The 72,089-nt window shown below is 41.2% G+C and overlaps 4 protein-coding genes, 1 long non-coding RNA gene and 1 pseudogene across 5 annotated transcripts; 3 read left to right on the plus strand and 3 right to left on the minus strand.

Moving 5' to 3' along the window:
- Window positions 1-24,690: 24,690 nt before the first annotated feature.
- On the plus strand, window positions 24,691-32,743 carry LOC130697311 (uncharacterized). The gene is made up of 3 exons (XR_009002800.1): window positions 24,691-25,441; window positions 30,493-30,719; window positions 30,778-32,743. It is a non-coding gene; the product is annotated as an uncharacterized LOC130697311 (long non-coding RNA).
- A 1,917-nt stretch (window positions 32,744-34,660) lies between these two features.
- On the plus strand, window positions 34,661-37,015 carry LOC130697299 (ribosome biogenesis protein NOP53-like). Its single transcript, XM_059496731.1, is given in 5 exon segments — window positions 34,661-35,802; window positions 35,898-36,443; window positions 36,512-36,522; window positions 36,525-36,704; window positions 36,780-37,015. Coding segments are annotated over 4 exon segments (549 nt in total). The 5' UTR covers window positions 34,661-35,802; window positions 35,898-36,261; the 3' UTR covers window positions 36,956-37,015.
- A 2,561-nt stretch (window positions 37,016-39,576) lies between these two features.
- LOC132088278 (uncharacterized) lies at window positions 39,577-40,271 on the minus strand. Its single transcript, XM_059496819.1, has 2 exons — window positions 39,926-40,271; window positions 39,577-39,863 (listed from the first exon to the last, which is right to left on the minus strand). Exons 1-2 carry the CDS (start codon window positions 40,160-40,162, stop codon window positions 39,762-39,764), a joined length of 339 nt encoding a protein of 112 aa, XP_059352802.1. The 5' UTR covers window positions 40,163-40,271; the 3' UTR covers window positions 39,577-39,761.
- A 967-nt stretch (window positions 40,272-41,238) lies between these two features.
- On the minus strand, window positions 41,239-41,757 carry LOC130697310 (discoidin domain-containing receptor 2-like). Its single transcript, XM_057520231.2, has 2 exons — window positions 41,550-41,757; window positions 41,239-41,420 (listed from the first exon to the last, which is right to left on the minus strand). The coding sequence occupies exons 1-2, from the start codon at window positions 41,707-41,709 to the stop codon at window positions 41,239-41,241; spliced, it is 342 nt and encodes a 113-aa protein (XP_057376214.2). The 5' UTR covers window positions 41,710-41,757.
- Window positions 41,758-52,873: 11,116 nt separating this feature from the next.
- LOC130697300 (group 3 secretory phospholipase A2-like) lies at window positions 52,874-55,962 on the plus strand. The gene is made up of 5 exons (XM_059496730.1): window positions 52,874-53,013; window positions 53,086-53,403; window positions 54,472-54,696; window positions 55,180-55,260; window positions 55,327-55,962. The coding sequence occupies exons 1-5, from the start codon at window positions 52,898-52,900 to the stop codon at window positions 55,394-55,396; spliced, it is 810 nt and encodes a 269-aa protein (XP_059352713.1). The 5' UTR covers window positions 52,874-52,897; the 3' UTR covers window positions 55,397-55,962.
- Window positions 55,963-58,805: 2,843 nt separating this feature from the next.
- LOC130697301 (reelin-like) lies at window positions 58,806-69,953 on the minus strand (annotated as a pseudogene).
- Between the last annotated feature and the right edge of the window lie 2,136 nt (window positions 69,954-72,089).

The raw sequence follows: 72,089 nt of genomic DNA on the forward strand, positions 1-72,089 counted from the left end.
ATAGAAGATGGAAGATCTCCATTGTTCTGACAAAACAAACCCAAGGGCGTTGGCCCGTTCACGATTTCAAATATCTATAGTTACATTTTTGCCCCATATTCCGTGAACGAATTATTTTCCCGATTTCCAAGGTATTTTAAACTTGAGTAAATAAAAACATACAATATCTAGACAGACGGTGAGTACATAAGCAGCGCTTAATTTCTTTTAATCCCTTCTCTCGATGTAATTGGCACGCGCGCACATGCAACTGAAATCTCCAGCAACATCACGTAAATAAACAACACGAATCTGTTATTTTCTTTTCGTCAAAGATTTCACACAATAATGCCCTTATGTCTTTTGGTTGTTTGTATTCCATTACATCCGTACCGTGCGCTGCAGCTTGATAAGAAAACAGCAAGGGTGTGATTGGATGTAAGAAGAACCTAACGGATACGCGTGTACAGTTGCTATCTCTATTGACAAGCAACATCGGCTGTTGTTTACTTTCGATCTTTCTCCACATTTCGCCTATGTGGCCATCGCTTTTATCTCGCAAAGGGTTTACCTTTAGTTTATTTACTTTGGCTAGATATTTATTGTGTAAACAAAGAGGGAAAATTCATGACTACCATAGGGTGATGTTAGTTTACATAGGAAAAGCTTAAAGATCTTTTTTATTTATTAGTTTTATGTGTCAGTGGTGGCAACGTGCGTGTTGACACTCGTTGATGGAATAGTTAAGAGCTGCTCTCCTATAGGTTGGGGACGCATGTCCGAACAATAGACCCGCTAATTCTCAACTGTGAATTGCGACGCGTGAATTTTTGTGCAGGTTAGATATTTTCCAGTCCGGCGGCTGGAATAAACGCATCAAGAGCTGTTCGCTTTTTTTGTTCCCCACCGATCACGCGTGACCCAACTACCGAGAAGCACTGACAATAAGATTACCCGTCAACTCAGCTGCACGCAGGGTCGAAGCCACATGCTGCAATCACCAACCAACGTCTCGTGAATTTCATTTTTCTCTCTTCATTTATTTACTAGTCCCTGTTTTGACATTCAAACAGAACGGGACTAGAAATTTCACATGAAAAAGAAGAGGAAGTAGGTTATCACATTTTGAAAATACATTAAAGTTTATGGTTGAACCTTGTTGAAGACATACGAGAGAGAGAGAGAGCGATTGACTCCATCAGCTGTAAGTGGGCCTCAAGCTTCGGCAGTGCTGGTTCTCACTCGCCCCTTTTTTTTTGAATTCGTCTTACGTAAAAAATGTAATCGGATTGAAGGTAAAAATATACACAGGCGGTAAGTAGTGAGTCATCGACTTTCGTGGGGGATTGCGGGAGCGAAAGAAGAGTCAAGCAGTTTTGTTTTCAAGGGGGGAAGCCGAGTTGATTGAATTTGCAATTCATATTGGTGGCGTCGTAAATCTATTGCCCATGTATCTACATAATGTTTAAAGAGATAACAAAAAACATATCCTCACCACGGGGAATAGAAAAAACAAAAACCCCATCGTCCCTTTTAAAAACGTTTAGGGTGTGTCCGATGGATCCCGGTGTAATTTTCCCGGGAATTTTTGGTTTGCCTTTAAAATAGGATTCATTCGTGAAAATCCTTTCGCCTACTTTATGTGAAACGTTTTCACTACCAGTTTGTCTGGAAACAGCGCCATATTTCATTTGTAGGGCGTTACGCCTTTTTCGTTCTCTGTTTGTTCTTGTTGTTGGTTTTTCACGTTCCGACAGATGATGTCACACGTATGTACGCAACACAAAATATGATCACCCAACACCATAAATAGATTTACGATCGGAAAGTGTTCCAGCCGAATGGCTATTCACCAAGTCGCTTGTTTTGTAAACGTTCCTTGTCGTCTCTGAAAGGAAATCAAGAGCCGAATTTTTTTTTATAAACGGGGCTGGACTCACGCGAAACCACCCGATGCGACGAATGGCCGCGTAACTCTTAATTGACCCGCAATTCTTGTCAGGTCTTTTTTTTTCCTATGCTGAACGGTTTCTTATTTGGGCGGGGGATTCAATATATTTAGATTTTTCTTTGATGCAACGAATGATAGTTGACTCACGCTGAGAAAAAGAGCAGTGGCCCTGCCGAAACTCCTTACCGGGAGTCCTCCATTCTTGCGAGGCAGATTGTCGTGATTGTAGAATAGACTTCGACTTCAAGAGTTTATAGAGGCGGAATAAAAAGGGCAGAAAATGAAATATCACAATTCAAAGGACAAAGTAGAATGGACATAAAAAATGGTGATCATAAAAAGAGCAAAAAATGTTTCAGAGTAAATCCGGCCACGGACTGATGGAATGCAGCGTGAACTGCCACATATTCCGTGTAATTATTCCTTGCATCACGAAGGTAAGAAAGAAAGTGTAAAAAGAAATACGTAATAGACCATATGCTTCTAGCAACGTCATCATTTTGAAAGCTGAAGAAATCAGAGTCCTTTTTTTATTTAAAGGGAAAAAAATTCTGACACGTAAGTGTTTTTTCCATCCAATTCAATTTTTACGATTTTTCTTTAATTGAATTGAGCCTGTCGGAGCGTATCATCGGTCGCGCAGACGTCCCCTTCGTCTAAAATGAGACGTTGTGAACGAGGAGGGGCAATCAGCGTCACATACAAAACGGCCACTGAATGAGAAAAGGAGGACGATCATCTTTTATTTCATTTTTCCCCGAGAAATTCGTTTCAATTTGAGGTTTTTTTTTCCTAAGGATTTCCTGAAGGCAGAATATTTCATTTAGTGAAGAGGCAAAAAATAAAAAATACAACCTTGCGGTTCGTTTAACTGTTTGAGCATTGAAATCGAACTGGTGTCTGACGCCGTTCGGTAGTCTGGGTGGCCAAATGTTATAGGGGACTCAGACGGAACGTATAAATGAAACCGTCCGTTTTTGGAGATAACAACTTGGCAAAGGCGAAATGACAATTGTATAGGAATTGTCTCATTTCATGTTAAATTTTCCTGTCCGTCTATGTCTTTACAAAAAAAATATCATTTGAAACATGATTCATATGCGTGGTCGTCATTTTCAAATGGAAAGGTGTAATTACGCGGCCATCTTTTCCGTTTCTTAAGTGGCTGGCACAAACCGCATATGCACCAGCCGAATGGCTCATCATTTATCGTAATTGAATTTCACTTCCATAGATATATTTATATTTTTTTTTTCTTCTTCTTCCCGATGAAACTGAAGAGCTCCGTCTCGTCAAGCTCCATCTCCTTCTATTGGGTAATAAAATGGGGAATTATTATTCGACATTCCCTGGCTGTCTCTGTTGTTTTTCCTTATTCAAGATGTTTTGCAGCAATAGCCAATTTACAAGAGACCACATCCAAAAAGATAAAACTTTATTTTATATCGTTTTTTTTTCTGTTTTAAATTTAATAACGGACGTCTACTAGAATCGTGTATACATATAACTGTACAAAAATATATATATACATTGCAGTCTGCTGTGACGCCTTTTCCAGCTGAAACATTTAATTTTTTACGACAATCGGATAAAGTCTTGAAGTCACTCCGTGGCAAGAGAAAAAATAAATTAGTATCGAGCACATTTTTTGTTACACACGTCATTAACGATCTCATAGGTCTTGTTTATAGTACATGACAAAGGGACGTGACTCTGTTTTAAACACGGAGTTAATGTAATTATCTTAAAAATTAATTCAAATGTAGGATTTTGAACTGAGGTGGTTGAAATGCTAAACGAGCTATGATGTAATCCAAATGACAATTTGCTGTACGGCAATTATTAGACCAAGCGTGTAGAAGAAATTTGGCGTAGAAATAGAAGCATCTGTTTTGTATATGCTCGTTTGGAAAGGCTTTAATTGACGTAAGCTGACGAAGCAACTACTCGTCTTTCATTCATTCAGATATTTGCCTCCTTTTTCGTTCGGGATTTTTTAAAGGTTTACATGTATACAGCATCAAATGAACGGCAGCGGAAATTAAAGACGAGTTTTCAAAGGACTCGAAAGCTGTTGGAGAAAAGGGGTGGCATCAATCATGTCGACGATTGAGTTAAAACAAACATAAAGGATTCCAATCGTCCAACATCAGTGGTCAGGTTATCAATAGCAGCTCTTGTTGTTTTTTTAGAATGTCCGCTAAAATGTAATCACAATTCGGTGTGTATAGGAAAGGAGGGATTCAATGTCCAATCCAGTTTCTCATCTCCATTTCTGGCTCGTATCACCCGAGTTTCAAGGAACAAAGCCGATGTTACCAATCGTCGACAGAACAAAAACAAACACAAACTGCATTTATTTTCTTATTTTCGTGTATAACAAAAATCGAAGAGTCAGCCAGCAAGTCACGACCTACAGGCTAAAAAAAAACAGACAATTTTTCAAAACAAAAATAATAAAACAAAAAGGCTTTGACCGCAATATAGTTCGGGTTGGATAACACAACAATCACGAAGCCCGTCACTTGACACTAGTTTCTTGTATACACAAAAACGAATTTTCCTGTTGCGCTTAAATGATCCTATGGTTTAGAAAAGGATCTTTTTATAGGACTAACAAGAGCCCGCAATAAAAGAAAACTTGATGCTCATAACGCATTCGCTTTCATAACACGAATGCGTTTAGTAAGATTGTAGACCTCAACTGTAATGTGCCACACGTCGATTCTGTGTGGAATGACGTACAAGACGTCGCAGATGGTAATCCTCAACGAAATGAGTATAGACGTAACTCACTTGAAATTGAAAAGAGACGCAGCAGGGATCGTGAGGAAAATACTTGCATAAAAATTGGTAAGCTCAAGAGCTGCGGAGTTTTTTATATTCAGCTCGGCTTGGAAGGCAAAAGGATATATAGAAAATTGAGCCGCCTTTTTCAAATGAAATGAATCGTACACGTAAAAAAGAGGATTTTCTCTGATGTGATCCGGCATGGCAGCTCGGTAAGCGAAGCTTTCCAATTTACGAGCGTTTGAAATGCATTTGGACGTACAGCCAGCCGACATTTACATAGGTAAACAACTGCAAAGTCGGATCCTATGAAACTGTTTAAATATACACACCTGGGTGTAGCCGCGTGATGAGATCGTCAGCGACAGCCCAGGTGGTATGGAACTATGCGAAAGGATTTCTAAGTAAAAATTAGAGAACGAGCTCTCTGTGTCCCTTCAATCAAAGGAAAACAGTTTAAATGCTAAATTTCATCAAAGGACGCTCACGCGTTCATTTGAATAACCTGATGCGCTTGAAATTCGAGATCTGCTCGGATGGCAGGAATCCCTAACTCACGAAAGCCAAAATAAATAGAGCAAACACACGACGCGTATACTTCTATATCTTCCTGCTTATAGTCACAGTGGTTATTTCAGAAGAGACCCTGATCTTATTCAGTATTATTTTTGTATCGTCCATCTCTTGGGGTCCTTATAATGAAATGCCATTGATATGGATACATCTCTTTCGATTATTTACTTGGGCTCGCTGTATAAATAGATATAGACTAGATCGGATCCATCAACCGTTGTGATTCGATTTGCCGTTTATCAGCTCCAACCAGAGGTCCCCCTCCGGAAGAGATTGCCATTATGGCCGATTTAAAAAAAAGGGAGAAGGCTATTTCCATTAAAATATTCAAATGTATTGAGACATCGGTTCTGGTTTGAAGTACGTATTCAAATCTTTTGGCGTACGTGCACCACTTGAGAATGTTTTCCCATTGAGTACAAATGACAGCCTTTAAGATTATTGGATAAGAGGGCTGTACTTATACCTGCCAACTATATACGTTGAAAAGTCAATTAGTTGAACGAACATAACTTGACTTTACAGGCTGTTCTTATACTAGTTAAAGTCACTATAACGTTTTGTCCAAAAACGAAAAACACTCGTTTATAATCGCCTTATTTTTCTAGTGTTCAAAATTCCCACTGGCTACTTAAAGTGATTACCTCGTTGACTTTATTTCCCCCAACTTGACCATTTTTCGTGTCTGCGTTGAATAAAAGAAAAAACGTACCAGTCGTAAATTTCTTGATGTCGACACTTACCACGGGGTAAAAAATGGTCCAACTTGTTTTCTTGTACAACAAAAGGGAAGTTTCATTTGTTTCTTTTCGGCAGATGACCTCAACTTGGAAGCTCATCTCAACTCTCTTTATGTTTTGCTTCTTCGTTGAAACGGGATTTTCTTCTCGGTAACGTGAATGGACGTGGCACCAAGTCGGATCACGTACTACTCATTACACATGGCACGCCTACCACTGAAGATAGGGAGGTGTACATTATACCCCTTTAAAATATAAAAATGTTTAGCCTGTTATTTACTGACTAGGACTTTCGAATCCAAGACATTTGAGATTTTTTTTGTTTTCAAGAGTTTCACAATCTTTCACGGGGTGGCCCGTTTTTGTTTAAAGGCATGAACACTAACGAGGTTTCCTTTTTTTTAAACCTATACATGTTGAGATAATAAAGTGAAACACAGTGATTATCTTCGACAAAGTTCGTAACGTTAGGTTATTTCACTCTTCAGCTTTAATTACGTCACTTTAAAGCGAACGCAGGCCAGGAAATTGCTCGAATTAAAATGCGTTTTAATGTTACGATAGGTCCAATCGCTTTCAATTGAGCGTTATTAAAGAGAAAATATCGGTTGTAATATTGGTGAATAACCTGGAATGTTCCAAAGGGCCAGAGGTAAAGAAAGTCCAAGTCGTTTCGCTTCTACTTGCTATTTATGTGCGAATAAACGTACAAGGGAGGAGAGGTCCGCCGTAATGGGAAAATACAGAAAAGGGTCTGAACAAACCGGCCAGGGGATTTTTAAAGGTCAACAGGACGATAAACGAAAGTTTCGAATGTTTGGCTTCGTGTCATCAGTCAGTGACGACGTGGGTACTGTTAACCCCGACAAGAGCGAAAAGATCGTTGAGGGATGAATCAAATAACAAGAAGAGAAAACAAAAGAATTATTCATTTCTGATTGCCCAATTCTCAATTTATTCTTGAATGGCAACGTCATTTATCTCCTTCAAAAATTGTTACATCGACAAATGGTTGAGTAGAACCCACGCGAAATCAGATTCGAATCGTCTATTAATCCGTGCATGTCCAGGGTTTTTCACTAATCTTCATCCAACAGGTAAAAAAATACGCAACACGTGCAGCAATTCTTTTGACCAAATTGAGAACGAGTAAAACGAGTCCTGTGAATTAGTAAATACACGTCGTATTTCGAATTTCTTGTTTTTATTCAATAATCATCTGATTAAACTCCGACATTTCTTACGCAAAAAAAGAAACGGGTCTTTAAAATGCCCTTTGTCGTTCCGAGATAAAATTAGAGCTGCGATGACCATCCAAAATAATCGAAACTTTAATGCATTTTGTAATTGTATATTTGTAGGAGAAGAGTTACACGCCGACACAGAGGATCGCCGCCTTGTCGGCTCAGGTGTATAAGAAGAAGAAAAAGATCAAGGCGTCGGCATTCACTGTGAATGTTTCCATCACTTTACCCTTTACGTATATTATTTATATACATCCTCAACAGAGATCTCATCCAGACATGTCGGCTTTCCAGATAGAGAGACTTATATACACTTCAGAGTGTACAGAGACAGCTGTCTGCTGTGTAATCTTTGCGTTTCGTTCTTATATACAGAAAGGGGTGGGTCTCTTATCATTTCACATTTTCGCTCTTTTTTCTTTTATTTTCTATCTAAAAAAAATATATACAGTATATGTTGAGTTCGTCGTTACTCGACGGTCAGGCGAATAAAAAAATACATTTTTTTGAAATTACTGACTTGATGTTGCAAGTTCTTTTATTTAGTTGTTATTCCTTAGAGTTGTATCTCCTTTTGGGTTCCGCGACGATGTCGTCTTTCCTGATGATGGAAGACGTCGGCAATCCATCACGCAATTTCTTTTTTTTGTTTTTATGTTCAGCCATCGTGGGGCATTAAATACAAACAAACGATGAACACTACACGCATAACTTTCCATCATCAAAAACTGATCGCTCAATACATACAACCCTATAACTATTATAAGCACGTTGTGGTTTGTTACGTAGCTTATACGCAGATGTACATTCGCCCGCAGTGGCACCGTTCATCAGGTAATTATTCAATCCCCCCTCCACAGAAAAATGAAAATCTCTGTTCTAGATGATCCCCAACAATTGTTTTTGCCTTGTCCTCAATTTCAAAAGTCCAAAGATTTTTTTGTTCTTGTCTCTTTTAGTTTTTTCTTCCCCATGTCTACATGAAGATCACCTTTATGGATTTATAATGATACCCCATCATGTAACGTTGAGTTGTGTTGTCTGTGTGTGGTGGATTGCGTGGTGATGAATGTATTTCGATTCATTCCATTGACACGAGTCTGCAGGCCTTTTTTTCCCGAACGTCAAGTGACCGAAGGGATGAACGGAGGCGTGTGCGTGACACGCTTTCTCAAAATACAGCCGCTGTGTATTTTTTTCTTCTTCTCGAACAGGAAAAAGAAAATTAGTTTTTTTAAAAAACAAAAATTGGAAACAATGACTAGCGGCCAACGCCCAGGGGAACTTTGTCGCCGTCAGCATTGCGTGCGTGAGTCTACATAGATGAAATCCTTTAGCACCTTTCGAGCGGTGGCTTTCCCATCGCTGCATTAAGAAAAACAGACCGAGAAATGAATGGCTTTCAACTGTCAGACGTGGAGTTCCCTTTTTTTTTTCTAAAACTAACCGCGTGATTCAGCGAACGAAGAAAAATACGGTTAAACATTCAGAAGAAAAAAAGAGGCGGTTAATTGAGAACACTTTGGTGGTGGTTTCGGCTGTGGGAAAATGAAATGAGAAAAAATAAAAAGGATTCAACTTGAAGCAGATGCAGTTGAATGGCACAATCAGCCACTACGACCATCTCCTTCAGAAAATAAGAAATGGAAAAGGTGTTTGGCTGTGTGTGTTTTTTCTCATCGTAAATCGCAGACAAGGCAGTTCACCCTCCTCGAAAAAATATAAATAAGACCAAACTAATGCAAGGGAATAATTTGAATAGCGAGTAATCACCGCAATTTCTTTTTATTCGAAGAAAAATTTCTCTTTAACTTACGTATGCCAAGTCGTTAGATAACCTGCCCACCGAATGAACTTGCAAATGACAATGGGGGCCACGATCTGTAATCACCACCCTCATCCTCTCTCTTGATAACTGCACATAAAATCGTAGAAAAACATGCAAGGGGAGGACAATCAAGCAAAATATAAATTTGAAAAAGAAATGAATAAACATTAAAAAAAAACAGAGATCGTTTGATCCAATCCAAATAAGTTGGTCTTTAAATTCCCAAAAAAACATTAGACAAACTGGGTTTGCTCAACTGAAAATCGGTTTCATCCGGTTTTCTCAAGTCCCTGCAGCGAAGTTGATAGCAATTGATTAGGATAATCTGTTAATGGATAAACTACAGGACGTTTTAGTTGAAGAAAAAGGTCATAACTATGTACAAAGGCAGTCATATTTCTCCCTGTATGTTTTTTTCCAGGCAGTTCACACACAAGAAAAGATGTGCAAGGGAAATCTGTTCGTTGGGTTTTGTTACCGGATGGGTCCATAACTCCCGGCTGTATTCTTCCAGCGTGTGGGCATGTGTGTCTGTCGAGGAGAGGGAATGTATACACAGCTATACCGATCAAGGCCAGAAACAGCAAACAGCGTTTCTAAAAAGAAAGATTCAGTTCTCCATGTAAACAGAAGTTCTACGGGCCAAGAAGGACACAGAAGAACGGTCCAAAAATAAATCCAAAGATATACCAGTTCTCTTGGTGTTGTTCTCTGCATTCTCAACACAATGTTTTGATCTCTATACATCGTCGACGTGCAATGGAAAAAGAGATAAAAAAGGGAAGGAAGTAAGGAGCACTGGAACATCATTGGAGTCGGATGCGTCAACATGGGGAGTCTAAATTTGTACCCTCCTCAGCATCAAAATATGAACAATCAATGAACATTCCGGCAGTACAAGTTTTCCCCTTCGTTCCATACCCGGACGCCAATAGCGAAGGAGCCGGGAGTTCGCCATGTCCTTTGGAATAGGCAGGAAACACAAAGAAAATGGTTGACTCTCCCGCTGCAATGGCACGACATTCAAAAGGCGTCACCAAGTCGAGCAATAAGCCAAGAAAGGCCGATATCTTCCGGTGGAACGCGGACGCACCAACGACCTGCTCATCCATCAAAGAAGGCCAAAAAAGAAAAACTTCCTCTTTTTATTGTCGACGTTTGTTTCGTGTCGTATGCGAATGAGCTGCAGTCCTTCTAATGTACGTGTGAGACGAGAGAAGGAAAAAAAACGGGCGGGTCCAGTTGACGTGCAAGGGGGCAGGAGTTCCAGTTGGCTCATTAAGATTTCACGTTTTGCTTTTGACTCGTCTGAGAAAGAAAAATGTTGAACTTTTTCTTCTTTTTGCAACAGTCGAGTGAAGATTTCCGCTCGTCAAGGACTTCATAAGTAAATAAACGGGCAGATAACTTCTGTGGACGTTCGTGTCTAAACAAATGCCACTGAGAGTTCAATAACATCCATCATGGAGTATCATGTCACCCATCTCCGTCTTCTCTTTTTCTCATCTTCTCGCCTTTCCCAGCGTCTCTTTTTCCTTTGTTGCTTTTAGGGGGACACATAAACAATTTTCAGTGCGTTGTTTATATGACAATTGCGAACCAGGACCTGCCAGAGTTACACAGCAGATATAATACGAAAACTGACCGAAACCACACGTTCAACAGCACACGTTTTTTTGACCCCCCTGCTTGGTGTTCTTTAAATCTTAGAGTCAATATGTGTTCCTTGAACTCCCTTTTCATCCGTGTGGTGTGTGTCCTTTTGGAATAAGCACGTGACTTGTTTAAACAACAGGATTGTTAAGGCATATGGGGGATAAAGTCAGACTCGTTTAGTTTCATATTCCACTTTGATTGCCTTCGGTTAGAGCTGGTCTTTGCTGCCAGGGTTTGTAATTGTTGCTTCTTTATGTAAGATCTCTTGTCATATGGTTGATGCAAGTCATGAAAATGAACTCAAAATAGTGCGAATGTTTAAATGCTTCGTAATTAGAAGGATCTGTTACACAGATCCGCATAAGCTGTTGAGCGGTCCAACTAATTCACGAACGAACGATCAATGACGAAAGGAAACTGTGTCCGCTATAAAGAAGGGGTGATAGGGCTAAGGGATACAGTTATTAAAGAGAGAAAGAATAGAAAAGATGCGCCATAACTAAGTCGTCAAGAGTCTGAATTAATGGGCAACCGGCAGCACTTGGGAAACTTGCAGGCCCATCACGGAAGCTCCATTCCAAATAGCTTGTTTGTAGCTTATTGCCAAATATAATGGCCGTTGAATATCTTTTCCATCGCGTTTTCTTTCACCCTGTGTGTGTGTGTGGAACGTTTGACGGCTTGACGAATGACACACTGTCTAATCCCGACATTTCGGGAGCACGAGCCTCGAAATGCATTTTTAACAAAGCGAGATGAGCCAGCGTGGAAGACGAAGGGGAAAAGAGGAAGAAGAGAAGGTTTGAAATAAAAACAAGGCCATCAGCTCATTCCATATTCTTAAGACATCACGTCGGGACGTTTCGTATAAATATATTTATAGCAGACAGTTCTATTCTTTCTTTCATCGTCATTTATTTCTATTTTTCTTCTTGTCATCCGCCAGCCACGAAGAAAACGCGCCATGAACCCGAGCTCCTTGTCGTCAGCACAGGCCACTGGAATTTATGCATATTGTACGCCGAAGGTAGAAGGACTGCGATCAGCATCCCGCATGAAAGGACTTCGACAGACTATCTCTAATTGTTATTCGAAGCACTTACCAAAAAAAAATCGTTTCCACTATTTGAACCGATATCCAAAGTGGCTTATCTGCTAATTCCCACTGTCCTTCGAATACGAACTCAAAGCGAAAATGCAAATTTTTATTTATAGGTCAACTATTTCAAAAGTTCGCCTCATCTGACTAGTTGCGTTAGATCTTCATAATCACAGCGACTGAGGAGACAGTCAACTTATCACGTGTGACTCTTTCTCTTCCCTTTGCATCCAGCCTTTGATACTACCGCAATCACTTTCTTGTATTCCATTCTCACCGATCACCATCAATCAAAGCGCCTCCTTCAAATGTTATTCTTCACGTATATAATCTAAAAAAGGGAGAGGGGTGACCAAGGAGTATTACAATCAAATAGATTAATCATCGTGATTCGTCTGCTTGGCTGGAACCGTTCCAAAACACACAGAGAAAAGCAGGACGTGGCCGAGATCTTGGATGCCACACCACCGGAGCTACTGTAATATGCTTTGACATGGTGGCGTAACACGACAGCTGCACAACATCGATCGTACGTTATACGATGACGATCGTTCATAGTACCCATCTACTTCCTCGTGTCCCTCACTCTCTTTTTCCTCCCTCCCCCTTCTTCATCGTTTCGGCCAAGAATCATTACATGCAGGGTCGATTTTTGAACCATTAATCCACCGAAAATGAATTCCCGTTCCCTTTTCTTAATGCTCACTGGGATAAGATGCCATGTTTATAAATATAAGGGACGGATATGTACGAGCATCCGCACAAGAAGCTGCTGGAAGACAACCGTGACGCCGCTACATTATGCAAAGGCAAGTCTCCATGTATGGGCAGAATGAAACAGCAAGTTCCGCAGCTGATTTCTATACGATTACACATTTTTCTGAACTGCATTCAAGATAGCCAGTGTCAGCTGTCTCATTCTGTACAATGTTTTCTTCGGGTACAATATGGCCAACAATTGCGTGGGAACGCTGCTATAAAAATAATGGCAGCGTAGCTACCTACTGGTTAAGTTATTTTGCTATTGTCTGTACCTGAAGACATTAAACACCGAAAAAAGTCAGGACAGCCGCCAGATTTCAATTTCTCTATCGTAACTTATCGTGTCGACGTCGGCATCTGATACGATCGAATCGCGTACAACAATGACACTCAAAACGAACCGCCAAAACTGACAAGCTTTAAAAAAAAGAAACACGCAGAATGTTTTGCATCCAAACGTCAAAGAATTAGATTTACTAGTCACGAATGCATATTCGCGTGACACGCTGGCAAAGTAGAATTGCCTTATTCCCACGTTAATCAACTGACAGGGAAAGGTCGCAGTGTTTTTCATCTCCAATGATGAGAATAAGAGATGAAAGTGGGCAACAGAAGGGCCCAACTGACGGGCCCCAAAAATCATTTAATAAGCATCAAAAGAAGTGACTACTGCATGCACCTAATGAGACGAGAGCTGCTGCCGCTCTTATTTTCTTCAGCCGCTGTTACCGACGATCTCCCTTTGTAAAGCCCCTTCGGTCCTTAAATAGTCCAAGATATTTTTGAATGACAGCAGATGGAGTGATAATATACGGAGGAGCGCAAGAACGTTGTATCGAGAGGGGCTCGTCACACGTGCTGCCGACACACACGCGGGATCTTTTATTATAATGAACCGAAATGAACCTATTCTTGCTCCGACAGCGATGAGGGCGCGGCATCTTTCCCTTTTGTATCAAACCTTCAATCGAAATCTCCTTTTCTTTCTTTTGTTTCGTTTATTTTTCCATCCGCATCGGCCAAAAAGGAGGGCCCGTCTTTTGTGTGTTCAATGTTATTATGTTCGTGCCTTTTTTTTTTAAATTAGAAAAGTCCATTCATCATTGTGACGTCTTCTATTAAGAAAAGGGAAGGAACAAAAAAAAAATGGTATATACGTCCGCTTTCTAATTTTGGGTGTTGTGGAGGAGTCTCGCTGATGGCCAGCAATCAGAGTTGTTTTAAGGCAATTAAGTGTCGCATCATAGCCATTAGAACGTAATGGCTAGACATTTTTTGTTGTTGTCGGTGGGTGTGTATCAAGACGGTGCAAAAATGATTAATAATCGTGTTTTCCCCATTTTTCCTTATGTTTATGTTAATTCTTTTGTGGATTTTTCTTTCGTAAGAAAAATGAAGATGTTAAACGTGTCATTGAGTTATCCCTAAATAAATAAAGAAGAATATTCTCGAGAAAGTATTTCTTCGTATCGTTTTATTGAATTCAAGATGACAAAGCTCGGGAAACATAATTTTTTTTAAAGAAAAGTTTTCAATTGAATGAGAATCGTTTCATAATAAAACACGAAGAATGAAAAAGAAAAAAACCCTTGCCCATCAATAGTAAATTTTGATGGCGTATTTAAGCACACACAAAAAAAACGAGAGGAATATTATCTTTTGGCCAGCTGTGTTATTCCATTCACAATTGTTGATAATGGTCGTTCGTTAAACGGGACCAACAAAAGGCCTGCTGGCGCTCCTCCTGTTCAAGTGTATTGCATCAGGCCTTGCGCTATACGTGTGTATACAGTTGGATTGCAAGGTGAAAAGAAAAAAAATAGAAATCGGATTAGAATAAAGAGAAAGGTTTATCGATAATAAAAAGGCCACCGTTTGCGAAGGGGGGAAAAAAGAATTTTGTATTATTACTAGGTCTTTATACATTCCACCCGTCCGCTATTGTATAACAGTACGTTCTGCTATTCACATTTTATAGATAACCTTTACGCGATGGCTGTTGAGTAATATCCAGGTGCTTCCGATCGGATCTGGAAGTTAGAAACCTTTAAAATAAAAAATGCTCTTTCAATGTTGGAGCTCTTCCGCACGTACTCAGCTGCCCCATTTGACATGGCTTTAATCAACGCTAGATGTTGAAAATTGGTTTGTTTTTTTCGTCCTCTTGTTCGAATACATCCTCGAAATATATTCCATGTTTTCTGGAAGCTGGAAAAAAACATTTTGGCTTGAGCTTTATGTCCCTTGGCTGTCGTCCTGGCCGTTTTGGCCTGTCACCAGTCACGAATTAAAAGAAAAAAGGCCAAGAACAAAACAAAAAATATATGAAAGAAAGCACTGACAACATTGAGTTAGCGATGGATTTTTTCAAGTCAATACAAGTCAGTTGACGACATGGAACAGAAAAAAAAAAGACACAGAAAAAAGAAGGAAATCTTTTTCTTTCGTAGTTTGCCGCTGTTGCCGAGTCCATATTAGATATAAATCCTTCTTTGGCTTATGTAGATATACATGAAAATAGATAGAAGAGACAGTGGCGCAGGTGCAAAGTTCTTCTAAAGGGGCCAATTTTTATTCAGCTCTGTATATATACTGACTTGCAAGTTAGAATTTAATATAAGGCTCCACACTGGACTTTATATGTAGACGAATATGTGTGTACCTTGCAGAAGCCGTCCATTTGTATCCCTCAGTTGATAAGCATCGTCGAGACACTGGGGATAATGGAGGGCGAAATGAAACAGAAATAAGGTTTTTCTTTTGTTTTTCTTTTCCATTTCATCAAGTAACAAACAACCGGGATCATCTGGATGAAACTTTGGAATGACAAGTAGCTGCCCCCTCAACCAAGAAAGGGAATTCTTTTATTTCGTTTATTCTTTCTAAAAGAATTAAACTTGTGCTGTATCGTAGGGACTGCCACGAACTGCTTTGCATAAGACGTCCTGAATTAAATGTGAGTTCAAATGGAAAAAGAAATTGATATTAAGTTACCCCTGTACGTGAACGTAATAAATCTTTAAAAGGAAACGCCATGAAATTCGATTGATGAAATACAATTGAAAGAAATTTATATACGCCTACAGCGTATCTTTATTTAAACGGAAGCTCTTCCTTTTATTTCATTTTCACCATGGCTCAATGTCCGGACCGGAAGACACCTGGATTCGTTTCAAGTTTTTCGGGATTTTGGATAGTTTTTATTATGTGCAAGCTCCGTGATGACAAGCGGTGCTTCAGTCTACATACGTAGTAGCGCGAAGACGTACTGGTGTATATCCCATACGATTGTGGTTGTCATGAATAAATCATGGAGCATATGTGGCGGCCGTCAACATTCCATCTGTACAGTTATGTTCATGTGCCCCTTCGCTGGTAATATTTGATGGAATGAAAAAAAAAACAAAAAAAAAACTTGGCACTCCATTAAATTCATGGCTGAACGTACAACTTCTACGTGTATATTGTACTGTAGCACTGCACGTCATTACTAAATATGTATTCAGTCAACTATTATAAATCAGATCAATTTAGGCAACAGGATTTCCGCCGGTTTGCTCTTATACCTCGTAACTTTACACGTTCAACGGAAGAACAAACATTAAGGGATAAGTTGTTCTTTCTTTTCTTTATTATTCCTCTCTTCTCTCTGTTCGGAGAACAGAACTTAGCTGATGTTAACGACTCGGGTATGGCGTGTACTCACGTCAAAACAACGAAATAAATTGTATTGTAACACGCCGACTAGACACTCGTCTGGTGGGGGAGTATGGAAAACATAGGGAGACGTTAAGACGGCCAAGGATTCGTAATGACTTAACACGATTTCTTCGTCATCGTTTTATGATTTGCACCGACCCAAATTGGCGAGTAACAGGTGACTGACGTGTTTCGTTTCGCCCGTTTCGCCCATGCAAATAAGGCGCCATCGTTATCAACTAACGTTCGCGAGAAATTGTCACAGTCCGTTAACAATGACGGTAAAAAAAAGCACCGACAACAAGGTGAATGTAAGATAAAAAAAGGAGCCTGGATGGCGTCGGTATGGCACCGGCCAACAACAGTGGCACCTGCGGTGAGGTGTGTATGCATTCAGCTTAACGAGAGTCGATGGTTTATGTTGCGTTATACGCGCGTGTAAAGTCCGTCTGGCTCCGTTGTCGGGTTCACTCATTCAACGTCATGGCAGAAGATCGTCAGAACGTGAAGACGCGCTTCAGTTTGAACTGCGTTAACCGAACCGGACAGCCAACGGATTGCCACTGACGTGCAGCGATTCGTTTTGATTCTTGTTTTGTTCCAAAACCTTGTGAGGTTCAAGCTGCTAAAAAATGAGGCAACAGTTCATCATGCAGACGCACGGTGGAGCTTCTTTGTCTTTTCTTTCATTTCTTTTCATTCCTTCCTCCTGTTTTCTACCTCTTGGTTGCTTTTAATGGCACAGCGTCGAAGTTCCAGACACCTTGGCGGCTGCTGCCGTTGATGTGCCGGGATTCTTCTTCCTTCTTTTCTTCACGCTTCACGCCGCGTTACAACATCCTCTATTGCATATCGGGCAGAATACAAAAATGGGGAAGGTAAAGCGGCCACAAAAGAAAAGAAAGAAATGAGTGAAACCCTTTTTGGGTTGATACGACGGCCATAAGACGACCACACATGTCGAAAGAATATTTAGGGCCATTTCGGCTGTGTTTTCTCTCTTTGAAAAACACAACAACATTCCAGACGGGCAATCGACAAATATGAACAAAACAAAAGGGGTGAACGCTAAACAAGTCGTTGAACATAAGAATCTTCTGTACAACGATCGTCTTCTTATCCGTCGCCAGTGTTCCAGTAGCAGAACGAACCGACACAGGTTTCCTTCTCACCACAATCGCTAAACGCGTATCACGCGGAATGTGTCCAGTGATTATCTTCATTCACGCTCATCTCGCCGCTGGACCTTCACGCGTTAGACACAAACTTTTGTTCTTTATGAAACCGATTCCAATTAGAAGGCGAGAGCCTCGTTTTTTATTAGGGACGCGCATTTATTTTCAGTCGGCCCCTTTTTTCGTGGTAAATTCCATCGGCCTGCAACTTTTTCTGTTTTATAAATAAAAACGAAAAACGCACCGACAGATATTTTATGTTTCCTGGCACCACCACAACGATGGCCGTTACGTTGATATGACCAACGAAAACACCGCCATTGTGAAACACTTGGACGGCGATACGTTCTGCGTCTACGCTCACCTACTGCCTAGTTACTTCAAAGTGCGTCCGGAACTGAAAACACGGCAGTAATGAATATTAATTCAAAGAGGGCGGTCGTCCTTGGGTGGTGCGTCCTATATCTTCGTTTGCTTGTTGTTGTGTAGACTTCCCTTTTTTGTGTGTGTGTTGGGGTCTGCCCAGATTAGACAGCGAAATCAACTCGAGTCGAGATCGTAGCTGCCGGAGCAACGCGCAACCCTTTGATGATATCAAAATGCACCATCAGAGGAAAGAAAAAAAAAGGGACGAAGTTAAAAAGATCAAAGAGATACAACGAGGAAAACATGGCGCATTTGAATGGAACAAAGAAGAAGAAGAAGCGGCTTCATATCTGAACACAACGCGATGCGGTTGCGATGAAACGGCCCCACGCAAACACAACGCACAGCACAAACGGCCATGGCATTTCAATATCGTATTTCCTATACAAGCGATAACCCTCTAATGTCTAATCGATGTTTATTGAACGTACCAAGTCTCATTTCGAACTCTGCCGGTTCGAAGGTGGACGAGACTGGACAGTCATCAAGTTCCGTCTCGTTCCTTTGGGTCGCATTCTCTTCTCGTTTCCGCGTCCTTTCACGTCCACTGAAATGAGCGGCTTCACTCTCTACAACACGCGCTGCAGTGGAGTGCCGAACGCTGTCCCTGTATAGTCACGGTCCGCTTGTTTTGCTTTCCACCACCGACATTTCTCCCTCCTCTTTCCTCCCTTTTATGCAACTACCGTAGATTCAATCTATTCACTTTTTTTTCAACTCTTATTTTTTCTTTTCCTTTCTATTATTATTCTGTGTTATTAGAGTGAGCGACGGGCGAATGCTGCATAAATTGATAACAACCAAAACTCATTTAGTTTCGGATCGGTTTCTTTTCAATATGCGACTGTGTGGCGTTGGAGCGTGCGACCGTCGTGTGCGGCGTCGGCCATTGTGACGTAACGCGAATCAAAGTCAATGCCTTTTTTCTCTGCTCTGTGTGGAAACTGTCAATAGTTTCTGATTGAACTTCCCATTTCATCGCCAACAAAAGACACGGGGTGGGGTCGTCGATCCCACGGTTTTTCACCCTCCCCCCGTGTTCCCAATCGTCAAAAGAGAAAAAAAAGGCGACAACAGTAAGGCCCTGATCCGCATTTCTCACGATGATGGAAACGTCACATTTGAAACGCCTCACATTCTGACGTTTATCGCCTAGAGAATAAACCTGCGACTATTGAGATATTTCCAAGTCGCTTTGATGGACACAAGAATTCTCGGTTTTGGGTAGAGGACTAGAGAAAACAAAATCGGGCGTGTTATTTGTAAGAAAAAGAGAAGAGAGGCACACGCATTTGTAGGTCAATGTTTATCTTAGTGGGTAATCTTCAAAGAATGCGAGGTATGAGACCATGAGACGTGCTTACTTGTAAATTTATACGACTTAGGACGAGTTAACTTGGAACCTCTCACCTGATGGACAATGACGACAGAAAGTAAATGTTGATTTTAGTTCGCCTCTATGCGTATTGCGGCTGTGGGAAAGAGCCGAAAGAATGGGAGTCCCATCACTCTGCATTTTCAGACGGTACACCTGAACGTTTTCGCAACAGTAGCAACTGCGACAGCTGGCCAAAGAACGCCACGACCCCATCACGCAAGTCAAAACGAATGCCCAGTTTGGCGAAGAGCAGCCCGTGTCACACGAGTAACAAGACAGTAGAAACAAGATGAAGATAAACTGTTGGAGGCTATACAGACAGACAACATATACGCACACACAAACAGTAGTAAGCCCATGACCAAACAAAAGATTTACCTGTGATTTAGTAGGGAAAAAGAAAGAGAAGCATCTTTTGACCCGTCTCTTTTCTGCTGGAACTTGTTTCTTCGAACCATATGTCAACTGGCCACATGAAATTCTTTGTTTTCTTCTCCTTGTCCTTTTCTATTTTTCTTTATTTAAAGTTGCTCATTTTTTCTTTCTTTCTTTCTTTCTTGTTGTTTAGACTTGTCGTCCGTCCTTTTTTGGAAACCGGACAAGTTTTTTTCTCGATGCACTTTCCACGTTTCAAAATGAATTCACTTCTAACATCCCGCCCTTTAGATCTCCTTTTCTTTTCAATGTTTTGTACAAGAAAAAAAAGAAGTAAGAGCGGCAGCACACTAGAAAACAGTGATGAATGACTTTGAAACTGCCCTGACTGGGCCGGTAGCCGAGTTGTCCAGCTCCTGCTTCACTGTCTCCTTGTTTGGAACTTTGTCCAGAATAACAAAAAGAAAAGAAAATCGTTCTTCTTGGCTTCTCATTCTCTCCTTCACATGACCGTACAATTACACAGCACTGTGCCTCTCTTCTTATTTCAATCTTCTCTTACTTTATAGGCGTTATGAGACGTTGACAAATGTTTTCGCTATTATCTATTATAGCGTCATGCCGCGTTCGTCCCAGCACTGCTGTTCCATGTAACTCGTGTCAATCTGTCCCACTTTTCTCCCATTATCTTCCACATGTTTCAGATTGGTGTTGCCTGGCTGCTGTGTTCTTGCATTACACACGGAAATTGATCAACTATAGAAAGGCGTTTGTCGTGTACGCGTTTTGATTTCGCATTTGATCGCTAAAAACATTTTTGCATGTCGGAATTTTAGTGCTAGATGCGCAGTTTTCTTACGTCTGCGTGTGTGCCAAATGTTTTCAGCCGCTGTGCCGATTATAGTCAAGGTATTTCATGTTTTGTGAAGACACGTCATTAACACCAGTGGTCGATTGCTTTCAAGTCTTTGCATTTTTGTTCTTTGCTTTTTGTCCTACTTTTCAATCGTCTAAAAATAACACAGATATATTGTAATGGAATTTATTCCCAATTCTTTTAAATATGGGATTGAATTTTGTCTTTAGCCCAGCTGTAATTTACGATGACGGGGTTAAATAAAAACAATGTAGCACATCGTGTCAGCAGTTCTCGACGAACGGGGCCTACCAACCCGAAACTACTGGATTTCATTACAATCTATGGAACGTCGAATAACCCCCAACGTGTTGGCGCATACATAACAACATCGGCTGCGCTTTTAGTTATAACACCGATGGTGTGGCTGTTTTCCTTCAAAGCAAAATGTCTTCAACGTGTGGAACTAATTCTTTCTTTATTACACATCTTGAATGCTCCCAGTCAGTGTTTCTCTTTTGTTTTCGGAAAATCTCGGATGGTTTACAGGTGCTGACTATTTGAAGCTTTACGTTCTCGGTTGATGGACATGCGAATGGAATAAGCGAAAGATTACCTCCATTCCCCCCCCCCCCTTAATTTTTCTTTTCTTGTTGCATTAATAATGTACGAGCGAGTCAAAGTTAAAATACAAAATTTTTATGTAAAAAATATCGGTGGGGTAATATTCTATATTAGTATGGCTCTTGCGTGTGTCAGCACGAACGCCTACAGCTGGATTTCTTTCACCCCGCTTACACTGTTGCCTCTTGAAATGAATGACTTGTGATTTACACACGCAGCTGATTAATAGATATATGCAGGCACACACAAGGCATAGTCCATGTTATTTTTTTTAAAGGAAACTACACGCACGCGGTGATCGACACGCGAAGGCGCACGCGCAACCCATCAGCGGCAAACTCAAAAAGATTCAAGTTCAGGATGAGAACCCAACGGCTTATATAAAGAGAGAATCTATGCAAATGTCTTCTTTCTATATTCCGTTCTGTTTTTTTCAATACCACGTTGAATGATTTTTACTTCAATCAACTAGTCGTATAAGCTGACATGATTCTTCTCCAAAGAGCGACTCGATGCTGGAACGGAATAAAACATTTTCCATAAACGGAAGCGAATAATAAACGAAAAAAAAAGAAAGAAAGAAGTCAACATAGAAGTACATCGACCACAAAGACGAGGGGTTACTGTCAAGACACGAGCCGATGCACTTGCCTCATTTGCTACAGGAGCAACTGGGCACGGAGAGTGGAGAAAGGAACCGGAGCATACGAGATGAGGGAAGTCAAGTTGATGTAGAACAACATCCGATGAGCGGAGATTTTCTTGCGGAAGAGCTCAACCGTGTTGGGTATGCCTTCCCTTATTTCTTTTTCCTTTTTGGCACGGGGATGGAGAGAGAGAGAAGCAAAGTGGATGGACCGAAAACAGTTGGAGGTCCGTTGCCCTGTTGTCAGTGCTAAATAGCGGGGGCCGGACACCCCGTCGACCCATCAACGTTCCTGCAAAAAAAAGAAAGCCTTTTTCTTTCTTCTTCTTCTACTAACTTGTCTGAGATGAAGGGTGAATGTAAGAAGCAGAAAAGGGACTCGGTGCGGAAAGGTTTTCTTTCATATAAGGGAAGAAAACCGCTTCCAACCAATATGGTTTCCTTCAGGTTTTGGGAGACTACATACAAGAAAATTTCCCCCTTTTCCCTCCCCTGTCTTAGCACCAGAGGAGAACCAAGACGCAACTGAACGTGAACGACACGAACCCCAAGTTGGGTGAGAAGAAATTGTGCCGTGCGAGCTCCGACAGCGCATCGTCAGAACGCCCTGGCAGAGACCCGGATCAACAGCAGATCGAATCGAGGTAAAGTTGGTCTGGTGGAAGGGCCATCGGAGTGTCAGTGTGTCAAAGCGAGGGAGGAAGAAAGAAAAGAAAAAATGGGAGGCGAGGCCATCAACACCCCACCAGAAAGCAATAACATTCTTTTGACTATTTTCCTGCGTCTTTTTACCTCATGATGTTTTGTTTCTTTTATCCATCTTCCTCAAGCATTTTCTCTTTCTTGAACATTCCCTCACCACCCAACTAACCCCCTAACCCACAACCACACAACAAAGAGAATAATGGTGTCTTGCGGTGGGCCTTGGCAATGGGGGCGACATTACACTTTACAGAATATCAGCATAACAATAGAAAAAACACGTATACACCTGTTGGTCTGTTAAGACTTGGGGCAAACGTCTACCTGACTAAGGGGGAAACGAAATGAAAGGATAGAAGGGAAAAGTTCCTAAAATGCAATCAAAGTCCAGTTAGCCTTTGCGACCGTCACGACGGACATAAAAGAGCAGCAAGTGTGGCTGATGGTGAGGGGTTAGAATACATTGCGGCACAGACTCAGCTTTATTCTATGGATCCCTATTTTTCATGACCCCCCTTGAAGGCGAAATATTGGGTCTGGGTGATGAATGTCTTTTCTACCCTTATTTTTCAGTCTACGCGTGCGCTTATAATCCATGCTATTGTTTCGTCGAAGGCAACACCTTTTCCCCTCTTTTTTTCTCTTAGCTCGATTGCTGTATGTTCCATCTCGATCGCCGCTGCGATGGAACAATAGAAAAGAATAGGGTGGCAACTAGAAGAAGAGGGGAGAGCATCATTAATCAGCTACGATGTCTTGTGCTCTCAACGTCCACATAGAAATCTACTCACCTAATGAATGCATTTTGGCTTCAATGGCTCATTCTAGTATTATATTGTTTCTTTTCCCTCGATTCGGCAATGAAAACAAATGAAGATCATTCCAATACTGTAGCCGCTTTGCGTTTAATGGGTAGATGAGGTAGTTGATCACCGCGGGCCCACGGACAGCAGCACGGACCAAAAAGCCAAGGGGAGCCTTTGTCGATTACATCCCCAAAATCTCACGTATAGTCCATAGCAGCCGAAAGAAAAAGAAGAAACACAAGAACAATCAAACAACTCTTTATCCTTCTCTCCTTCGCTTGTCTGCCATTCCTGTTTGATGTTGCGCAATATCTATCATCGATCGGGCCTTTCCTTATTTTTCCTTTCTCCCAACACGAAATGAAAAACGAAATGCTCAAATCGCATGAAGAAGCCGCAAAACTTGAAGCCGACATTAAAGTAAACCTAGCGTTACCTGCCTATGTCTACCTGATAAGAGGGAAATAAAACTTTTCCTGTGCAGCATGTGGACGTTTACATGTATCCCATCTGACGTCTTAAATCTACTGCGATCCGACAGTTTTTATACTGGTTCTGTCAGTCATGTTTTTCGTTCGTTTATTTTCTTCTTGCTCCTTTATACACAACGCGCTCGTTTTAATATTTATTTTTTTATTTGGCCTATCATTTATATTGCTGCGTGTAAACTTAAAGACGTCCGAGCCATATACGTTGTTTTGGACAAGAGCCCAATGACCAAAACATGGACCAACGCCGACTATTTTCGGTTGCCTGTTTTGTTTGTTGTTTGTCCTCCTCTCTTTCCCCCCTTTTCTTCGTATTGTTTTATTTCCTTTCATGTTGTGTATAGTCGTGTCTGACTTTTCGAGTAGCCCAATCGAACTCGTTCTGCTGGTAGTTTCTTCAGACTCCTCATATTGTTCGTGTGCACATCATCCAATGCGAGTTAGGCGGGTGGACGTTTGACATGTAGGCCCATAACAAATGAAAAGAAATGAGAAAGAAACTGCGCATGCAATATGATGGTCGTCGAACTCGCTTGCAATCGATATCGAATAATACTTTTGATCTTCCTTTCTATATAGGATTCCCTCACTCGATGTCACATCGTTTCTGGCCGCTTAGGTTTTATCTTCGATGAATTGTGCCCACTATCCCAAAGTCAACCAGTACGATATATTTCTTTGATTATTATTATTGTTTTATGTTTCTAGATTATTATTATATTTTTTTTTACGAGGGCAGGCCCCATGGCTGCAGGTCATTGACGAAGGAAGAGGCTTCTCCTTTCACTGTGTGTTGTGTGTAAGCGCATACAGAACAGACACACACACACACACACTGGGGCCTCTTTTAACTCAGCCATTCCAGCAGCCAAAGCCGTCAGTAGACGGGCAGCAGTCGAGCTGTTCACTACGTTTCTTTTCCTCTCTGTTACTGTTATTCGTTTCACCAGGTTATTGAAACTCGGATTTTTTGAGGCCAATAGCAGACGATTATTTTCAAATACTCTGCCAGTTTGTGTTGAGTTGTGCCAGTGTTTCGTGTGTTTGTTTTTTTCTCGTGAGTGAAACCTGCCAATGTGAAAAAAGGGGGAATTGCGGCTGCCATGCATAGAGAAAAGAAAAGATAAAGATTTGAAACGCAGAGCTTATCCTAGTGATCCCCGACTATCAATTAAAAGTGATTGAATGACTGATTCCAGAACACGACGTGAGAAAGACTAACTTGGTCAAGTGTGAACCTATTGGCCCTCTCCATACGCTTTCAGTTCTACAAAATAATCAATCACATAAAAACAAAAATAAACATTACAGAAAAAACGTCAAATTTTTTTAAACACAAAAAAAACCTCAAGGTCTTTTTATCGTTTTTTTTCTAATTCGATTTCTTTTGATCGATTTCAATCGCCTCGTGTCTCGCTTGCTTTTCGTCTGCTGGGCGCCAAATTGGTGAGTCGCCTTTATCGACAGATCGGATTAACATCGGTGTCGAATCTCTTGTTAGTTTTTTTTTTTTGCTGCAATTGGAATTTTCCTCATCAGTTGTCCGTCACGGGCTACCAATCTTTAAAAAGATTTCAATCACAACGACGCAGTTACGAAGAAATAAGAACAACCAGAGCAGCTCGATCTGATTTTGATTACGAGGTGAGTCACTTGAATTCTTCTTTTTCCCCCACTACTTCATTGTCGTTTCAATGTTTGAGAGAGAGTTGGCCATTTTACGGCCAACTGACAAGCTCGAGAAATTTCCCAACAAAAATTCTAAGTGAAACGCACAAAAAAAAAACGTGTAAAAGAATTTTCAAAGCTCAAAAACTATGTGTGATGGATTGCAACGACTAGTTTTTGTAGCCTTGTTATGATCACCTTTTGTGATATTTAGTTTTGAAAGAGAACAAAAAAAAAATGCTGTTGCTATCTACGTCCAATTTTCATCATTTCTGTCCAACTCCGCGTCGGGTAGCCATTGCGAACCAGTAGGGGGGAAGGGAGACAATCCGCCATTTTTTTGCAGACATTGGGTGGGAAGAATGTCGCCACCAAAATGGACAACATGAATCTTTTATTGTTTCGTTTCATTCTCCTTGTTTATGTTTGTCCACAATGTTAAAACCGTGAAATTGCAAAACCGCGTGACAGTTTGTCTGTGTTTAATTTTTAAAAATCAAAGTGTAACATTGGGAGAGTTGAAATTACGAGGGAATGTGTTGCATAAGAAAATCCAGGTAGTTCTCTCCTCTGAAAAAAAAACTCATTTTCTCCCCCTCCCAAATAGAAGAAGAGTGCGTGGAATAATATAAAAAGGGATTGGGTCGTTTGTGCCACAACAGTTATAGATTTACAGGCCATCCTAGTTCTTATTCTTTTCCTTTTTTTTCAATAAGAAAAAAATCCAATGACGAGTCGGCGGCCTCGATTGGAAAGGTCCGAACATCGTCCCGCTTTCCCAGTTCATCCTCGTAAATCAAAGTCACTTCGACATCAACTGACACTCTTTTTTCCTTTTGTTTTTTTAAATAGTTTTCTTTTTCCTCCCCAAAAAGAAAGAGGCCGTTGTCTTTTTAAGAACAAAAAATAAAAAAGAATCCCCTTTTTCTGAAACGCCATCGGGACATGTGCTCCGCTTATTATCACCAGACTTGTCTGATTAGTTCTCCCTCTCTTTATGGCCCCGTGATTTTTGAAATCTATTCAGGCGAGGGAGTTGGGATCGTTTCTTTTTTGAATATTTTAAATTTTCTTTTTGAATTCTTTAAACAGACGAGTTGTGTAATTCATTGTTCTCTCCTATACCAAGAGCTAAATGTTGACGGTTGTAATAGCTGATTTTCTGTTCACGTTCATTAAGGACTCGTTCGCTTCTGTTCTCTCTGCTCTTGGTGTAACGAGTTCCCCTCCTAAACTTCTTTTATGTTTTTTAATGAAATTGGCCTTTTTTGAGCTGGGCAAAATTCTTAGTTTAAATCCGCAAAGGTCTTTTAACAATGAGAAGAAGTTTGGGTTCAGACTGCGGGTCATTTCAGCTGGCCGAAATGCACCCGCAGTATGTCCCTAGGCAAGAGAATTAGATTCCACTTTAAAAGAAGAATAGGGGGGAGGTGTAGGACAGACTTTGCCGACCGAGGGTAGGAAAAAAAGAGGAACGTCAGTAACCGAAAAAAAAAACTAGAGGGAAGAAATCCTAATCCATCTTCGTCTTCTCTTGTACCGCGCGCGCGCGCCGCTCCGTCTTTTCTCTTTTGATTTCGTTTTCTTTCTCCCTTCATCTTTTGCCCAGTCAAAAAAAAAATAAATTCTTGAAAAAAAAATATGGGGAATGTGTGGCAAAGAGAAATCAGTACCTTGACACGTCATAGCAACTAGCTCTCCTCCAGTACATTTTTTTGTTTATGTAGAAAAGGAGAAAGAAAACTTGATGAACGTGCGTAGTACAACTCGATTGTTCCAATGCGATGAAGAAGAAAATACCCGGTGTGTCTGTAACATAATCTGATTTTTATCCCCATCGGAATTTTTGTTTTATTCATTCGAGAGGAGAATAACATTTTTGTGGAATTGAACAGGGTTAATTTTTGAAATTCTGTTGAGGGGGATCGTGTAGAAATTAGTTGGGAGCTTTTTGTTTGCATTTGTTTGGCTCTTTTTTGCGGCGTTTGGTGGTAAGGGCGTGTATTAATAGGGCAGGAAGTAGCAGCTAGGAGGAGGGAGAGAAACTCAAGAGACCCGCTTTTTTTTTTCCTTCTTCGTTTGATGTTTTACAGCTTGAGAGGTACCACTGGCCTGTCGAGGGATGATGGAGAAATATATTTTTTTAAAAATCCCATTGGGTTTTTCTTTTTTCTTCTTCACATATTCAAATGACTAGTCAGCCATTTTTCTTTGGGGGCCACCACGGTCGTAGACGTTCTCACGTTTCCGGTAATAAGTCTTTTTATTATTTCTCGTGTTGTTGACTGACCTTCCCTCTTTCTAAAAGCGAAAACCCTTTTCTTTCTTTTTTGGAATAATCTAACTCTTTTAATCTGAGATCCATTAAGCGCCAGTCGGTATTTAAAAATTTAAATTATATATTTAAATTAAATGTTTTAGGTATAAATAATATGTTTGAGTAATATACAGTCATTGTTGTGTATTATTTTCACACAGCAACAAACAATAACAACTTTATATTGCTAAAACCGTTCTAATAACAATTAGAATGATTGCTTGTTTTAGGTATAAATAATATATTTGAGTAATATAAAGTCGTTATTGTTTGTTGCGGTGTGAAAATAATACAAAATAACAACTTTATATTACTCAAACATATTGTTATACCTAAAACAAACAATTATTGCTATAATTATCATTGCTGCAAAATGCAGTTCAAAATGAAAAGCTAACAGTTAATAGTAATAATAATGGTTTTTTTTACATTTTGGAACACAAAATTAAAAATGTGAGAAAATGAGTGAGAGAGAGTGGGAAAATGGCAAAACATTGCAAGGAAAATGCAAGTTGAAATCAAGAGCAAAATGCAAACGACTTATGCAAAGTAGAAAGAGAGAAGATTAGCGAGTTGAGGGATTTGCTACTCGCAAGTTTAATAGTTGGAGAGAAATCTGGGTTGCTCCGTTCTATCGCAGACATCAAATGCGATGCGTAATGCACGTAATGAATGAGATCACAACCAGTTGGGGAAAAGTGCATTCGCATCGCGCAGTCACCGCACACACACACACATATCCCGCGTAGTTCTGCTACACTTATGGTAGGACTGGGAGGAGTGGTCACTTATGGGAGGAGTGGGAGAGAAACAAGAAAAAGGAAACCTGTTTCCAAATGTTTTTATTTTGTGTTTTTGTTTTCAAGGTTTTAACGTTATTCATCTTGCGTCCGTTGCGTCTTCGGAACTCGAAAATAAAATAAATAAATGCGTACACACACACACACACACGCAGGTACACGCGAGAGAATGAGAAACAAAAGGCTGGTCTGATTTATTTTTCTTTCGTTCTTTTGATTTGTTTTCCTTTTGTTTTATTTATTTGATAATAACTACAAGTTTCCAGGGTTTGTTTTGTGTTTTGAAATTTCTAGCCGGGACAACCGGATCGCCGAGTAAAAATCGTGATCAAGATTAAAAGAAATAAAAAAAATGAATAAATATATTTTGATACAGACAAATATAAACAGCAACAAGCTTAACAGAGCGAGAGAAGCATCTACATATTGGGAAAATAGACACAAAAGGACAACAGCAACAAATTGCTAGTCATTCGACAAGAGAAGTTATTTTCATTTGCTTTTGTGGGGTGTAACTTTGCGCGTTTATTTCTTTACATGACATAAATTGGCGAATCCTAGTAGGTCCCATCGATTGAACGCAAAAGCGAGTTGAGTTGGCGGTTTAGTAACACAATTTTATTTTAACCACAATCGGCATCTCCTTCTTGTACCATTTTTCAAAGGTAACTTCGTTTTTCCTTTCAGGCTTTTTCATCGCTTAAAAAACAAAAACAAAAAAACCGCAAGAGATTTGTTCTTTGTTTTATTTCTTATCAATGACAATCTGCGGGTGCATCAAGATGACGTCATGGCTAACAAGCAAAAACCATTCCGGACCTGCTGTTGGTTCGGGAAATGCCGCTCCCATACGATCCCTCCTTCCTCAGATGTTTTAGTCCAACAACCGTTTCAGCCACCTAGAATTCGTTTTTTTTTTTTTTAACTTGAAAAAAACAAACAAAATAAATAAACGACCCCTTCGCTTCATCTGTCGGCCGTTTCGTTCATTCGAAATGTATTTTAAACACAACAACAACAATGGCAAAAGCTAGACAAATAGACGCCTCTGGTGGCTATTGCCAACGTCCTGCCTAACGCACCTTGTTTTGTTTTTCTTCTCTTTCTTCAAGAAAACAAATTCACTCTCTGTAGTCTTTGAGCTGCACGTCGTTGGTTCGAAAACTTTTCGATACGATCAATGACTCCGATTGACGATTCTTTGAATTTTCGTTTGTTTCTTTATTTTCCTGCACATTTCTCGAAGCCTATGCAAAACGTGCGGCGAGCAGACGAAAGAGAGGCAACAAAAAACGGCAGGGAAGACCATTTCATTTTAATGGCGATCAAAGTTAATTGGAAGGTGGTGAATCAACAATTCCGGCACGATTTCCTCGTACAAACTTTTGCTCGTTGCATACCCTCCGCCCTTTCCCCCTTTTTTTTCTTTTTTTTTTCTTTTTCTGTTTCAATCCACTTTAATGACAGGCCGGTTTTTATTGTTTGTCTGTCACGAATGACTGCATTTCGATGCAAGACGTTTTTTTTTAATTCATGCACCGTCTGTTAGCTGCGTCTGCCTATAGCCGCACTCACACTGTGCCATTTGTATACAGACAAACATATAAACTGCGTCGAAGCATTACGAATAAGAGAAAAATAAAAAGAATGTTCGTGATAAAAATAGTGAGTCACGTAGCTCTACATCGAGCCAGCGGTCGAGGCTCTAGATGTAGGGTTGATGTTAGTTAGTTCGAATTCATTTTAATCGGATAGGAACGGGAGAAAAGCAATTGATTGGAAAATAAAGTCATTTTACCGGTCACGATTCAGCTCGTTAGATCCGTTCGTTTATTTTTATTTTTATGATTGTTATTTTTTATAAGGGCAGCCTATGTACATATAACCTACTATATAAATTTTTTTTTTAGGTCGCCTATCCTTGCCAACCTGGACACTATTGCAATGGGTCGTTATCAAACAGCAATATCCGACAGCTACGCATTTGCCTGCGCGTGAAAGCGTGTTTTTTTTTTTCTTCTTTCTTTCTTTGTGTGCTAGCGTGATGCGGCTGCTGATAAATGCAGAGCGCACTCTGTTATACATATACATAAACCATAAGGCTCTTCTTCTGACTTTCTCCGCTTCTCATCTGGAGGTAAAGAAAAGAAATAGAGCTAATGACGTCACGCGTAACACATGTTTTGTTTTTTCAGAGCTTCTCCGGAGTAATAACAAGAAGGCAAACGCGAGAAAATAAAAAAGAAAAATAGGCAAAATTTGCTACTCTTTTCCGCTCTTCATCCGTAAGGCTCATCAACTGTGTTCTCAAAATAAGAAACAGAGAAAAGAATAAAATAAGGGAGAGAGGGAGAGAGAGAGAGAGAGTTGGGGAACGATATTGTCACGGCCATGGATCTTTACCAAGATAGAGACGTCGTGCTTCAGATTAAAAGATAATGTGTATTTCACCACAAGGTTCCATAACACAACTGCAAAACTAACTGCTCTAACCAATTAATCAAAAAGCCCCCACAGGTGTGCCAAGTCGCCCCTTTTATATCCGGCGACGAGGGTGGTGCTCCAAAGGACGGCCATAACTGGGGCGGGATTTCCATCCTAGCGCTGTTGTCGCTACCGCGGTGACGAATCGAATATTTCCGACGCGACATCCCCCTCCTTAAGTCGCGACTCGTCCCGATCGCGCTCGTGTGCCAGGAAAATAGAAGTCTAAAATCTAATATTTGTGTTACGGGGTAGAGGGATTACAGGGTTAGAGGAATTACACGACATTGACTTCATTTATAGGGGGGAATAAAGTAAATAAAAGCATTTCTCATGAATAAAAGTTGGGGCCGCCGCCGACCCATCTAGCGCTCGTAGCCTCAATACTCACCGGCCGACCAAGAGATGGCGTGGCCAGTTAGTGTCCTTTTCCAACCACGCTATTCAGTCTCTTCTCATGTCCTCACGTTCTCGCCGGCTTCCATCACGTCCGTTTGGTCCCCTTTCGTCCTCTCTTCCTTCCCGATCGGGTGTTGGTGATCGTGGTCTCGTATTACCCGAGTTGGTCTCGCAAAAACGAGCAATATGACCGGAGCGTCCACATCGGTAGCAGATTGGTTTTCCGTCTACTGTTCGAGAAGTATTCTCCCCTCCCAGGCATAATTGTTTAGTCCCTCGTTCCAGCTCTTCTATCCGAGCTGCCATATCGCGTATTAAATTTTTTAACTCGTCATGCGACCCTGGGCGCGTGCTGTCTCGCTTTGCGTCGGACTCGTAGGCTTTTTGTTTCAACGGAGTTCGCCTTTCTTCGTAGTCAGCATACGTGACTCGCTTGGCTGGAATAGGTTCCTTCGCTTGTCCCATAAAATTAACTACCTGATGCGGCTTCTCTGAATCCTCATATGCCCTAGTATAAATTTTTAATGCTCTAAAAAATTCATCTGTCGTCCGGGGCTGTTTAATTGTCATTTCTCGCTTCAAAGGCTGATTAAGCCCACGCAAAAGATAATCTATTTTCTTCGCTTCAGACATCATAGGGTTCAGCCTACGGCACTGATTGAGCACGTCATAGAAATATCCTACGACCGTTTCCGAAGCCTCCTGCTTCCGATTACGTAGCCTAGCTTTATGATAGCGGTCGAAATCCTCCGAGCGAAATGTTTCTAAAAATCGCGTTCGTAGGCCCCTTATCCCGGTTTCGGCCTCCCTCCCAGGCGCGGCTTCACGCGGAGCAACATCGTCCCAGACCACCTGTCCTATTTGACAAGCTAGCCAATCCTTTGCTGTGCCTTCTACGAATAATCCAAAGTATTCCGCTTTCTCAGCGGGACCCCATCCATTAAAATTGGCGGTCCTCTCGAAACGTTCTATCCATTCAGCGGCGTCATCGTCTGGTCCTCCGCGGAAAACTGGTACTTCACGATACTGCGATGGATGAGCCGGTGCACGCTGAGCGGCTCCTCCTGCCTGTGCAGGTACACGGGCGGGAGGTCCATCATTTCCTCTAAATTCCGCACGTTGGGCCATTTCAAGCGTTGGTGCTATAACGAGCGGTAAAGCTCCAGAAAAATCGTCTAACCCCTTATCTCTTCCTTCCCTTGCGCACTCGTTAAAAGGTTCCTTGCTTTTCGGCTATCTTCCGTTGCTCCCTCGGATCAATACACGTTTGTTCTCCTACACCGCTATCTCTCGATCTTGCTTCCTGATCAAACTTCCGATACCTACAAGAGGAATTTGTCCTCGCGTTCGACTTTCCGATCGGGTTCAGTGATACGATTCCTCTTCTCGGAAAGGTATGGCCGATCGCTTTGGCAGTCTGTGCCCCTACTTCTGAGGAACTTGTCCTCGCGTTCGACTTTCCGATCGGGTTCAGTGATACGATTCCTCTTCGCGGAAAGGTATGGCCGATCGCTTTGGCAGTCTGTGCCCCTACTTCTGAGGAACTTGTCCTCGCGTTCGACTTTCCGATCGGGTTCAGTGATACGATTCCTCTTCTCGGAAAGGTATGGCCGATCGCTTTGGCAGTCCGTGCCCCTACTTCTGTAACTCTCTTTAGAGATTCCGCCTGACTTCCGTCAAGACCAACGTTGCGCTGTCCTTCCTCGCTTATCGGGGACGCGGCTAACCCTCGTAAACGCCTGCTCTGCCTAGGCGGATCCGTACTCATCCACCGAGCTACGTCTCTCTCCCCCACCCAATGGTAGGCCTGTCGGGCTTTCACTACGCGCTTTCCACAACTTACTCGGACGGGTCTCAACCTAACAGCGAATCAAGGAAATCGGCCAGGTCTGTGGTCCTGTACCACGGCAATTTAAGGCACTTTCTAGCCGGCCGGTCACACTTCCCAAGGACCCCTAAACAGCACCTGCCTCCAAGTCCCTTATTCAAAAACTTCCCAAGACCCGTGCGAAAAGAACAACAATTGCGCTTACCTTACTCAGCCTAACAGGTGGTACCCTGCATCTCCACCATGTCACGGCCATGGATCTTTACCAAGATAGAGACGTCGTGCTTCAGATTAAAAGATAATGTGTATTTCACCACAAGGTTCCATAACACAACTGCAAAACTAACTGCTCTAACCAATTAATCAAAAAGCCCCCACAGGTGTGCCAAGTCGCCCCTTTTATATCCGGCGACGAGGGTGGTGCTCCAAAGGACGGCCATAACTGGGGCGGGATTTCCATCCTAGCGCTGTTGTCGCTACCGCGGTGACGAATCGAATATTTCCGACGCGACATCCCCCTCCTTAAGTCGCGACTCGTCCCGATCGCGCTCGTGTGCCAGGAAAATAGAAGTCTAAAATCTAATATTTGTGTTACGGGGTAGAGGGATTACAGGGTTAGAGGAATTACACGACATTGACTTCATTTATAGGGGGGAATAAAGTAAATAAAAGCATTTCTCATGAATAAAAGTTGGGGCCGCCGCCGACCCATCTAGCGCTCGTAGCCTCAATACTCACCGGCCATAACTGGGGCGGGATTTCCATCCTAGCGCTGTTGTCGCTACCGCGGTGACGAATCGAATATTTCCGACGCGACAATATGTAGGAAGAAAACTAATGATTTGATGATACATTTCTGGGATCAACCCCGTAGGGTGAGGATGGTGTTCCACAAAAAGGCGAAAAAAGGGGAGGTCATCATAACCATTTTCTGGTGTACAGAAACACACACGCAAAGACATACGTTGATCAGTAAAGTACCTGTAATCAGATATGAGCGCGGATGTATCACAATTTCATCACAGCTGCGATGATTTACATGTTCATCCCTTCATCATCAATGGTAATGTTGAGAATCCCAGATGCACAAGTATAAAGCAAAATATTCCAGATATGCTGCACCATCAGGCGTTTCCGGTTAACAACTGATGGATGGGTATTGTCGAAACAAGCTATGAAAGTTTTAAAACGACGCACCGCCACATGCTGAAAACGAAAATGAAATGCGAATCACTGGGCACATGATGTTACAAATATATTCACTCCCTTCTCAACATTACCGTTCTCATCCCTTCGTCAGTTTCAGATCATTTTTTTTTTCAAAATTTGGAAAACAATTAATAACAGAGGGGGGAGAGATTGCCGAATTGCCCTGCTGTAAACTCGTATACTAACAGCCTCATTCAAATTTCATTTAAAATAGACCCACAACGTGAAGCTTGGAGAGTCCATTTGAATGTTTGGTGGATGTGGTACGAAATTTACGTCCCATCACCGGTACATCCAGTAGTGCTATCGACTTCCCAAAGCATTCCGTTAATCAATACAATTAACATGCGTCATATTTATACCGATAGTGCGACCGACAATCATTAGCAAGATTCAGACCATTCAAAGTCCTTCACGTCAACAAATAACGACAGACTTGCAGGTAAAGTCGCAAAATGCGAAAGCATATGTCTAAACAAAAACAGCTCATTGAAACAACGAAGGGATAATGTTCGCATTATATAAATGCCCACCCGATTCATCTGAAATGCTGGAACGCGATGAACTGGTATCAACCCATGGCCTACTATAATAACGGCCTGTCAGCGCGCAATACCTCCAGCGCCTAAAACTGCATTGCCAGAGGGGCGTAATACCCCAAACCGAGCTCCACTTTCCACTGTTTGGTAACGAATGCAGAATGGAAATGTGTGGAAAAAACAGTGGAAAGTGGGGCCTAGCGCCGCGCGTGGCCAGCCTACGGTACCGGTGCCGTTAATTTCCTTCAGTTGACATGACAGGGACTAAACAGCAGCATTCTTGCCGTATGATCGCTGCACAAACAGTAGAGGACCTAAAAAGATGTTTTGACCTAGAGAATGACTTTATTAAAGGTCAGGAGCTACAGCAAATTATAGTTTACTATGCTGAACAAACACTTGAACCTGTTGGTTGGAAAGCTCTGTGGATGTCTGATTCCAATACCAGTTCAAATTTGAAAGCAAAATTTGTGAGTTCTATCTTAGTTGAGGTTTGTTTGAACATCAACATGCCTGTTGTTTCATTAACTCACCTTATGTGTAAACTTTTTAGGTAAACAATGTGGACTATTTTTGTTTTTACCAATCCCTTTTTGTATTAGAAATCGTGTTCGACTTCCAGAAGAAAGAGGAGATCCACTTCTCAGAAAAGTAATGGAGGAAAGGAGAGCCAAAGGTAAAATTCCTACTCGCCTTCTGCAGTTTGTGAAGCAACATCAGGAGAATGTTGAGGCATTAGCAGAGATAAAGAAACCAGAAAGGTTGAGTACAACTTTTGATTTGGATCTTCGGGGAGATGCTGGCATGTCATACATAATTTTGTAAATAACAAATTGTAATTGTGGGTTATATTCAGGCGACAGTTTCGTGATTGGGGATAAAGAAGCATCAGCACTTGATTTGTCAGACCAGTTAAACATTACACAATGGAGAAAGTTGGCAAACGGATTTACAGCCGCCAGAGACTATGTTCTTGAAAACAACAGGCCTTAAACCAGTGGAATATCCTCATCCGGGAACTTCATACAATCCAACTTTCCAGGATCATCAAGCCTTATCGATAGAGGCTTACAATCTCAAGACTAAAGGGATGAAGGAAGAAATCAGAACTCGGCGAAGGCTAGGACCAATGCTAAAGAAGATTCCCCTACAAAGAAAAGAAGTAATTTTTGCAAAAATATTTGGGCGATTGGTTATACTAAGAAGAATGGTGGTCCGAAATGACGCAAGGTTTGGCCGATGGAGAAGAGCCAGCCAAAGAAGAGGACGAAGACGTTCCTTGCGTTCGTCAAACCAAACCCAAGATTCGCGAACAGAAAATCAGGGCCAAAGCCCTTAAATGGCAAGATATGCGGCGAAAGAAACTGAAAGAAGCTAAAAAGCGTTTACTGGAACTTGACAGGTAATTTGAATATGTCCATCTGTTTAAATACGAATATCATTTCCTATTGTTCATCCGTTTCTCATTAGATTGAGGTCAATTGCCGAGAAATTCGAAAGTCTGAAGAGCTGACTGCCAAGCGAATTGAATTAAGAAAGAAGGAGAAAGAGGCCAAAATGTTTAAGCCAGCCATGCTGGGCCGACACAAGTACAAACCCCCGCCAATTGAAGTGAACTTCAGCGAAGAGATTACTGGCACTTTACGTGGATTGAAGACAGATGGTATCGTCTATAAAATTAATGATTAAATGGCAAGCATGTCTTCTATTTTAATATACAATACCTTTCCTTATACAGGTCATGTCTTGATCGATCGGTACAAGTCTATGCAGCGACGCAACATAATTGAGCCGCGAATCCGACAGACGGTCGTGTTCAAGTACAAGCATAAAGTCTTTACGAAACGCAGCCACTCTGAGCCTAAGGGTCTTAAAGTGGGCAATCGTAACAAGGACAAAACTCCCGTACAATGAGATGACACGTTTAATATGAAGGACACGATCGCCATTTCAATAAAGAAAATATGTCGCGTACGCCTATTCATTTTATCTTATTTTTTTTCTTGTGCAAAATGTATTATAGCCAGAGTTTCCCGAATACCTGCATGTCTTTCTGCACGTACTACATAATGTAAAAGTAAATCTTATTCAACCACGGTAGTAAAGTAAATACTGGCGTTCGATAATATGGCAGGCATCAGCCGTTGCTTATGTCATTGTAATACTTTTAACGCGGCTGTTGAGGCCATAGTGTTTTAACTTAAATGTATGGTCCAACTTTTTACGATGGCCGTGGGAGATAGTGGTGAGAAACGCTTTGATAACTCATCCCTGTCGAATAATTAGCAAAAAAAGTTTGTGGAATATAAAATTTTGGGTTTGAATAAGTGAACAAAGAAAATGTATATGTATTTCGTAACATCTGACGGAAATTTATTCTAATTCCATTTAAGGACAGATCTTCTCTACATGCGGATTACTGCTGGTCAATACCACACTTGTTTCCATCCTCGTTTTCAATAATATGAAGATTTGTTATTTCCTTAATAAAGGACCAACGAAACCCCTACATGTGTGACCTGAGCACTGTATTAGACAACGGCGCAAGTACTTTGTAGGAACATTCATTCATTAATAATTAAACTTCAACCAAATTAATAAGAAATTTTACCGTAAACTGTGTTGTTGAAGCCAGTACAGGATAATCTACGACAAAAGCAAATCATCGAAGAATTGGTTTTAAAAATTTCACATTTTCCTAGACAGTTTTCGAATGAACAAAGCTCATTTTTTACTTCTAATTAAAAATTACAACATACAACAGCAATCAACGAACATTAATAATAAACGTAACTAAACATCTGAATTCTCCCTCCGTTTAGTGCATGTGCCATTGCCTAAATGGCTATGACGGCTCGATCGTCAATTGATAGTGTGTGTTGGATGCCCATAGCCGATGAGAACCGTCGAAAATTTCGAATATAACAAATGAACAATGTGATCCACATCGGATTAATTCATTTTATGAAAATATGATGATAATTTTCTCACGCCATCATTAAAGGTGATAGTTGCATGTACACATGTCGACATGGACATGTACACTATCTCATATTTGATATATCTTTCTTACATTAACACGATGTTTCTTATAGCAATTCATTCATTCCCTTATAAGCCCATGAAGACTGGATAACTATAGGTCAACCCCGACGGGTCGTATGAATTACGCCATCTCACACATGGCCTAATCAGGTTGATCAGATGCATAAAGCGTGTCCCATAAGAACGAAAAGGAGATTGAATTGCAATCAATAGTCTATTTGGTTACTGCATTATACTTTTATATGTAAATGTGCCGGCAAAATGACCATTTCCCGGTTATTGTCGATCGAGCGTGTAGATTGTAGCGTTACACGGACGCATACGCATGCAACCTATCAACGCGATTACCGATCCGCTTGTCTATTTTACCCTTTCAAATGTTTTTGTTTTTTCCTATTTCTTTTTACTCAGTTCTGGTTTGCCATGCCAGAAATACTGTGGCTATGGGAAGCGGATAAAATTTAAAGCCCAACGAGTGTAATATGTATTCAAATTTGTGTGTGCCGCGCCATTTGGATTTCCCCACTCCTCTTTTCTATCTATAAACGCATACATTTACACAGCAGTTTATCTACTTTACTAGCTGCCTTCTTTTTTTTTCTATGAAGGGGAAAAAAATAAAAAAAAAGTTTTGAATTATTCGCGGTACATTCAGCCACTATATAACCCTTAGCCCTATATAACCCCAACGTGATGTGGTATAAATGTTGGATAAAAATTTGTGCCATATGCAAAACGAGTTCTATTTTGTTCCTTCTGTCTTTCTCTCTCTCTCTCCACTATTTTATTTCTTTTTTTTTTGCTTATTTTTTTCTTTTTTTAGCTTAGTCGATGATTGTAATTTGATGCCGCAATGTATAATGCATACAAGTAACGCAGCCACAACAACAACAACAACAACAAAATGGGTGATTGTAAGGCCGGATCTGTGTTGCTTTCGCCGCCAGTTTTTCAATTCATAAATAAAATGTTTAAATACAAAAAAAAACGCAAAAAAGGATGTACAATGTAGGACGGGCAACGGTTTAAAAATTGGATGCATCACACGGCGGTAAGGCGGCGCGGCATCTTCAACGGGCCGGCAAATCGTCGTGTATGTATTGGTAGACGTTGACGACGGAGCTAACTAGCGGCTCAAATTGATGGAGACGCATTCTGATGCTTTGACAATGATGTACTGACCGATTGAAGGAGATGCCGTTTTTTCTTTTTTTCTTCTTCTTCTTGAAGGCCGCCTTGGCGGTCTCTTTCGCAAAAGAAGTTTGACCTATTGACAGAAGAAACAAAAAAAACTGAGTTATATTGCCATGCTAATGAAGAACGAAGCCAATGCCTTTTCAGTCTCTATTCTTTTTTCCTCTTCTTTTTTGGCGGCTGTAAATCCGTTTGCCAACTTTCTCCATTGTGTAAGTCTTTAACTGGTCTGACAAATCAAGTGCTGATGCTTCTTTATCCCCAATCACGAAACTGTCGCCTGAATATAACCCACAATTACAATTTGTTATTTACAAAATTATGTATGACATGCCAGCATCTCCCCGAAGATCCAAATCAAAAGTTGTACTCAACCTTTCTGGTTTCTTTATCTCTGCTAATGCCTCAACATTCTCCTGATGTTGCTTCACAAACTGCAGAAGGCGAGTAGGAATTTTACCTTTGGCTCTCCTTTCCTCCATTACTTTTCTGAGAAGTGGATCTCCTCTTTCTTCTGGAAGTCGAACACGATTTCTAATACAAAAAGGGATTGGTAAAAACAAAAATAGTCCACATTGTTTACCTAAAAAGTTTACACATAAGGTGAGTTAATGAAACAACAGGCATGTTGATGTTCAAACAAACCTCAACTAAGATAGAACTCACAAATTTTGCTTTCAAATTTGAACTGGTATTGGAATCAGACATCCACAGAGCTTTCCAACCAACAGGTTCAAGTGTTTGTTCAGCATAGTAAACTATAATTTGCTGTAGCTCCTGACCTTTAATAAAGTCATTCTCTAGGTCAAAACATCTTTTTAGGTCCTCTACTATTTGTGCAGCGATCATACGGCAAGAATGCTGCTGTTTAGTCCCTGTCATGTCAACTGAAGGAAATTAACGGCACCGGTACCGTAAGCTGGCCACGCGCGGCGCTAGGCTCCACTTTCCACTGTTTCACCGTCTGTCCACCGCCAATTATGGAAATTTGAATAATGAGTTGTGATCGTTCCCATTTTTCCCGTACTGCGAAAACTGAAAATTCGATACGAAAAAATGAAAGGGTGAGTTAGACAGAGTTCGTGTGCGAACTTGGTCGTCACCCGAACACAGTGAACGGCCATCTTCATAATCCAAACAAAATTTCAAAAAGGAAAACCCACAACGTGAACTTGGGAAGTCGGCTGAGGTGGTACGAACTCGACGTCCCACCACCGCACATCCAGCAATGCATCCGACTTCCCAGGGCATTCCGTTGGCAAATCAATAAAAACAAACACCCATAAGAAACCTGATGCGTTAGCCCCATATCATGTTTGACTGTGTCTGAATGATCCAAGCTCACCGCTTGGTCCGCTTGTCATACCGTCAAGCGTTTGGCTTGGTTTCCCCCCTCCTCCTCCTTTTTCTTTTTTACTACGACTACCACTACGATACTATGGCAATCCGTTTTACCAAAAAAAAAATATATATTATTTTTCGAGCATAAATCCAATCTATTTCGCTAAAGGGTTAAATCGACCTCCGAAGTCCACGGTCCTCACGGTTATAGGCGAAAGAGCCCGAAAGGTGTGTGTGTGTGTGTACGTCTATCATAACTGCAAGCACGGTGCAGGAGAACTAGAGCACACAGACAAGCCGCTTTATTGTGTGTCAGCATTTTAAAAAAAGAGTTCCAATGTTACAAACTAACGCGGGATAGGCCAGCAGTTGGAGGGGGGCCTTGAAGATCTAGCGGAGTTACGTAGAGCCAAAAAAAAAAATCCAGTATAGTAACAGCCAAAAATTTTTATTTTTTTTTAAGACACGGTATAAAAAGAAACAGCTCTAACAACGTTAAAACTAGATCAAAAGCCGATTGTTTCTCTCTCTCTCTCTCTCTCTCTCTCTCTCTTTCTTCGTGTGTGTGTAGTGTGTAGTTATCCTAGCTCCTGGAGGGTGAAGGGTGTTGTTATTTATTAGTTATTTATTTCAACGTTGCAAACTGCTTGATGGAAAGAATACGACCCTACCTGGACATCTTTGGTAAACTGGTTATTGGCGAAGATACTCAGCGACGTGAAATCGCGCACCGTATTGAACCCGAAAACGATCTCGACGGGCTGGCCGTTGCGCGAGTCGTTACGCCACCCGACCCAGCCTTCAAACGGTCGATCATAAAACGAACAAAAAAAAAGAAGGAAAACGAAGAGAGAGAAAAAAAAAGGCCATGAAAACGATGACGGGAAATGTCGGGACAAGAAAACTGATACTCGGCATAAATCTTTACCTCGATCTTGGTCGTAATAACTGGCTTTGAAATTGTCGGCACCGAGTTTGCCGTCTGTCAACTGGCCGAGTCCCTGGCGCAGTAAAGAGCCGTCCCAGATGCCGTCGTAAGAGTCATCGTAGAATTGCCAACCGGCTCCTCGCTGATCTCCCTTCGGCATCTGATAGCTGGCAATGCCCTCAGATCTTCAAAGGAGAAAGAAAAACCCACAACAGATCGAACATTACACACCGTGAATGGACGGTCGGCTAGGAGCGACATTTGCGTTAGAGTTTCGCCAGTTTTCAAAATACACTTAAAAATCACACCACGTTCCTGTTCAAAGAAGAAAGTGGCAAAACTCACTTCACCTATGGTCGTATACGCATAACGACTCACATAACGATGTAAAACTTTTCACTGAAAGGCAACTCTATCGCCCAGCCGCGATAAAAATCTAGCCTCGTTATCGACCGTTGCCGAGCTCCACCCGTAAAAACGGCAAATCAATAAAACATCCTCAAATAGCTGACAGAACGAACTGATTTGTTTCACAAACCACCATTTTTCTTATTTCTCTCAAATAGACAAGCGTGAATAGCGCCATTTTTTCTTCTGAAAAGTGCCATTCACGTTAGCAAAAAGAAAAAACTAATCTGATTGCATACACGAAATGCTAAACCACGTCAAGACGCGTCCCCCAAAATCTTTCCTATTTAAAATCAAAACTTGGTGATGAGCTGTCGGAAATCCCCGTGCACGTCGTACAACCTTCGCATCCTATTGTGTACGCGTTATTGTTAGGTAGAAAACAAGCTTGTAGAGACTATTGATCGCGGACCCTCGTTCCGACGGTAAATAGCTGCACAAGAAATCCTCGTTGTGCTGATTGGCGGCAATATCCCCCTTCTCATTTACAGCTTCATCTCGTCTACAACAATCGACGCCATCACAAGCGCGCAATCCAAAAGACAAACTTTTGAAATTGTTGATGTCTTACGTATTTTCCGCAAGGCGACATCTTGCGACATGCATCTAACGATAAGTTGGTTGATGAATGATAAACACGGGGGGGGGGGAATAAGTTGATTGTTCTATTCGAATTCAAATATCTAATGGAATTTCGTTAACATTTTCTGTATTTTTCCCTACGTGATTGTGTTGCCTTTCTTTCGGAGTTGGGGGATGTTTCTAATTTGAAAAGATCGATGACGGCTAACTTTTTCCCGCTAGGCTTTCCGAGATGTTTTTCCCGCTTAATATTCTAGAGTGTTGTGGGGCTAAAGAAAAACGGGAGAAATGACGTGCCACTCATACTGAAAAACATCTGGATATATCCCCCCTTCATCGCATGCTCCTTTTCACGCATAAGACTCTACTGCGTTCAACTGTGCGCGGCTCTGCGCGTTGGGAATTCGGAGTTGATTGGCCTTTTCCCCATGTCGAGACGTTACGCTGTATCCCAGCACTTGTTTCCCTTTTGATTCATTAGCCAGAATTGTACTTCGCTTATAACGTTAAAGGGCTTTTGTTTTTTACCCATTTTCTCTTTAGTTAAAGCAATCGCTACGTTTGTGTGATGGATATGTTGTGACTGTGCGGAGACGGGCGAAAATAAGAAATCCCCTCGTTGTTTATATCGAATTAGAAACTGTGAGATTTGGGGTAAGTATATAGTAATTGGTCATTTGATCTTCGTAAGGCTTGCGACTGGGCAAAATAGGAATCCATCATAATTTGCTCCGGACGAGGTTTGATTCTATTCGTTCTCAATTTCCTCAATTTCTTTCTGATTCCATCCCCCCCCCTCCCTCGTTACATTGTCCCTACCATTTCCTTTTTTTTTTGTTTGTTTGTTTTTATGCTTTGTCAACGTGGATTTCTAGTTGTTGTTTATACCCCTCTTCTTTTTACACCCCACCAATACAAAATTATCTGAAACTTCCGGTTGTTTTCTCTTATCTTTGACTTCTCGTTAAAAAAGAATTGAAAAAACATCCTGAATAATTTGGGTTCCTCTCTTTTCTGGGGGTTGTTACCTTCGTGTTTTGGCGACAGAAGGCAGAAGAGAAATAATTGAGTTAATGTGGGCGACTGCGCACTCGTCGCTACCTGACGAGTCATTAAAGATTAAGAAGGGAACCCATGCAATCCACCTGCTTTGAAACATACAGGCCCCACCAGCTTCCTGAACCTTTTTCTTTCATTCCCATATGTTCTTCAATTTTTTGTTTAACCGTGCGCAAAATACAGAAATTGATTTTTAAAAGAATCGAAAGGCCTTTAAACGGAGATGTGGTTGGCTACCTGAAAACACATTTCCCCCTTTTTTTTTCTTTTTGATGGCAGAATAACTAACGAGGCCAAGCAGTTCTGGAGCGGAAGACCCGTAGTGTTGTTTGAAGTTGTGTTGCAATGGTTAACGAATGTAAGGAGGGAATGATAAAAATGAGTTGCTCGCACAAAAGGGCAACCCCACTCGATCAGCCGAGTCATCCATAAAAACAATGATGAAAAACAAGTGGCAAAATGGAGGATGACGTTGTTAGTTATGATCGATGAAGTCAAAATGTCCTACAATCAGCTGTCTAAACGAATTAACGCATTGTGTACGAAAGAGACCCAAATTGGCGTGTGAAACGTCTCGATTTTTTCTGATCGTGTATCATGTCGGACCACCGGAAACTAACCGAATAAAAATTCGATAGTTAGACGATGGCGTTCGTTTTTTTTAACTGATGGGACGATTACGTTTTATTTTTCTCATGAAAAAATAAAATAAAAGTCAAGTCACTAACGCGGCATTCGTGCCGGTGAGAAACGGGAAAAAAAATTCAAAGAACTGATTGCCGTCGAAAGGATACACACACCCATGTCTATTATCTGGAAAAAGTTCTATCTTTTTGTGTGTGTGTTGAGTTGTGATTCAGTCAGGGCAGAGCCGCGTAATAAGAGACGACCAACACACACACACACACAAAAAAAAGAGAATAGACAGTAGGGGGATTTTCATTTGTAAGTTGCAACTGTGACAATGCACGAAAGCTCGTTCTCACGAGCTGCGGGACTTCGTTTAACAATGATTTCCTCCTGCTTCGTAGCTTTTTAACACTCGAATTTTTTTTCCCTACCCAATATTTCGTTTTCATTTTATAATATCGGTCGGATTTTTAGAAGGATTTCAATCGACATTTGGTAGCCATTTTTCGAGCGATGTTAGTGAGATACAGGGGGGTTGGAAAAGAAGAGTATCCCGTGATGATTGTCGCAATAACAACAGTTTTTTTTTTCAGACCGGACGGGCGCAGTTATAACGTAAACATAGACGGGAGGATACTGATCAACTATGGGTTTCTACAAAAAATGATCGTTCTTTAATGAAATCCTTTTTTCCGCTTCTGATTCTAACCCGCCGTCTGGAGTGGATGGTTCAAAACCAGCGCCGAGTACAGATACATGAGATAACCAAACAAAAGTTTGTGTGGAAGAAAAGCACGGGACAAAAACTTGATGCTACCTCCGTGCGCAATCTTTTTATTCAGTTAATTATGGACGTGTAAAAAAGAAGAACTCTTTTGGTAGCGGCCGCAGCTTTTATCCGCGTTTGGAAATCAAAACAGGATGTTTAACTTCTTTTCTTTTCGCCGAAAAAAAAAGAAATAAAAGGGGGGAATAAACAATCAAGATTACGTGGAAAAAAGAAAAAAAAAACAAGTACACGATGGGAAACGAAAGAGAGGCAACTGTTAGCTCTTTCGTCAATCGAGATTTTCTTCGCACCCTCAGCGTTGCATCGACGTGACTTCTCGTCTATGTAATCACGTAGCGGCTTTCGTGTTCCATTCTTTCTTTCTTTTTTCCCCTTCTTTTTACATTGTGTCTATGTCGTCGACCCTCTTTTTATCATCGCGCAGTCGATGAGTTGTTCAGAAGCGATGAGGGGAAAAGAAGGAGATGGGAGAGGAGACGATAAAAAGAGAGAGAGACAGAGGAAGTTCCAAAATCTTTTTTTCATGCTGTTAACGATCGAAAATAAAAATAGATCGACTTACGGGATAACGAGTTTTCACGTTACTAACGCACTACAATCTAATATTTGAATAGAATTAAATGCGATCCAATTTCTTATGTCGAGTCAGACCGATAAAGCATGAAATAAAAGATGACCGCCCCCCTTTCACCAAAAAATTCTAATAAAAAAATAGCACATACCTCTTCGCTTTTGGTGTCCTTGTAACGAACCCATTTCGCTAAAGATTCTCTCCAGTATTCGAGCAGAAAATGTTCGGTAAACTCCTGCCCTTGGCCGTTTCCGAATCGTCCTGTCAAACGTTAAAAAAATGATGTGAATTGTTTGTTTCCACCTTTCTAATTCATTTTTCTACGAAATTCAGATTCTCTAGTTTAATACTAATTCACTATTGCGTTTACCTTGGGTCTCGACGGCCGTGATGACGTGGTCCGTTTTCAAATCGATCTCGAGTCAGTCACGAGGCTGATGAGTGGCCTGTTGGCGAGGGCACCACGCTCCTCCATTTCTCTGCACGCGTACCCTAAGAAAAACGAAAAAACAAATAGTTAATGTTGCGCTTTAGATTGATGTCGACATTTAAAGTCCTTTAAATCGTTCGCCAGTCACGAGAGATCGTCTGCACGATATTCATCAAAACAATTCTCGCTAGTCTCTTTTTTTTTCAAACAAGAAAAATCATATAAAGAACGTGAAAGAAATAGGACGGGTGTTTACTACGATGACTTCATTATCGTGATTTCTCTACGAAAACATAAAATAGCGCCGAGTCAGCCGAAAAGAATAAAATAAAAAAAGAAGACCCGTTTGCTATTGAATGAAATCGTGAGAGAAAAAAAGAAAAGGAAAGACAGGAATCGAGTCTGGTGTTGTTGACTGTTTGGACTGTGAATGGTGACAATAGAACGTGCAAGAGTCTATCGCATCAATTCCATTTTTTTTTCTCTTCTCTGGAATTCGACGATCGACATTTCAATGTTGGATTTAGCTCTACATGACTCAGTCATTCCAACTCGTGTTCCATAACTTTCCTTTCTTGTTCAATTTTTTTTCTTTTTTGCTTAACACAAATCTCTACTTGCCTTATTTTCTTTAGAATTTGGTTTTAACATAAAGATGATTTTATTTTTTAAGGGATAGAAAAAGAACAGTTAGCTGTGATCGTAATGTGAGGGTTCCTATCGTAACTTGTTAAAAGCGAGAACGTCAATTAGCAATCGATGGTGCGCCCTCGGTTCCATTTCGTTCCCGAGACGCGTTCAGTTATAAATCGAGACGACATCGGAGAAGCAGGAATAGAAATAAAGGGACCTACCACGAGTTCACAATTTCGTTCGTTGGATTAAAAATAAATAATAAATGTAGCCTTCAGCAATTCTTATAATGTAAACTGTCAGTGGCGAGTGAAATGGTTGGCTGTCAAACAATATTGAAATTGACAGGAACGCGTCGCTCTAATGGAATGTGTCAACAGTTTTTAAATGCCCCGATGTTTAATCTCAGATTTTAATGAAACAAATTCCAGAATTTTAGTTCTTTTTTTTCTTATGGAATTTGTGTTTGTAGCTTATGTATTACATACTTTAAAATAAATTCATTTGAAAGCTTTAAAAAAAAATGTGCATATTGCATCGTACCTGGCGTTGTGCGGTCCGACGCTGGCGCCGTCGAAGGACGAGCTGGCGGCGATGTCCTCGTCGCGGATGGCTCCCGATTCCATGCCCAAGGCGCCGGCCCATTGACCTAATTGAATATGGATAGCGAAATGTTGCAAAATTAGACGACAGGAAAGCCAAAAATAAACATACACACAAAATTGATAGTAGACCACAAATATTCCCGTGTTTTTGGCCAACTAAAAGTAAACAATGCGCCATGGTACTTACAATTTTTTTAAACCGCAAATTTTACTTTGAAATTTAGTTTGATTCGTTTTAAGTGTAAATCAATGCTGGAACTTTGCCTTCAGCACGTCGTCCCTTTTGTTTTCCTTCCGAAATCTGTTGCAAACTCCTTCATTACGTTCGCGCACTTTCTTTAGCGCCCCTCTTCAACTCGAAAATAAAGAGATAAAGAGCAATTAGCGCTAATTGAAAATACTTGATACAGCAAGCTCGAAGAGTCGACGATGTTTACGCTTTTCAACGCTAGTGACCTCCCCGCTGTTTCCGAAATGCATCGACATCCACGAGATAACACGAGCAGAGCAAAGTCTTTGCTTCATTCTCTCTTAATGATGACATCTTAAACTGACAATCGCTATGAACGACTATCACAGTTTTTCACTAACGTTTCAAATGAGATTTCAATGCACGAATTAAAAAAAGCCAATGACGTAGCTCAACTTTGAATATATCTCACTCTGCCTGCAGTCTCCGTATATCTGAAATGGAGTGACAATGCCAGCAAAGAAAACTAAAAAATGCGAATAATTTAGTATATAACCTTGTAGCGTAGCTACCAACGCAAGTTCCTCCTAGCGTTTGGCAAATTATAGCTTATAGCCAAGAACACGCAAGTTCTTGAGGAAGGCTATAGCTTGCTTCCAGCCATCAGCATCAACCAAGGCTGTCCATGAAAGAAACACTTATCGTCAATGTCTTCCATAGTATCGTCTAATGTTATAATGCCAATAAAACTTAAAGACTGGTTTCATGCGCAACGAAGGAAATGCTAAGCGACAACACGGTGAAATGAGAAATCGTGTTGAAAGGCCCAAATGTTCCAGTTGCGAACGGGATGACGCAGTTTAAAATACTACTTTGAGGTTGTTTCTGAAATTTGCACCATCACATTGAAAATCACAATTTTTTTATCAGCTAACATTTTTTTTTAAAAAGTCGAATCGCACGAAAACTTTTGTTATATAATGCGCAACAGAAACTCGTAAGACAAACTAAAATAAGCAAAAGGGATAGTGTGCTAAAATGCCGCCAGATGGCGCTCAACAAGAATGAAATTGATTCCGCGCAAGTTATTGCGTTAGAGTGCCGCCAGAGGACGTTCAACAAGAATTAAGTTGATTCCGCGCAAGCTATATTGTGCTATCCAACTGGTCGTACTCGTTATAATTATTTCACGATCAATATCATATATTATGCAAATTAAATATTATTTTCGAACTAATTAGTATTTTGAACAAGATGCGAAATTTATTGAAGTTTGCGTAAACGCAGAATTAAACCTGATTATGTTTGATTGAAATTTTGAAAATTAAATAAAATCATACCAAATTTCAAACAGTCGGGCGGCGATTCTTGCTCGATTCTTGATAAGCAAGTGGAAAACGGGAAAAAATTCAAAGTTTTTTCTACGATAGCCAAAAGTACGAAAAATCTCAAAATGCAAAATTTCTTTGCAAATTTCGCTGTGTGGATAGCGTACGTAATCGGCATCGAACTAGAAGACGAGGTTCGTTACGAAAATCCTCATATCGAGACACCTGAGAGGGACCCCGACTATGATTCCCGGCTTCAATCTAAACGACCAGTACCACCCAATGGCAAGATCCTCTACGTGCCGGAACCACCGGGCCGTCCCGAAAGTCAGGGGAGCAAGAATTGTATTATCGAAATGCCCGAGGATGTGAAACCGGAAGCCAAATCGTTCTCGTACGCCCGTTATGATTCCCGGCTTAAATCTGCACGACCAGTACCAGTCTATGGTAAAACCCTGTATATCCCAACCCCCGTTCCACCAGTCCGTCCGGAAAGTCAGGTGAGGGGGCACTGCATTATCGACATGCCCGATGAGGTGGAACCGGAAGCCAAATCGGCCTCGTATGTCTGTTATGACCAAATGCCGCAAGGCAGCGGTAACTCAGGCGTCGACGCTTATGGCAACGATCCAACAGCACCCAATTTTATACCTACACCACCTAATAGTCCGCCTGTTTCGAACGTGGCACCACCACCACAAGCTCGTTACGAAACTAAGGTAAACACAGGCGTGCTCATCGACATGTCCAATGTGGAGGTACCTGCCTCTGGTGTCCGCTACGACCTAATGCCGGAAGGATTCTGTAATTCTGGCATTGAGGCTTATCGGAACCGGCCGCCCCCGGTTCCCTTTATCCCCCTCCACCGTATTGGCCGCCCGTTTCGTATGTACCCCCTCCACGACAAACATCTCCGTGTTTTGTACCTGAACAACCTTGCTGGCCGCCCGTCTCGCACGCGCCCCCTGAGCCGCAAGAGCCTGTAGCTGAAGTTCGTGTCTACGATTATGCGCCACGGACAACGTCGGAGGAAGTATTCGTAGCGAAAGACGTTGACGATCTTATAGATCTGACATCAGAAGTCTCAACGCATGAACCTACCGGCAATAGGGCTCGTGACGCTTCTTTTTACGCTACACAGCCGGCCAATCAGCACCAGGCTTTGGAGCGTCATCGAACTCAAAATGTGGCTGAACATGGTTGCCCAGCAGATGATACCATACCACTCTCAAGGCTTGTTTGGCATGGTCGCAGGTCTTCACTGAAGAACGAGCGAAGGACTGCCCAAGGGCTTAACATACCACATACGAGGGATTCCTATATTGGAACGCAAACGTCTCCCCCACCGGTCATTGAGGCCACTCCATCTGTCGAACAGGGATATGTGCCTTTTAATTCTGAATATCGGGATGAACCATCCAGGGTAACTCAACAACCTCCAGGAGTTACCAACAACCCGGTATTCAATATGGTTGGCCCCGTGAACCGAAATGGCGACTTAACAAAGAAGAGGGAAGAAAATTTGACCGGAACATACAACCATCCGGCACAGGTGACATTGCGTAAGCTGCTCGTTGAATTAGACAAGGAGAAACAGGAACGGGAGCGGCAAAAGGCACAACCCCAGGTCAAAGGGGCCACTCCATTTGTCAAACAGAGGTATGTGCCACCAAATCCTCAATATCGCAATGATCCACCCATGATAATTCAACGACCCCGACGCATCGTGGCCACTCCATTTGTCGAACAGAGGTATGTGCCACCAAATCCTCAATATTGCAATGATCCACCCAGGACAATTCAACGACCCCGACACGTCAACTAAATTTGGTTTCCCTAAGGACGAAGTTAAATTCAACTTTGCAGTTATGTAACTTGAATTTATTTCCGTCGTTTAGCGAAATGCAATGATCTTCGTTTCTTTTTCTTGTCATCACTGTTCTGTCAGTGGAATATTTTATCTTTTTGGCCCGCAAAAAATCCTAAAACATGTAACGACGCTTATACCGTGTTGTACTTCGACTCAATTGAATGGCGAACCCGTACACGGAGTTGTTCATTGTCGCGAATTTGATTCTTCCATTCACTTTCTATTCTAATTGTCTTCTTCCGGCAAACTTGTTTGCATGAGCAAGAGAGTAACGGTATAGCACTTATTTTCGTTAAAAGTGCTTGCCAATATTCTCTGCCATGTTTACGACTGCTGGAAGGGGACGATAGAAGATGAAAGTGTTGGTTGTTTTCATTTTTGCGACCGTGACACGACTACCTCTACGGGGGATTTTATCGTTAAATGAGTCGTTCAATTTCAGTGGAGCAACACACGAGAAAGCGTCGGTCATGTTTTAGGATCAAAATTTGGTTCCAAATTTGTATTGTGTTTGTTTTTTATTTCATCAATAAATGGATTCAACTCCAAAATAACCTGCGTTTTTAAATTTTTAAAAAATAGTATTAAGATAATAATCGAAAAAGTTATGTCACAAAAATGAGAAAATCATCCTTAAACTGCGGACTTACATATGAATCAAACGAAGGGGGGGGGGGAGAAAGCAAATAAAAAAGAACCACGGGTTTCAAATCGCTATTAGTTAAAAATTTAGTTAGATGTCATAATCGCTCCCACCATTTACCCTAAACTGAGACTGTCTGCAACCTTGAAAAACTAATTAACTCAAGTTGCTTCAGGCCAACAGGTGACTTGTGGGTTCAAAGTGGACATTTAAAAGCAAGACGTAATGCTACAGCCATACGCAGATCAACTTTTATCTCCATCCACCAAACTTCTCTATTTCGACATGAAGGTAAGGCAGTTCATTTAACATTGATTAGTGTGTTTAAATTTGAATATATATATAGGATTGACGTGCACGGAGTAATGAAGGATTTTGAACTTTCTCTTCTGTTGTGTTGCTTCATTGCGGAAAATAAATTTCTCGTCCAAACGGTTGAAAAAGTTTGTAGAAAAAGAACTATCCATTTTGTGACTGGAGTACATATATTCATTTAAACTTGCAATTTCACTACCCACATGAAAACTAAGGCTTATGCAATATGGGAGAAAAAACAGTAACCAACTAGCATGGTTTCTGAACAGCTTTTGTCTTATTGGATGTGGCAAATCTATCCTATGTTTAATAGTTTTTCGCATTCTTTCAGTGCCACTTTACAATGCAAAAATAAAAACCTTCGCGTTATTGTTTTATTTCTGAGATACTCATTGTTTTTCCCCCTTTATCCTTGCGTTCTGGACTTTAAAACATCTTTGTTGTGGTCTGCGATTTGCTCGTTTGACGAAATTCTATTTACGGAAAGTGTTTAAACGTGGCCGTAGGGTTTCGCCAATCAAAATTAAACACGAGTCACTTGATCAGCGGAAAGACCTTAATTTTTTTCTTTTGACAAAAGGAAAGAAATTGATGCCATATGTGGAATAAGTTGATCTTCCGCTGTTTGCGCCCAATGAACTTTGCGCATCCGTTCTAATGCTCGTTATTACTAGCGCAACGCTAGAGGGGCATGCAAGCAGATGCGTCTCCGTTATGATCTAATCGGGATTCCCTAGACCGGAGAACTATGAGGGCTCTTGAGATGGTCATCACGCGGATGGCACGGACGCTACCGAATGTTCTAGTCGACAGCCAAAGAAATCCGAGATGGTTTCACACTGTAAGCTCTTTCTGACAAAATGATGCGTCCTTTTCACTTGGCCGGCTCAATTGCCATCCTCTTTGCTATTATTGGGCGCATTAATGAATACCATACGCCGCGAGCGAGTACAAGAATAGAAAAGAGTAAGGCCGATAACAAGGCCGAACAGATAATTAAAGGCCGCTATATAGAATTTCGCATTTTCGGCCGAAAAAGGCATAGTGAAGGGAGAGAAAGGGAAGGAAGGCTAAGTGAAGGCACGTATCCTATTTTTTTGTATTCTTTTCGTCCGCTGGCGATGTAATGGGAGAGGGAGGGGGTCGGTCGTACGATTTGACGTCACGGAGTACAGAGTTGTTAGAAGTGCTGGATTGGACGAAACCAGAGGCCGGTTCGGTAGCCTGAAGGGTAGACCCGTGTATTCGAGTGAAGGATCCGTCAGGGGGAAATCTAACCGGAGTGGATCCGGTGATGCCCAATTTTTACGCTTTTGGCGTGCTCGAAGATGGTGAGGTGGAGCGCCGGTTTTCATTCAATGGAATCGCGCTCAAGGAAACGGCTGCAGTCTTCACGCTCAACGGGACCAAGTAGATAATCTTTCGTTTTATATTCATTTAACGTTACATTATACTAATCATGGCTCATTTGTTGACAAACAGAGGAGCTGTGCTCCGCCAAATGACTGACGGACATCATTTGATTCAGCTGATATACGACGCTGACCTGTCATTGCAAGATTGCGAATACATCACAGATACAGAGACGGCCATGGCCTTCCAAGAGAAATTAACTAACGAATATCGGCAATTATCATCCATTGGTCACAACACTACCATTCGCATTATCGAGAAATGGTCAGACCTGCCGGAAGATCTTGCACGATCAGCTGTTTACCGCCGAATGAAAGCGGAATGCCGCCAGCTTCACTCACGTATGCGCAAGGCTGCCCGTCAATCTGAGGATCAGTCATCTGTCAGGTACGAGAGTAGATTAGTTAACCCATCCGTCCTTGCTTCCAGCATTTCTTGGGAATCGTAAACCAGATTCATCTACCTGAGTTCTACTCAAATCTACTTCTTGTATATTGCCTTACATTGTAATTTTTAACTTTGTGATTTATCTTACTAACTGGGTTTCTCTTTTTTTCCCATCTGATGGATCACTACTTTTCGTTTTACAAATTTCAGTCTTTTTTCCTCCTTTTTTTCATTGCTTTTGGACTTGGAAATGTACAAAGAGGGTTAGCATAAGATTTAAAGATTTTATGGAGGGACGGGGAGAAGGGCATCGTTTTGGAATATCATTGGTTTTGGAGTCAACACGTTGCGTTATTACTGACGCAGCAGGAGGAAACGCGATATCATGATGATGCCTGGAACGATTCGGTGTGGTTCCGGGCATCGTGCCACCAAGTACAAGGATTTGGGAGCAGAACAGGCCGTCGACCGCTGCTGCCGCCGCCACGACCACTGTCCAGAAACCATCCGGAGTACCAAAACAGAATACGACATCACCAACAACCGACCAATCACGATATCTGCGTGACTGCGATGAGAGGTGAAGTACGAACTGCACGAGTGCAGTACTTGGGAATGTATAGGCTAATTTTAGGCAATTATTTTAGCGTTACAATTGATGTTTGGGATTCATTCGCGCGGTGTACAAAATTCTTCTCGAAAATGTTATAGAAACAAAAGGCATGCACGTCTTTCCACCACTAAACACAATTTTAGTCTCAGCTTTTTTCTTTTAAAAAACAAATCCTCTTTCAGAGCTCGTTTTCCAGCTGTCAGATGTCTTTAATGTGAGACATTTTTCGGCTTGTCTCCTTCGTTGCTGTCCCTTAGTCTTTTTGTTTTCGTTTTTCTCGGGGAATTCTATTCTTGATTAACACACACACTCCAAGTTGTCTTGCGTCTTCCGGCTATTCGAAACCTTCTTTACAACAACCATCTCAACATAACAGCAAAAAAACAAAAGATCCCCACACAATGCAGTTGAATCAGCAAAATGCGAACCTCGAACCTCCTTTTGCGTATTTGTAGGAGAAGGCGTGAAGCAGATGATCTCTACATAGTTCCCCACACGAAGTGGTGTGGAAAGGGAAATCGGGCCGACGGACCATCTCACCTGGGTGGCTATGCAGCAGCAGACAGATGTTGTCGCCAACACGATCAGCAATGCTCACACCACATCTCTGCCTGGTCCGAGAAATTCGGTCTGTACAATAGCCGGCCTTATACGGCCATGCATTGCACTTGCGACGACAGGTAAATTCCCTCCGCCCCCCTGCCTTCCATTGTTTTGGACGTCGAAAGGATGCGTAAAGTTCCGTTATAGAGATAGTTAAAGAAAGCGAAATTAGAAAGAGATTCGCCAAGGACGTAGGAGAGATTGGAGAGACCAATTTGAAATTACGAAGAATTTATGCAAGGCCAGTTCGATCCATCTTTGTCGTAAATGTTTGAAGGCATAGGGTTAAGTATGCAGTTCTGTCAGTTCGTATGCAACGCCCAGAAATCATGTAGGATTTGGTGCGTTAGGGACCGTTAGAATGAAAATGGTAACGGGCCACAGTGTGCTGACCTTCTTGGCCGATATCGCCTTGCCTTCAGCGGTCCAGCCGAACTTTCATTCCGTTTTTCCCGGGACTTATTTAGAACGTTTGATTGCCTTCAGACGAAATTACAGGCTTTGTAGTCGCCTCAGCCAGGAATTTAACAACATTTTTGTTTATTCTTTAAAAAATATAGATTCCGTTCCTGTTTAAAGCAAGCTAACACGGCTGCCTCCAACTTGGTGGGCAAACTGTTCTTCAACATCATTCAAATCAAGTAAATATTATTGAATAAGAAATCATTGTCAATGGCGCATCATAACTCTATTTTTCTTTATTACAGGTGTTTTGTGCTCAAACCAGAGAAAGTTTGCAAGAAAAGCTCGTGGTGGGGGAAATGTACAACAGAATGAATGGAGAAAAAGGGCTCACCTCCGCGATCCTATTCCGTATTGAAATAAGCTGTTGCTCTTGTAATGCTTCTTAAAAAATACGATTAGTGTTGTCGATAAGAGGTCAGATTCTTTTTTGCCCACAAACGAGAGAGAAAACCAGTGTCGTTTTTTGTTTGTTTATCAACAGCATTAGTAGTGCCAGTCAGGAAAGCTATTTTCCTTTGTTCGTATTTTGCTTGCCTCATTCCTCGCAGTCTACCCTTCACAATACGGAAAGAAAAATTCTTTGGTCTGTAAAGCATCCACGACCAATTTGTTGTTGATATTATCGCCGATCTGAAAAAGATTTCGCATTTAACGTAGCAGAAGATATTTTTTCTTCTAATCTACTTTTGTGTAAATGTCCCTACACCGCGTCCGTGCATATTATACGTGCGTGCATGTTCTCTTATCTAGAAACCGATTTTCGGAAATTCAAACGAATTATTTGAGTTGTTTCTGTTAACTCATTTTGCCTTGCCAATTGCATCCTATAAGTGTTCCAGTGTGGCCAAATAAACATGTCGTATACCGTTTTGCGCAACGATGTGGCAATCGAATATTAATTTCTAGTGTTTTTTTTACTGTGTTGGATTGCCATGAACTACGAAAACCGATTGGCTATTTCCTGTTAAATTAATGTGATGATTGGATCACAAGTAGGTCATTTCGCCATCGACGGCAAGGCTACATATATCGCAAAATTGCTGCGTAAACAGTTCCTTCCTCCTCCGCCCCCTTTTCCCAAAATAAAAGTATCTATATGTTTTCATAATACGTAAAAATCGAGGTTAAATTGACTTAAATTGAATTAAATTGACTTGAAAAAGTGTTATCGTGAGTGAAGACATCCGGGGTTCTCTATCGATTGATCTTGAACGTAAGTATTTTAACCTTGACATTACTTTAATAAATAGAATGGCGATACAGAAGCTTGGCCTTCATTGTGATTGTTATTTGTTGATTCTAAACTGCACACATGCTTGGAATTAGTGTTAAAAACGCATGTACCACTGAGCCAGAAACGAAAACGCAATTTGTACGAGCTTGAAAATAAGCCCGACAAAAAAATAAGCCCGACAAAAAACAAGCCCGACAACAAAAATAAGCCCGACTTTTCCACCAATACTGTATTTTTTTTACATTTAATTTAACAACGAGTAGGCGATTTTTGGCTGATTTTGACAAAAGTGAGAAGGTAATAGCCTTCTCACTTTTTCATTTTTGGCCAAAATTTAGATGTGATTCAAAATACATGATTCCGATTCAAAAATGAACGAGGATCCTAAAAATGAAGTAAATTTTTGCGTTGCGCTTATAGTTTTTTTAATAAACGGAAAAAACGGAGTGATAAATGCTGGCGCGCCAGCAGCATGTTAATTCCATTTATTATAAAAACGGCTGGTTTGAAGAAAAAACTAATATTTTTGCTGAAATCAGCGTTTTATTTTAGGTTAATTTCAATAAAATTTTATGTCAAATTACAACACTGAATTTCTGCCATAAAAAAATTAAGCCCGACAAAATAAGCCCAACAAAATAAGCCCGACATTGTCGGGCTTAATTTTGAGTATGGTAAAAATTCAGTGTTGCAATTTTGACATTAAATTTGATTTAACTTAACTTAGAACAAAACTCTAATTTCAGCAATAATATTTATTTGCTCGTCAAACTTACCCATTTTTGTAATAAATGGAATTAAAGCGCTGCTGGCGCGCCAGTATTTATCACTCTGTTTTTCCCGTTTATTAAAAAAACTATAAGCGCAATGTAAAAATTAACTACATTTGTGTGATCCTCGTCCAATTTAGAATAGGAATCAGGCATTTTAAATCAAATTTAAATTTTGGCCAAAAATGAAAATGTGAGAAGGCCTTCTCACTTTTGTCAAAATCCACAAAAATCAATATCTCTGGGAATTCAATGAAAACCACAGCCTATAATCGAAATTGAACGCTGATTTCAATAATGTGATTGCCTTTCTTGGATAATGAACCGTTTGGGAAATATACGGCATTATAGTTCTGTATCCCGCAAGCGGTGTAATTTGCTGGCGCACAAATTTGCTACCCAAATTTTTATGTTTATTTTATTTTTTTCTTATCTAGTTGTGAAATATGAAAAACGGGAATTTTTCTTAACATCTGCACACAAAAAATATGTATTTCTATAAAGTACCGTTGATGGACGTAGTATTATACCACATATTGTATCAGTACTACATATAATAATAAATCAATCAGTCTTGCTCCAGCTCTACCTGCCAGAAGGTAACACGGTATGAAAAAGATTAAAAGTCGGAAAGTGGATGACATTTTGTCATTCTTGTCCCTCCATCAGCCTAAAATCAAGTAGAGTCCTAGAATCAGGCAGTACGTCCTTGTGTACGCCTCACGAAATATGCTGTTCCATAAGGTATGAACTTGCCGCCACGAAGAGAGACTATCGTGGTAAAAAGACAGATATTTTACTGTTGCTACGAAAGGTGTCGTGGCAGTACAGTTTTTACCGTCATGCAACGGCAGCCTTTCGTGGCAATAGATTTAATGAAATGCATGCCCAATTTGAATACAACGTGAAAAGAATACATGTGCATATGTAAAAGCTTTCGCTTGCAAAAAAAACACTGTTTTTGCTCATTACCAAGTCTATTTTCCATTGCTACGACATCGATGACGTAAAATGCGAATCCATCATGAATGCATGACGATTTTAACTCCGTGTAAACGTGCAATTTTTCATTAAAAAAAATAAAATAGCAAATGAAAGTCAGGTCCGTATGACTAGGGCTTCGTGGTTAGCATGCAAATTTTAATCGTCAATCTCCATTGTGACATTTTCAGTCACAAATGCAGTTCTATTTTAAAAATTTGTATCAAAGCTGGCTTGGTAGGTTACACAGCAATCCTGGGCTTCAATGTATGGTTGTTGATCTGGCAGTGGCAATTCATCAAGCGCTTCAGCATTGGGCAACGCGTCGTCGAGGGTCACTTTTTCGGTGGCCATGTTACTGGTGCATAACCAAAATCACTGTGTGAATTATCAGTTCAAATCAAAATACGAGTTGTTTTCGTTGGTTAACGCTAACGAAAGATAACGGATAGGTTTTGTCGTTTTACCTCCCCATCAGTGAACAACAACGCAGAGACGTCAGAAATTGGCAGACGCCCTTTTTCTGCAGTACAACACTGTCCTTAAGCTGTTTGAGATACCTACCGCTACGTGGCTCTCCTTTCTATTTTGAATCCTCGTGCGAAAAAATGGCGGGAAGCCAGAAGAGTCAGCTCAGAGCACGAAAATCGATTTGAAGAACCAAAAGAACCAGGAAAATAAGGCATGTGACGCCAAGAATCCGCATAATACATATTTTTTAAAAATATATATCCTCTACATATCCTGTTTAACCGGGCCTGACATCTAGGTTTACCCCACAAGTCATTTTGCTGAGTTAGAGAAACCAAAATGGTTCATAACGGAGTCATGGACACATGTTTTACGTGTTATTGCTTTACCTTCCAGATAGTTCTTTGACCCCATGGAATTATGCCATAGCAATACACAACGTATACCAAATTTTTTGGTCATGATAGCATTTTGAATGTTTTACACATTTTAAGCGGCTGCTGTCATATCGTCACGAATTATCAAGCAAGCTTAGATTAAAACATTAGCATAACACTTAATAACTGTGTGTAGTAGAAGGACATTTTCTACTACAGTTAAATCAGAATCTCGATGTTATCTCAACGCCCACTGTTCCCACGTAGGCCCTCCATATTGCGGTTGCCACCATCGAAATTGAATAGTTGAGGAGTTGGTTTGAACGGGTACATTCTATATCCTGCGCTGCGGCTAAATTCGAATAACGTAAAAGTTAGGATAAAGGCTGGGTTCAGTACAGCAATAAAATTACCTGAATGAAATTGCGTATGCCATGAGCAAGCTAAAACCAGTCGACGCAATTGTAACTGTACTGAAGAAGCACAACCCGATAAAGAATATCTGATCTGTAAGTGTTAGACGGTTTGATGCCACAAGACGGGTTCTGTTGAGGTGTCCCCATTCAAATTACGAAAGCGAGCCGCCTAAGGGATTAAAATCACTCTGTTATCGTAATAAGTATCTAAGAAATAACAACATGGGAACGGATATATTCAGAGGAACGAATATTTCCATAAATTGTTTACATAACTTCAAACGCACCTAACCATGCGGACGTCGATGGGCACAGTAAAAGCCATTCTTATACCACATCCATCAAAATGTAAATGTTTCCCATGGGCAAGAGGAATTAGAGATCCGCAACCGACTTTGATACTTCCTCCGGTGATGCTTTCCCATAGTGGCGATGGGTTAATGAGGTCGTCAAAATGATCCATTATAGGTAGTGATGAAGCGACCAATACTGCCTTGAAACTCGAGCAACTGTTTGAATAAAAATGTCAAACGAACGTATTTTGGAGCTAGGAACTTCAATCCATACCTCACGCCTTCATAGCCATTATCGCAGTGGCAACGCCCACGGATACAGTCTCCGTGATCGTGGCAATGCGACGGACACATTCCACCAATGTAAACATCTTTCCAACGCCCAAGTGTTTTTTTTCCCCCTTTTCCTATTCCATTTGTTCTGAGTCATCCAACGAAACTGCCACGTGCTAGAAAATAACTCTTTCATTAATGTACGTTATGCACGCCTAATGTTCCCCTTTAGTGCTGCCTGGCTTTTGATATCCACATCAACATGGAACAAAAGCACATGGTGCTACTGCAACATTGTGAAACTTAATTGACTTACTTGGCGAAGGGAATCGATTTGAGTGGGATATTGACCCGCTGCCAAGTCGGGAAGTTGCCGAATGCTAATGCAAAGAACTATGATACATCTGAGGATCGCACAACGAGTCCGTTGAACTTGGCAAACAGTTTGGTTTTGCTAAGGACCACGAAGGCTGTTCGTATCCTTGCCTCATTTCGAATCTTACTTGGCTTCTGTTATTGCTAGCATGACACGACGTTATTCCACATGATGTTCTGATCTGAAAAACATTATAATAAGAAAATGAATGGTTAGGATTTTTGGCTGACTTTTTACTTGCTGGGATTCATTTATATATTGTAAATATAACGAGACCTTAAAATAAGCAGCGTAGTTATCTTTCACTATAATGTGTCTGCTTGTGATTCCGGCAAATCGACTATTTTCACTAGAGACAAAATTCATCGAGCTTTCCGTTTCCGGTACGCCACAAAGGTTGTTTGAAATGACGCCATTGGGACGAAACTGCCATTGAGTTTGATCAAGTGATTCATCCCTTGAAGAGGATGCAAAATTTAAAAAAATAACGAGCACGGTTTTGGCAGGTTGATAAGATTGGATTGCACTTACACGAAATCGTCGTAGATTTCAGACAAATGTTCTCTCGAATATTCGATGGCAATATTGTCGATAAGCCACAGCGAATGTTTCTTCGCTGCCTCTGAGCTCGCTTCGGGAACAACAGGTTGCCACCAGCGTAAAATCGAGTGCGGATTTTAGCAGTCTTCCGGTATAACTGCATGAACTTGAGAAGGATGTATGTAATGCTGAGGACTGTAGTCTTGAATTAGAATCCACGTGAAACCTTATGAGAAAAGTCGAAGAACAATAATTTAACATTCTATGAAGAAATACACAACACACTAGGGTAATATTGAAATTCTAACTACCATTACCAGCTGTACACTGTAAGAATACGTTTTGTGCCACATCTTCAAGGTCTCTCCTTCCTTTGCTCAGCTGAAAATTGAGAATGAATTCCACGTTTCGGCCCAATGTCAAATCCAGCGGCATGGTTTGTAATAGTTTTATCCCAGGCCCTTGAAACAGTCCTGCTGCCCCGTCACCAAGTCGTTCATTCGGATTGGCTATTTTTCCACCACTAAAAAATTTCCAATGGGGTTTTACGGTGGAGCCATCATTGAAATCATCCGCCAAAGTATCCTATCGATTCGGTACAAGCAGCGATTATTTTCGAAACCAATTTAAATTGGATGTGTTGAAACTACCAGGCCGACCAAGGGCGAGTCATTGATTGGAGGTCCCAAATCAAATTCATTGACGGCCCAAGAAACACAGGCAGACGATTTCGGATGCCTCCAACGAACTCGAGCAAATCTAAGATATTTACACAAATCTGAACATCAAAGTATACTCCAACAAAAAATTCTTTTAAAGCACTTTACCTTGCACCTGATATAATTTCAAGTGAGTATTGATACGTTTGCCATTTATCAAGTTTCTGGTAAACGCTTGGTATTTGTTGCCCAGGAGCTTTTTCACCTCACACTTTCATTGGATGAAATAGCTTCCAGATAATACCGTGATCATACGAGATATCTAGCCGGACAGGCAATTTGATTGGGACTGCAGCCAGTTCTACAGAAGCAAATCCTTGGCCACAATCACCGACGAGCATTTCGAAGGAGAGAATGCGACCTTTGGCGCTCACAACTAAAAAGTCAGACGTTTCGAGGACTGATTCTACGGCGGTGTTCGATCTTCCCCGCATAATAGGACCACGTCGCCCACAACACGAATCGTGTTGATCGACATTAACTTTCCTCCACCACAACTTTTGTCCAAACAGACTATTCAAGAATTGTTTTGAGTGTGTAGAATCCACAGATTCTTCAGCTTGGTAATCAGGAAAGCGTTGACGCGGATGAATATTTCGCTGTTTGGGTGCATTCGAAGCAGCGGACACATCCAAAGGACGACCGATTATGAAACTGTCGATTGCCCAGTCTTCTGACATTCGACCAGAGTGTCCCCGTTGCCACCAGCGGAGCTTTACGTTACTTTTTTGGGCTTCTTCCGGAACAAGAAAGCTAACCAGTCTGTTTCGATTAAACAAATTCACGTTTTCCAAAAGGCTGTCTGAATGGTTATTGTAGTTAGGCCGCAAATATTCACCTGGAGTCCTAGAAGTGATCGAGAGATAGCGACAGGCCGGTATGCCATTTCACACCTCCATTTAAAGAATACTGGAAGAGTAATATTCCTTGGTTTGGACTATTTGGCACTTGTCCACAACCAGATCTCAAATGAAACTGGATGACAGTTCCTTGATACAGGTCCAGCTCACGTGTTTCAGCATAACGACCGCACGACTTTTCCCCAATTTTAACAATTAGTATAACAAACAATACACAAAGATGTTCTTTGGTAACAGGCACAAACGACTTACATCGTGAAAATGAAGGGCTGGTCCGGAGTCACGAGTTCCGCAGAGAGACGATACTGACCGCCATTAATTCTGCACCACACGCTTGAGTTCCAGCCATTACTGAACGTCTCCCGTACGCTTGACAAAAGTTCAGTTGAAGATATTTCGCAATTGCCTCCTACAATACAAACAATAAAAAATCTTTTGCGCAATACTGGTTGACATTTTCGCCAAACTAACCAGTCCAGTTGGGATCACATTGGCAGGATTCTTCCCAACAACGCCCTCGTCCGTTGCAGTGACCACAGGAAGCTCCGACACATAAACCCAATGTAAAGACCAATCGATTGATTCGTCATCGCTTGTCCATCGCAAACGCACCACTCTGCCGTTTTGACAATGAAATGTTAACGATGTAATTGCTATTTGACCAGCAGTTGGCTGGTGTTGCGCAATAGATGGTAAAATACAGTCATTTATAATACCCTTTGTTGAGTGGGATAGGCGCTGTTATGGCACGTCGGTAACCGGTGACTTGCGATAAAAGCTCTGAATGAAATTCAAAAGCGTCACAATCGACTGCTTCTCCAGGTAGGCATTCATCAGGTAGATTTCGCCAGACCAGTCCACAATTACCAGAATATTCTAATCGCACACCTGCATAGCATCGTAACGACTATTGTAAATTGAGGATTAGCATTGCGGAGCCAACAAAAGCCACGCTTACGGCTGCAAGAATTGGGATGATCACATCCTGATGAAATAGCGTATTGCAAAAACATCTGATCCAATATACTAATATCCTTTATCCTTCGTTATGACCATACTTTTCCCGTTTGGATCTGTTAGTTGAAATGATAAAAAATAAATCCAAAGAATCAATGCATTCAATAAATTTAACCATACTAGTAAAATGAAGAGTCGAATTAGATGAACCCCAAGGTGGTTCCAATGAACCTCCGGAAATGAAGAGCCAATTATCCTTTGTCGTTTCTAATGATGTGAATTCATCTTCAATGGCACTCTTGGCGTAAAATTCGCCTCCAACGTAAATCTGGTGTCACACTTTATCTCGCTTATTCCCCTATTTCTTTGAGAGCACACCGATATTTTGACCATTCCTCGTCTACAGACCACACGGTATGCAGATTTCCATTATTTCCACCAAGTTCAGACCATTTCAGTCTGGGTCCTAGCCTCAGCGCTCGTCTAGGAAGAGGCACTTGGCGAAGTTGTTGAGATGACAGGCCATTTAGAGGAATAACTTCAAAAGTAGTCCACTCAATTCCACCATTAATGGAATATTCGACATTGACGAAAATCTCGTCGTCGGACAGTGCTGAATCCGACGAGTCAAGATGAAACTGGACAAAACTATAAAGAATTTGAGTTATTATCTAATGATTGGCGCAATATAATTTTTGGCATTTTTTTTCTTCTTTACTTTGCATTCGATAAATCGAGGTCGCGCGTTTCCAACATTCTGACTCCTAAACGATCCAATACGAAAGCTCCTCCTATGCCAATTTTACTCGAGGGTTGAGCTCTTAGTTCTCCACCTATCCGACGCAGCCATAGCGAGTTCTCTGGAGCATCATCTACGAACACGAGAAAGAAAACATCAAAAAATAATTTTATTTAAAAAACATTGATCCATTTTTGGTTCTTACCTTGGGCAAACGACTCGTGAATGTTTTGAGGGTTCAGCGTGAAAATTTTTACCGTTTCGCACGCCTCGCCTTGGTAACCCTCGTCACATTCGCAGGATCCTTCGACTGTACATCTTCCATGTCCGTTGCAAAGTTCCGGGCATTGCGGACTCAAGATAACGTTTCGTATGGCCCGTTGAGGAGCCAGATGCCCGTCTGTCCCGTTTCAAAATCCCTGATACCATCGGAATCGAATTGCGGTCTGCAATTCATGAAAGTTAATATTACTGTAAGATACATTTTGATTGTTGGAGGGGTACGCTAAAGTAGATTTTTGTGACTCACTTGCTTGTCTCCAAATGCGAAAGCATTATAGTTTCCCTTTTCCATGCATTGGTTGTTTTCGAAGAATAAACTGCGGATGGTTGATGTGGCATTCGGTCGTAAGGATTTCGACCAGAATCGTTTACCACCAAATGCCAATGGCGCCCTCCGTCAATGGAATAGTCTAGCCGAACACGGTGTTCTAAGCTAAGATCGGTTGTTCCACATCCAACGTTTACCTAAAAATTGTACTCTTCAGTTATAATATGGATTTGAGTTTAACCGAATCTAATAGGTAACGTGCCTCAAACTGAAGAACAGTTTCGGATGTAATCATGAAATCTCCCGTAAACGCTTGTTGCTCTCCTAGTTCACCTTGAAAAACTAACACATCATCTTTGGATGAAACGAAAATGCCAATATTAAACGAAAAGGTACATAAAATGGCAAATAATTTCTTATTAAGAATTGGTGAAGACCTGGAACAAAACGAGTGAAGTTGGCCACCGAACCAAGTTAGCTAAAAAGAATCTTGATCGTTGAGTTGTCGAGAGTCGTTAGTTAGAATTATACCCAATGGCATTGTGCTATGAAGAACCAAGTCGTCAATAGCCCAAGTATCCAAACCTTCACCTATTAATTACAAGTTTCAGGGTCATAACAAAATGATGTACAGTATGTAAAAGCAACTTGTGTTATACCAGCGTGAACAGGTTGCCCCAGACGCAGCCGTGCACAATTTGCAAGATCTGGAATCCGCATTAGGTTGACAATCACGAGGTGGGGCTCGTGCTGGGGGAGTATTTTGATTTCCTTTTTACGTGCGTAAGGCGCATTAATAGACGTTAAGAAACCCTAGACATAATATTACTAACAAATTTACTGTTTAGCTTAGCCTTAAATTTTACCTGAATGAGAATAAAAGTAATACCGCCGTTAACAGAGTGCTGCCAAAGGAATCGCTGATGTAACGGTTCTAGTGAGTTGACGTAGCTTTCAGCTTCGGCCCAGCAATCGAATTTGATAGTCATTTGGGCATAAGATGCTAATGTTAGGTCCAAGTCTATTGATTCAAAGTGGCGAAGGCCGTCCTGTGCAGATAAGTAACACACGACAAGGTTGAAAGATTGGAATTTCAATTTTGCACCACTATACAAGTCTTTTGTGGACCTTGTGGGAGCATAGCAGCAGGGACTGTCATTAATACTCCACATCCAGTAGATAGATCTCCACCAGAAAGGCGGGCTAAGTTGGAATCTTTGTCGAAATGGCTCAGAAGGCCTCGAGGAAGAGGATTGATTGGGACACAATCAACATTACCGTATGCTGCATCGCAACTGTAACATAAACACAAGTAATAAATTCGTCATTTTCAACTAAAGCTTGTAAAATTAAATATTCAAAGGCGTACTCGCATTGCCCATTCTGGCATGTTCCATGGCCAGAACACATCCACGGACATGTACCACCGATATAGACTCGCGCAACACCCCACACCATCGGTCCACGGTCTTGTCCATTTTCGCTGATCCAGCAGAATCGTGTCGATCCCATTCTATATGAGATGAGAAACATTAGTTTTCAGTTTATTGCTAATCCAACTTGTGTTTTTTAGTCTTACATGGAGCGTCTGGGTAGATGTACGGTAATCCGAGTGGAATTATTCTTGCTATTTATTAAATATCTACTAGGCGGATGGAGGTATTCACATTGTTGGCTCAGTTGATCCAAACTGTAACATTCCTCTTCGACCATATTCCAGCGGCGACCCATATCTGTCGAATATTCAAAACGGACCTCTGCTGTTCCTGAATGAATGCCTACTGGTAATATTGGCTGGAACTGAACAAAGGTAGGGTCGCTAATTTCCATGTCCCATGTTTCCGCATACGACAATGAAAATCCATCTTCCAAACCAGCTTGTCCCAGTAATGTGTCGTCAGGATCAAGCTGTTCACGAAATATCAAGCCCTGCTATCCCATCCAACCCATAATTGTTCCATCGGTGCTATTAACAATATCAGCCATGTCGTTCAATTGTTGGTCTTCGACAGGTTCATCCGATTGAATCTCATATTCGGAAAGGATTGGGTTCCTAAGTTCAAGTTGACCAATACATCGTCCAAGTACCACTGAAGCCTATCTGTGCCATGGAACCGTAAATCAGTATAGCACAGCATCAGTAGCAGTATAGCACCTTATAAACTAAATGTGACAATGAATACCTTGATGATTGGCGTTCGGATAGGTAAGTTGCCACCATCTAACAATAGTTCTGGCGAAATCGGGTAAATTACAGCCTAGCCTTATTTCGTCGACTTCCGTGTTCAAAGGCCAGGCTTCCAACACGTTCCAGGTCAGTCCATTATCGTTACTATAGTTGAGAACAAGAAGGCTAGCAGCGGGAATCTCTGTGGACAACAATTTATGTTTCGCAGCCAGACAACAGCTTTCTATGTAAATGGGTAAGCTTGTTACAGGAGGGTGAACTGCATCATCCTGTCACGGATGCAATTCATGATATTAACCTAATATCATTATTTCAGCCACATTTGTGCGAAAAATTACCTCAAATTCCTGTTGTCGATTTCTATTGTTTGCAACGAACGTGGTCCTCGGCCTTCGAAGAAGACCACACCATCAGTGGAGCCATCTGATCCAGCCATGGGCATCTGACGTTAATTGGATTCGAATCACTTGAGTTGATTCTTCTTTTGTCTGCTGTGGTTGAATAAGTTTAAGCAGAGACCACGTAATGCCTCCGTTACAAGAAGAATGTGCGTACGTAAATGATTTCTAGTGGCCTGTCAGGTCCTGGACAGTGATGTCGACGTTGACGTCTAGGCCCATTCATTCTAATGGAGAATCGTAAAACGTGACTTTCACTTGTGTTGAGATCAAATGTCACCAGTTGTCGATCACCAGACTAATCAAAGATGGCCGCCATACCAGCTCCAACTTGAACACATCTTGTACCCAATTTCTCTCCAGTAAATCGAGCAACTTTGATCTTAAGATCAGCAGCGTCTTGTTCGAAATTCTCCCGAAAAATGGATGGAAGTGGCTGTGTGGGAAATCGGCACCATTCGCCGTAGTATCCATCATCACAAGTGGATAAGTGACCTTTCTCTACACAAGTCCCAGAAACCACTGCAGCCCAAATAACAGTCTTCAAGATAAATGTCATTCAATGCCCAGTGTCTACGGATGTCAATTTTAGAGAAACCACGACCGTTTTGGATGAAACGAAAACGCACAGGATCGGCAAAAGAAGCAAATGGAAACGGAAGTGTGATACGTTCCCACGGATGTGCTGTCATCTATGAGTAGACCATGTCGTCTAGAAATCATGAGTATTTATTTAAACTCATCTTCTCGTTTAAGAATAAGAGGTTGATCACCTGGATTACGTTAGAAGAAGCACCGATGCATGTTGGAGGTAAACAGAGACCATGAAGATTGTTCCAGTTGCTTCCATAATCGTTTGAATATTGCACCATGACACGGAAAGCGTCGTTTTCTTTCAAGGGCAAACTGACCGACGTGTTGGCATTTTTTTTCAGGTAAATCGCAGGCCATATTCAAACGAAATTGAAGCATGTATTGAATGGGTGATGGAAGCGCTGGATGCAAAAGAATGTCATTCACGGACCAAAGTGAGGCTTCTTCGTTGGAGAGATTTTCACCCAACAACTACCAGCAATCCTTGCATCTTTTTCTTGTGCTTCACTTGGTATTGCAAGTGAAGGCTTAACAGGTACCTTCAGAATTAATTAATGGCAGCTGTATAATTTATTGTTGAATCATGTAATTAATTTTTTTTATTATACTTTTTCAAGGAAAAGTCCAGACAGAATGTTGACGAGCCTCATTTTACTGCCATCATTACATTCCATCCATACATTCAACTTGGATGGAAAACGTTGGGAAGTCTTTTTAGTGGGCTTGGTATTTTTGGTTTATTTTTTGCATGGATTAGATGGCTCAAGATGAAATCGTAGGTTACCAGCTGAAGACAAATCCAACGGGGAAGAACAAGCCGAAAAAAAAGAGCTGTGGAATGTTTGCTGAAGAACCAAATGTCTTGAATCACTTTCACAGTTGGCTTCAACCCGTGCGTTCTGAAATTCGCAACTATGAAACATGTTATAAATTATTTTTTATCCTGTGGCATTGTTAAAAATCGAAGTACTGCTCGTCCGGAAGAAGTCGATTGAAATCAGGTCTCCATAAAATTTGGTCAGACGTTGGGCTAGACATAAGCTGAAAATCTCTGGTCGATGCCCAAACTGGGGCCGATATGGTTGGAATTGAACATGAGCGCTTGCACCTGTACTCCTTTTACAACCACTCTGCATTTCGTGCGAGACGTGTTGGCAAATAAGGTACCGTAAGATGTTATAAATCAATGTGAAAGTAATACATGTATCTATCCGCCAGGCAAGGATAGCCAATCGGCTGTGCTGAGAGGGTCGAAGTCAGTATGTAATTCTAGAGGTCGATCGTCAGCTGTTTTGGTTACAGCCACATCGTCAATTGCAAAGCATACATGGCTATCTTCACCGGGCAATTGGACGGACCACCGGGCAGTTGGACGGACCACCGGACACACGTTTCCAGTTGCCGGATTGCCGACGACAACGGTATCACATAGGAAGCCGATTCACTGTTCCCCGATAAGCTAACAACAGAGAGACGATCTAAAGCTGTCGCTGCATAGGTAATAAAGGCAAGAATTACCTGGTAATAGTTCGAAACGGAGACCAGTTAGAGCACGCTGTGTCATAAGGTGAGATTAATCGACCATAAATTATGGTAATGTTAGCGTTGAAACTCGTTGTGATTGTTGTGTTTTGCTTTTCAGCTGAGCAGGACGTCTGACCGATTGGGAACTGAAGAGTTCCAGCGCTGGGCAAAATTAACGCGACGCTCGACAATTGAAGGACAGTTGCAGTTGAATGATCTTCGTTGATTGAAGACATTTCCTCCATTCTGCAGCATAGCGTAGCCGAAAGTCCATGAAAAATTGGTTGACAACTATTGCTGACATGAAATCCTTCGGATTCACTCCTAATTCGCGAGAATTATATGCAGATTTATTTGCCTCATTCCGTTTGCAGTATAGGGGTAAATTTCCAACATAAATTTAGTTGTACCATAGAGATGGAGAGAAATGGGTCCGGTTTCGAAATCGTCTCGGAAAATAACGCCTCCTTCTGATTGACGCCTGATAACGTCACGCTCTCGGCTTCAAGTTCGTCTAGCAACGTGATAACGTTATATTTTTTTCAAATTTCATATACTCTACAAGGAATAACGTCAATTTTGCGTGCCACAATACCAGTTGCTGGACATAGGTGATAAATCCGCTGGACCTTCAATACAAGGGTTTCTTGTCTTGTAAACGTTCCTCTAAGTAAACGCGAAACCGTAAGAATGAAATAATGTAGTCACGCTAACTACGGCTAATAATAGTTCGGCAAATGTGTGAATTTGACAAAAGTGTTATAGTGAAATGTTGCATTTTTAAAATCACTTTTCGGTTGACGCCAAAATGGAAGTTCGAAATGAGGGCGCACGTCACCTTTTGTTGCCCACTTTTCGTCTTCGGGTGGTGCCATCCAACGGAACCGTTCGATTCTCCGTTCGTCCGTCGGGCAGTTGACGCAAAAATACGTTTTTGCTAAAAGTACGCCAAAATGCGCCCAAAATCAGGTACGCGAAATGAAAATGTCTTTGTGCACATTTTCCGTTCGTGCGGTTGCCGTTTTACTACGTGGCAAAATTGTGCACATTTTCCGCTGCCGGTACTACGTGGCAAAAAAAAAAAAAAAACGAGAAAATGTGTCATAGATTTGATAGGATAAACTGAAACTGGTTCGTTTACTTGTTTGCCGGCCGAGCCACTCGTAGTAGAATAGACTCCCTTGATAAGCGCTGAATCGAAATCTTCAGTCAATCGCACAGTGACTACGCGAAACGAGATCACAATTACAACAAGCAATATTATGCAATACACCAATATGAAAAACTTAAACTTTTGGGAGTATACAAAAAAAAATGTATGAAGTGCCTTGTGACAAAAAAAGGTGCTTAAAAGAATGCTGTCGATAAAAGCAAATCTTATTTTACCTTTATACACTTGGCCACCGGTGTAAAACCGTGGATTTCCGAACGGTCCTACCTGAGCTATTTGCGTTGTCGGTTGGCTTGCATCCCAAACGTCTGGCTACCGGGCAAACTGTTTGCAGGGGAAGAAAAACGGTGATGAATCAACAGCGTTGGATTGTTGGCTGTTGATTCTGTTCGAGACCTAACAAAATAAAAACCAACAAGCTAAGGCTTCGATATATTGCCGTCATAGCTGAAGCCGACGGCTCTGCGTAAACCGCAGATATATTCGAACCAAGTGTTTGACTCAACTTCTGAAACACGAATAACACTGAACAGCATTCGTAAGAGTTTATTTGGTACAATGTTATTCATGAAAATAATTTCTTGGTAGTCGGGACTGATATAAATTAGGAGGGCGGATGAGTGTTTTATCCGATATCTGGGGGTCCAGTCCCTACCGGTTAATGGAGTTGTCTAATAGGATTGATCGGTTAAAGTAAAACTAACCTTTGACTCTTCCGTCGGAACGGCTCTCAAATGTCGGCTGGTACGCACACCCAAATATTACGATTCAATAAGCATTCTTTCAACACAGAGAATTCTGTTGAAAAAGTAATGTCTTTGGTTTGAATGAAATCCAGTGTTATCAGGAATGTTGGTAAATTTCAACATTCGATGATGGCTTATGGCAAGCTTAGTGTACCCATGGAGGCTCATTGTTTCCCTTGGAACAAGGTAAATGAATTAGAACTATTTCTAAGGAGAAATAGGACTGATGCCATGGAGAAATAGGACTGTCCTAAAAGTTTTTAAAAGTCAGTCCTATTTCACACAGTCCTATTTCTCCAGTCCTATTTCGTTTCAGTCCTCGGTTTAATTAAATTCAACAATCATTCCGTGATACGTGAAATGGGGTAGTTATATTTCTCAGTAACCGTCCATGATTTCGTTGTCGAATGGAATGCTTAACCCCACAAATCTTACTGGGATTTTATATAAAAACGAATTCACCCCACATATAACTAGCAAATGGGGTGGTCGTCAAATCATTTTAACAGTAAAAACTTTGTGCCGGCAGGCGCCTTTATTTTCATCTACACCCAGCCTTGCAATAATCCAATCCTCCTCTTGCGTTTAGGGTTTCAAACTCCTCCCGCAATTTAATATATACAAGTGTGTGTTAAAATTGCAAAATGCAGTAGGCCACCAAGGTTAAAAACAGTCCTAGACAGGTTTAACAGACTTGATGGTGAAACACAGTTTCAGATCTTATCTGGCTTATCAGTTTTCTGTAAACGAAAATCAGGTGTTTCATGCCCACGGCGAGCGATGAAAAACGTTATTCTTGATGCAATGAAAAAGATTGTAAAAAAATGC

Source organism: Daphnia carinata, chromosome 9 (assembly GCF_022539665.2).
Source record: "Daphnia carinata strain CSIRO-1 chromosome 9, CSIRO_AGI_Dcar_HiC_V3, whole genome shotgun sequence".
Lineage (NCBI taxonomy): Eukaryota > Metazoa > Arthropoda > Branchiopoda > Diplostraca > Daphniidae > Daphnia > Daphnia carinata.

Coding starts and splice junctions, on each gene's coding strand:
- LOC132088278 (XM_059496819.1), bottom strand. CDS start 40,162: ATGACAGGGACTAAACAGCAGCATTCTTGCCGTATGATCGCTGCACAA. Junction 39,864..39,925: donor TGAGTTCTATCTTAGTTGAG/GTTTGTTTGAAC, acceptor TAAACTTTTTAG/GTAAACAATGTGGACTATTT.
- LOC130697310 (XM_057520231.2), bottom strand. CDS start 41,709: ATGCCGAAGGGAGATCAGCGAGGAGCCGGTTGGCAATTCTACGATGAC. Junction 41,421..41,549: donor TTATTACGACCAAGATCGAG/GTAAAGATTTAT, acceptor GACCGTTTGAAG/GCTGGGTCGGGTGGCGTAAC.
- LOC130697300 (XM_059496730.1), top strand. CDS start 52,898: ATGCCCAATTTTTACGCTTTTGGCGTGCTCGAAGATGGTGAGGTGGAG. Junction 53,014..53,085: donor TTCACGCTCAACGGGACCAA/GTAGATAATCTT, acceptor GTTGACAAACAG/AGGAGCTGTGCTCCGCCAAA. Junction 55,261..55,326: donor TTCAACATCATTCAAATCAA/GTAAATATTATT, acceptor TCTTTATTACAG/GTGTTTTGTGCTCAAACCAG.